The sequence below is a fragment of the Lutjanus erythropterus genome, chromosome 7, assembly GCF_056507025.1.
Source record: "Lutjanus erythropterus isolate fLutEry1 chromosome 7, fLutEry1.hap2, whole genome shotgun sequence".
NCBI lineage: Eukaryota > Metazoa > Chordata > Actinopteri > Lutjaniformes > Lutjanidae > Lutjanus > Lutjanus erythropterus.
The window spans coordinates 37041774-37113476 of NC_139323.1; the positions used below are offsets into that span (position 1 = coordinate 37041774).

Genomic DNA, 71703 nt, shown 5'->3' on the forward strand with positions numbered 1-71703 from the left:
ACAACAAAAAATGGCGACAATCACGTTGCTCTGTGTGGTCTTGCTGCGTCATTAAAAATATTCATGTAAACACGGGGGATTAAACGGGAATTGCAGGTAAGTGAAGCAGATATTTGCTATATATTTAATGCGGTTTGAGTGTAATTAAGAATAAATGATTATATTTGGATCCTACAGCATGCTGTTTGTTTTTACCCTGGAAAGGGGTGTGTATGCAATGCTGGGCGTTAACGTTTGGCTGCACAATATTCAGTACGAACATGGCATTTATATTTTGCTTTAGTCGCTTTTTAAAGAGCACGTTTGGCTTAATTAAAGCGTGTATGCATGTCATCGTGCAGTGACATAATTAACGGCGTGGTGTAGATTTGTCCAACTTTTGTTTATTTGTGGAAAACAGCAACAAGCTTTGGCAGAGCCTCCACTGTTATTCCCGTTCTTTGGCTGTAGTGTCGGAGCCATTCACGTAACGCCGTTCCCCTGTTATTTACATTGAGGGTTTATGCAATATGGACGCGCTTTGCTCGCAGCGTCTCTTTTTTACAGACATTCATGACAACAAACGCACCACAGAGCGTCGACAGTGGTTTTTTCTGCTCTGCTAACCTTTTTACTGATTATTACACATGTTGCTTTGCTTTTCACGTCTGACACGAACATTTTTGGCCAGAGAAGCGGCGGGGCTAATGGAGTTGTTTACATGAAGTGCGGAGGGCGGACTGACTGACGAGGAGGAGGAGGAGGAGGAGGAGGGGGAGGAGCCGCGACGTCGGCCAGAGAGCGACGCCACCGGACTGCTCGCGCCGAGGTGGGCGGAGCCCGCGAGGAGAATCATAACAAGTCTGACGTCACTCGGCCTTGTGGTTGGTATGAATAATATACACTAGTTTGTCTGGACCAAGACCCAGCAGGAAAGAGGTTAGGAGGGGCGAAAAAATGTTTGCACCTGTGTATTATTTTATGGGATGAAACCTTAAAAGCATAGTTTACCCCAAAATCAAAAATGCATCTTTCCCCCCCTGGCCTGTGGAGCTTTTTATCCATCTACATATTGATTGATTGATCTTAGATTTTGAGTCTGAGTTGCAGATTTTTGAAGATATGTGTCATACAGATGTCTGTCTTCTCTCCTATCTAAGGGGACTAGATGGCACTTGGCTGATGGTGCACAAACAGCCAAATAAATACATTTGGAAAATTCAAAACCAGTGTATCTTTCCAAAAAATCATAACCTGGTTACTGAAGTAAATGGTTGTGAGCAGTTTCAGTTCCAGACAGAAAGTAGTTCCTGTAGATTCTAAAGAAGTTGTGGTAGATTTTCCTGCAGAAAGACAATAGTTCTTACATGAAACTACTCACTGTTCTAGGTCTGTGGATTATCTTGAGTAATTGGGTCATGTGTTTTTGAAAGAGACACTGTTTTTTTTGTTTGCCAAATGCCATGTAGTGTCATTATATTAAAGAAAAGGCAGATATCTCCAAAACTCTGCAACTCACACCAAAATTGTCTAAATGGATAAATAAGACTACAGGCTAGGGGAAAAATATATATGATTTTGAGGTGAACTGTCCCTTTAACAAGCCCTTTGTGCAGAATGGGAAGAAATAATGAAAAATTAAAATCTCTTATCTTTGAAAGAGATTGTGAAACATGTGCATCATAATAAAATATGTAACACTGTAAAGAAAGCAGCCTGCTCCTGCTCCGTATCTCGTTTGTAATCACAGATTCACATCCAGTAGGTCTCTGAGTTCAAATTACACAAGCAGGGTTTTGCATTATTCACTCTTCACCCTTCCCTAGTAGAAGTTCCATCAAAGAATGTTTATTATTAATATTTAAGGTAGGTTGGTAGGTAGCTCTTCATTTGTAAGGCTTGAGGAGTAACAGATTACATGTAACAGGATTATGTAATTAGGATTAAAAAAACCTTAACCATAATCCATTACAGCTATAATGTTAGCTACACAGAACAATTGCTAATGTTAGCTGCTCAGAAACCCAGTTAGCTAACTAACCTGTCGATTCTAGTATTGTGAATAGCATACTTAACAAAGTACATTTAAATGTGCATAATAACTGCTGCAAACAAAAAACCCGACAATGAGCATAAAACATTCTATTAGGCTCAACAGTTTCACCATATTTGGTATTGAGGTAATTAAAAAGTAATGGAAAATCAAGTTAAGAGATGTGCAAAAAAGCAGTGCAAACAGATGAAATGTGTGAATAATGATAAAAAGACAACAATTTAAAATTACATAGTATCGATATTAAAAAAAAAATCAATGGAAGCCCAAAATTAAGATCAGAAAATAAATGAAATGACTCTGAACATGAAACAACAGATCAGAAGCAGAAACCTATGATACAAACACGTACAAAACACATAGCAGCAAAAAATGAATAAAAACTAACCAAAAGGTTTCAAAACTGCAATAACAAAATAATATTTACGGGCAGTTCACCAATTTTTTTTTCAGTGACTTTTGAGAGAAAATATTTTTGATCTGTCTGATGGGGGTGGGAAGGAAACGCAATGCAGAAGAACAATTCTCATCATACAATATGTTTCGTAGTACTGCCAGACGACTAGTACTCACTGGACGTGTCCTGCACCCAAAGATAATGGACGACATAGATGAAGGAGTCTGTCCTTTGCAGGACCACATTGGTGCAAAACCTACCATACCAAGTAAGTGTAAGCAAGTGTGCAATTCTAGCTACTTTCACCAAAACTGGGCTTCTCTGAACAGACAGTAGGATGTAGTGTAAAGGAAACCTGGATAATCGAGATAAGGACTATTTTAACTTTCCCTGTGTTTGTTCAGTTCTCACATCCTCTTTTCAGAAGTCTCTATGACTATTTCTGTTCCCCTAAATCCAACCATGAAATACGAGCTTTGTTTTGTGCTCCTGTCACTCTGACTAGAGTTCTTGTTGACTTATTATATTTCCCCCAAATCTCTTGGAATTTTTACAGTTTAAATCCACTGTTAGAAAGTAAAAGACCTCCTTCTGGTGACCATTAGTCAGAAGAATATTTAAAAAAAAAACTAATGTATTCAAGTCAATGAATGAATGTAAAATGTTTTGTTTGAGATATCGGCAAATAAGCTGCAAAACTTCCAAAAGGAAAAACTTTGTTATCTTTGCACCTGTCGGCACAGAGCACAGACGTTATGCGTGGAGGATGACGAGTGGAGCGAAGCCCCGGACTGCTAGATTTGACAGGCTGCCCTGGTTCAGTTATCACAGTGCTGATGCTGTCCCCATCGAAGGTACAGTACTGTGATAACTGAAGGATGGCTGCCAACTTGACACGAGTGCATCGAATCAGAGCGCGTTCGACTGAACGAGCCCCCAGCACCAAAGACAAGATGATTGTTTTTGTGGTATGTTGATTTAGAAACAGTTATTGGGAAGTTTGTGTGTTTTTTATGGATATTTCGACTGTTTTTATTGGATTTTACATGTAATTCGGACATGTAGACCAAGGCACGAGTATGCAAAAATATAAAACTACAGAAGACATAAAAATATGCATGGGTAATAGTAAGTCCATGTGTTTTTATTTATGAAATCTGTTAGTAGATTGTGATAAATCTATTATGCTGTTATTGTTTTAAGTATAAGAAACATTCAGCTCAAACCTGCAAATATTATCTTCACACTATTCATGTAATGTCTCCTTAATTCTAAGAAATAAAGTGAATCATCCTTTCTTTAAATGTGTACCCTCTTATTTATTTTATGCATTTCATAAAACAGTCACCTGTTAAGCGACTTAACCATTCCACTTTAAAACTAATGCACATCGTGCAGACTCGACAAAAAAAAAAAAAAAAAAAAAAACTGTCCACATTCATTTCCTGCTTTATTCTTCCCCATAGTCAAGCCAGATGCCAATTTCTGATGAAAACTGCTTTGCAACATATGTCCTAACAGGAAGAGGAGTAAGGACTACAAGAACAGCTGTGTCTTTATGTTGATCGCATACAAGTGCTCTTAAGATACTTCAGGGGCCAGTACTGAAAAGCCTTTAATCTAGATCAGAATATTGCAGTTTTTCCTGCACATTTTTTCCTGAATTTTCAAAGAAAGATAGGATCGTACTGATCGAGGAATCTAGATTTGCTGTCTTTGGATAGGCTTTCAGCTGTTGGTCAGAGTAACATTTCATTAACACAGACGTGAAAATCATGAGAAGTGCATTATCATTGCTATTATTATTGTCATTATTAATTAAATGTCTCGCTGGATAAAAAACTATCAAACGTGTCACTGTTTTTTTCTCAGTATTCCACAGTTTTTGTTGATCAAAAGACCCTGACTAAAATAAAGGTTCACCAGAGCGTTTCTCATTGGCCATCCAGCTGGTGCGTCTGGTTCAACCACACTGAGGAGCCTTGCATCCTTGAGTGACATTTTGAAACATGCTGCAGGTAAAAATTATGCTGCACATTGCACTTTCCGAGGAAGAAAAATGAAATATTTGCTTTTACACCCACATATTTTTACATAAGAGCTTGGAGATTTTTAGTGTTATAATTGAAAATACTGATTTATTAGTTAGTTTTTTAAATTAGAATAGATAGTTTTGTCATCATCTATGTTACTTTCATATGTAAGCATTGAATAGAGGAATGATTAAATGCTATGCTATCAGCTCTACGTGTCTCTATAGCCGTCTTGAATCCATACTGAGTCCACCTTCCCAGTGGGATCAGGATTATCCTGATTAACAAATCTGTATCACAATTTTGTAGGATCAGGATCACCTCCTGTTTCTGAAATGCCCAATTTTGAGATTTAATCCTGTCCAGATAATTCTCATATAGATATAAGTACTGAACTACTGAGGTATCGTGGTAGTTCAGTTGGTACTGAGGAAACGAGTCCTCTGCAGCGGCCATGAGTTCAATTCCTGCCTGTGGCCCTCCGCTGTATGTCATTCCCCGAGTCTCTCTCGCCCTTTCTTGTCCAATCGGATTAAATGCATGAAACCCCCCAGAAATATTTTTCAAAAAGTTTTGAAATAATGGCCACAGGTGTACTGAACTTATTCCAACTTGTGAAGGGCTCATTGCATGGGTGAAATATAGCATTAAAAAAAAATAATAATGCAAGTCTTATTAAAAAACTGTTGGTGGACAGATTGATCCCCAAATTATTTGAGTATCAATATTGGTGTCTGTAGAATCCATGACAAAAATTCTTCTACTTAGTGCTGCAACATTTCTATCTGTGTTGCTGTTGTACATGCAGGCACATAGTGATGACTCACATAATGAACATTTATTTATAATTAAAATTGTCTTTAAACATGCTTGTAAGTAAATAATTGAGAGTAGCAAAAAGAAATGCTTCATATTTGGCAGATTACTTTGTCATATGTTGCTCCTTTATGTGATATTCATGGGAGCTTTTAACAATAATAGTTCTGATATCAGTATTGATTCAAAAACAATTTCAGGTACACTATAGAGTGTGTGCAAAATTAAAATACCTTCATTTTACATAGCTGTACATACTTATTTTGTGTTGGTCATGTTAAATACATATTGCCATGTAAAACAAAGGCATTTTAATTTTGCACAGAACCTACAGTGAGCCTTGGATTGTTTCTGAAGGAGACATGCATTTAAGAGACCCACGCAACGAGCCTTTCACAAGATGGAATAATATCTCCTTTTAGGAATTGGGCATTAATTCACTGATTCGTCAATCGAAAGAAAATTAGTACTATTTTGATTACTATAATCGTTTAAGTGATTTTTCAAGCAAAGATGTCAAACATTTGCTGGTTCCTGCTTCTTAAATGTAAGGATTTGCTGCCTTTATTCGTTATTTATGATCGTAAATGAGGAGTCTTGGCTCTTGGACTGAATGGTGGCTCTACATTACTGTCAAGAGGGGGAGCTAAAGTTTTATTATTGATACGCTCTGAGGTCTGAATAACAAGGTTTACAGCTCTGTCCCTCAGTGTTTCTGCAACGGTGACAATGAATATGTTGATGGAAAAAAATGTCAAAACAAATGAGGCGCTCTTTTGTCATGATTCAAGTCAACTTAATAGTTTTGATATCGCAAAAGCTGTAATTAATTGTTTCACTACTATGTGTATGAGTTCTTTTTTCCAGTAGAACAGCTTAGTTGATTTAAGACACCATATTATTCAAACCAACAACAGCTACAGCCTCCATTTTGGTATAAATTGCAAAGTCATTGTTGTTTTAGTTGATCTTATGTAATACTCAATATGTAACATCAATATGTCTCAATATGTAACATCAATATGTCACAGATCAAAGCATGTACTGTGATCTGTCACGTCCATACGCTGAAATGAATCATATTTTTGAGATGAGTAAAGTGTTTTGAATAAAAATTGCACTTTTTGAGTCATGTTTGATAAACCACAGGTCACTTTGCACCTGTCCTTCACTCAGAGAATACACACTGTATCTGCTGTTGTGGAAATCCCCAAAGAGTCATGATACACATGTTTTGTTTTTGTCTCACTAACCTCAGTCTGCTCGGCTCGCCTTGCTTCACATGTGTTTTTTCTGACACATCATTTGATATCTCAATACTTTGTGGAAAAGCATTTTTTTAATAAAAAAAAATGTGAAGTAAGGTTTCTTAAAGGTGCAGAGATTCAGTTCCACTAAGATCCATGATGCTATTGCTTTTTCAAATATCCAAAACTGTACTTGCCATTTACAGTCATGATTATGGGGAATTCCTGTCATGTAAGACAATAGGTGATAACTGGGATGTGGTATGGGAGGTCCCTCCCTTAAAATGAACCAGCCATTTTTTTTTTGTCTTCACATTCTTGTTCTTTGTTGTAGGAAGTAAGTAGTTTTGCATTTTACCAACAGAGGTTCCTGTCTATTCCCTGAGCTGCTGAAACAACAGACTTAAGAGAGACTAATTTCTTTCTGAGGGACAACCTCTTTGTCCAGTGCTCACTCACACCTTGAAAATAACTGCTGTTAACACTGACCACTGCACTGATGTGAGCAAAACAGAAAACACCAAACCCAACTTGAGAATACTTTTCTGTAAGCAAAGCATATATTAAGCGTTCATAAGCAGCATATTAACATTTAATAAATGGCTTACAACACGCTGTTATGCATTTGTAGGTAATATAAGTTTATATTAATTCTATTTGTCAACCATTTTAGTTAGTTAGTTAGTTTTAGAGTGAGTGAGTGAGTCAATCAGTCAGTCAGTCAGTCAGTCAGTCAGTCAGTCAGCCAGTGAGCGAGTTTGTCTGCAGTTAATCTTGAATAATACTGGAACAATCAGCCTAATTTCTTTGTCTGCACATTCATGACTGTATGATGAAGGACCTCTGTGATTCACAGTCCTTAAAAAAAACTTTTCTGGAAAAAAAAAGTTATTTATTCCATTTTTGTGAATAATATCTCAATAACACCTTGACAGAATATATTCAAACTTGACACAAATCTTCACTTGAAGTCAAAGATGAACTGATAAGATTTTGGTGGTCAAAGGTCAAAGGCCAAGGTCACAGTGATGTCACTAATGACATGTTTGTCCATAATTCAAGATTTCATATACTAATTATGACAAAATTACACACAAATGTCGGACTGCAAGTGAAGACAGTTTCTCATGGGAATGTAATCACTAACATAATCTAAGTATCACAATATTGAAGTAATGTAACTTGATAGCTTTCCATTACTTTTGGATTACCTAAAAATAAAATATGGTGAAATTAGCCTTATATAGTGTTTGTATGGCTGCAACTAATGATTATTTTCATCATCAATCAATCGATTAGTTGTTTGGTCCATGAAATGTCAGAAAATGTCTTGTTTTGTCAACAACCCAAGTCTTCTGTCAGAGAAGAGTAAAGAAACTGGAAAATGTTCACAATTAAGAAGCTGAGGTCTGAGAATTTTCACATAGTTCATTTAAAAATGACTGAAAAAGATTAATCAATTAATTAATCCTGTCACAATCTTGTCAATTGAAAAATATGTCCAAACGTGGAGCACATGTTTGGACATGTTCTTCTTCAATGATTGTTTTCATAATAGATTAATGTGTCAACCATTTTCTCCATCAATCAATTAGTTGTTTGGTCCATAAATTGTCAGAAAATGATGAAAAATGTCAGCCAAGATGATGTCTTCTAATGTCTTGTTTTGTCCACTGCTCAAAAATATTCAGAGAGGAGTAAAGAAACCACAAAATATTCACATTTAAGAAGCTGGAATCGGAGATTTTTTTCTTAAAAAATGGCTTTAAACAATTAATCAATTCTCAAATTAGAAACTAATTTAATAGTTAACTTATAGTTGATTAATCATTGCAGTTGTGTTATATGTTTGTTGTTAGTTTTGTTCATTTGTCCAGCTGTTCCTGTTTTGTTGTGCATGATTGATTGATTGATGGATGGATTGATTGATTGATTCAAAGACAAAATTTCCACCCAGTGGAATACAGTTACCTTTTTATATAAAGATTACGTAATCCTGTTACATGTAATCTGTTACTCAGCAAACCTGGTCATAGGATTATAAGTAATTACTTAAACTACTTAAAAAAAAAGAAGTTATTTATGTGGCACACTGGTTTGTACTGTATAATTATTTGTGTGCCAATTAAGTTGACCTTTATCTTTATTTGATCTGTGTGTTTTCTTTCCACATTCACAGAAACATTTATTACAGCACCATTTATAAATCATAAAATATGTCAACATCTGTGCTCTGTGTTAGATTTTTTTGTCAGCCGTCAGTGGGGAAATTCCATTTTTTGTTTTTGTGGTGACATCATTCAGAGAGGTTGCTGACTCCTAATTTTGAGAAGATAATTTGTCAGATACTTTTACACACTTCCTTGACTGATATGTCCAAGTTCCCAGTTTCCCCTTTATCACAAAATCCTCCTTAAAAGCAGAAATGGACACATGACTTAAAACAGAATATCTGTGAAGTGTTGAATGCTTGAACACATTTAGGACACACTGCTTCGCCTCTGGAATGCACTGGCAGTTTCCACTGAACAAGCACATTCAAGAGGACAGTTATGCAAATTTGCAAGAGACGGGGCATTGCAAACACAGGCTGGAAGCACAATCCCAAAGATGTTTTAGATAACTCAGACCCAGAAGGAAGTATCTACATTTTTGCCACCTACAAAATGGCAAAGATGAATGATAACCTTCCCTGCTGCAGCGTTCAAACGTGTGAAGTCCATGAGAGTTTCTGTCAGTTATGAATACATTAAACTAATTCATGGGGGCTTCCCTTAATCTAGATCCTACTCCACTCTAAAATACATTCTGCTCACTGTTTCTGCAGTTGGATGTCTGACCTTTATATTGCCAAATGATAAACACACAGAGTTCGATACTAAAAGGCTGTTTCCAAACTCGCAGGAACTTTTCTCTTTGCTCACTTAAAGTCGGACTTTGAGACGTGTACCTGAGAGCATCTGTCTGTGATTCAATTTTACAATGACATTGTCAACAAAACAGAATAACAAAACAGAGATACAGAAATTGTGTGTAAGAAATATTTACAGGGTTGAGCGCCACCATGGTGGAAAAAAACAGCTAAACATTTTGACCAGTGACAAAATCAACTTTTCATTTTGGTGGCATTGGCCAGTTTACTGAGATAAAAACTATGTTTTGAAACACGAATAAGATGTTTTAGGTGAGTTACTACCTTTTTCAGACATGCAATAGAGTTGTGATGCCCCATGAAACAGTTGTGACAACTGCATGAAGGATGCTTCAAAAAATTATCCAAAACAATTGAGAAAAGCTGTGCTAGGAAAAGTCATTAGTGCAGAATACTGTGGTACACAGAAAAAAAAAAAGATTGCACATTTGTACACAGTAAACTTACTTGTGTACTAACAAAGAGGTGTGACAGTAAACACAGAGGTGGGTAAACTGTGGGTAAGTTTTACACAAAATAACATCCGTGTGATTCCTATTTCTTTACTGTCAACTGGAGGCTGATTTGCCTGTTTAGCCGACATCAGAATATTCATGTATATCTGTCAGCTTTTGATAAATGAATGGATCGTTTTGCATGTGATCGCTCAAACTATGAAAGAATATTTAGAAGTTGTGGAGAGTTTGACAGTTTCACAGAGAAGCAGTTCAACAGTTTTGATCAGCAAGCCATGTGCATTTGATTGATTGAATGATTGATTGATTGATTTTCTTTATTTAAGTGCCTTGCACCATATTGTGTCCAGCCAATATGGGCTTACAAGACACTAAACAGAACAACAGCCTGGACGTCCACAAATTCACAAATTTTGTGTGGAACTCCTCTTTGATTTGAAAGCAGTTTCGTAGCTTTGGTTTGGACAAAGTGTGCAAGTGTGCAAATAGTTATTCTGCAGATTTGTAGACACTGTACTTACTCTTTTGCACACATACCAAAACTTGTGAAATTTGAGAATTGAGCCAAATCGAATGAGAAAAATATAAATAAAATATATGTTGTTAATTTTGTCAAATACTGTTTTCAAGGTCAAGAATGAAAATTCAACCTTTAATCCAACATGGCTGGTTAAAGAACCCCCAAAAGAGAAACACAGAAAGAAAGCCAATGAAGCCCATAAAAGCCAGTGAAGGGATTATGTTTATATGAGTCTATGGATTTTTTTTTTTTTAATGTTGTATATTATGCCTTTAAAGCTACAAGGAGTTTTTAACTGGTTAACATAAATAAATAAATAAATAAAATGAATAAAAGAAACAATAGCTACATCAGAGAGTGATGTCAAACAAACAGATGAAAAAGATCCTTCATTCTGATGACAGACTTTTTTTTATTCTATCTTGTTCTTGTTCTGTCTTGTTTATGTGCTGTTTACTGATTTACTTATCTGTATATCTTGCTGTTTACTGTTAACAGAATATCTGCCATTCCCTTTTGCTGCTGTAGCAATGCAAATTTCCCTATTGTGGGATTGATAAAGGATTATCTTAAACATGGACAGACTATACATCGGTATCCTTACATTCAATATAAGTGATAACACTTTTCTCCTCAAGGGTCTTTGTGCTGTTTTGCACAATATATGATTCTCAAAGTCTTTGCAGAATGTAACACAATAAGGACAAGCAGAACAGATTGTTATGAATTCTTGTTTAGTCTTGCAGAAGGTTTAGATGTTATCACAATCTAAAAACCTTGAGATATGCATGTTTGTTGGTTATAGTATGAGTAATATTTTAAGATCTATTTTTTAAATTGTATTTGTGATGCTGAATCCACAAGGTACAAGCCATGCTTTGTGCCAGTTTATATCTGTAAAATTCTAGAAAGATTTTCCACATGGAGTCATTTTCTTAGAATTGTGGCAGTATTTTCTAATTCATTTGTTGAGCATTTGTTGATCACAATATCAATGCCATGTATATAAAGACTGCACAGAGACCAAGGAACTTCATATTGCTTCTTATTTCCTTTCATTAAATCTAATATAACATTGGGTGTGTCTTCTCTCTCTTTCTCTCTCTCTTAGTCTGTTTTTTTCAAACTGTCCACACAGAGTCAAAGGACATCAACATCATATAAAAAAACAACAAAGCAATGAAGAAAACAAGACGAGAGAGTATCACAAAGCAAAAGACGATAATGGTATAAGAAAATATCCAAAATATCGAGTATCAAGCTATTATGTTTTGTGATAATGTGTCAGTTCTCAAAACACTGTATTGTGATATTGTGATACGTACAAAGATTTGTTGAGGTGGTTAATTTTGTGTTTAAACCCCCAACTGCTAGATAGCAGTGCTGTGACATATCTTCCCCGTACATTTTTTTTTAAATGTTATACACACGGTGCATTGCTTGTTCTTTATACAATGACAGATTCTAAAACTAGATTTTAAAAAAAGCAATATACCATCTTGCTTATGGTGCAATATATGGCTATATATTGAATTTTAACCCCTGTATCATAATGCGTATTGTATTGTCAGATTCTTGACAATACACAGCCCTGAAAGATGAAAAAAGCACCACAAATCTAACATGAGATGAATTAAAGAAAATAGAAAGAAGAAATAAAATAAAATAGATAGGTAGATAAATAATTAATAGATTAAATAAAAGGGTCTGACAGAAAATTAATTCACTTAAAAACACCAAAACTATTTCAAAAATGAATAGTTTTGATATTTTTTTTTAACAGTGTCAATTTTTTTTTTACTAATATATACAGTCATTTGTTTTGCTAATAGGTATTCTGAAAAAAGAAAGAAAAGACAGTACATAAATAAATATACATACATAAATAAATAAATAAATATACATCTAAATAAATAAATATCGATTAAAAAAAAACCAATATGGGTTACACAAAAATTTGTCACCACGATAGGAGAAAAGAAAACAGGGACAAAGTACATTATTTTTGGTACTTTTCATTTTAGTGGGTCAGTCTGTGTCCAGCAAAAGTTTAATGTCGTCATCATGAGTGACGGGCTCAGCAGCCAATCAGCAGCCACATTCTACAGTAGGCCACTGCGTGATTTTCGGGAAGGGGACGTTACTTGTCAGGAAGGGTTAGAAAGTACAGAGGTTGTGGACAAGCTACGTCTGTGCTGTAGCCGTTATATGTCATCAAATTCAGCGGAATTAACACGGAATTTATTTTCTTCTGGACGGTGGATATTTTTCTTGGGACGTTTTGGAATCAAATAGTCGACATTACCAACTCAAAATCCCTCTATCGAGGAGCCCCGACTCTGTTGAAGCGTCTGATGTGCTGATCGAAACGGAAGTAAGTTGCCAGCTGCCTCCTGGCTCTACTCGCTAGGTGAGTAAAATAACCGTTTATTTAATGTTCCCATCGACAAAAAGTATGTCTTCTGGCTTACCGAACACACCCGCTTGTTTGTCATGTTTATTTGCTGTTGTCAAACGGGGAAATATCCAGCTTCGGTTGGCGGTGACCATCTAGCTGGCTAACAAGCTAGCTAATGTCAACCAGCGTTAACCTAGTTCACTTGGTGTGATACCAGTAAGCCTCCATCGATGTCAAATACAGGCAGATACATACTGGGCTGATTTAGCTAACGTTACAACGTGATTAAAATTCAAACTAAATAAGAATCCTGTACTGAATCACAATGAATTGACTGAAGGTAAAATATTAGGTCTTATAATGTGATGCAATCCGATAACAAACTAGGGCCTACAGTGCCACTAAATAAATGAAAAAACTATGACTCTATCTAAAGACAAATGCTGGAATAAAAGATTCAGTAGGACAGTTTGTGTGTCGAGGACATTGTCTTGGATTGAAATATTTTGGAATTATGTCCGCTTAAGCCACACAGTCCCCAGACTGCAAAAGTGAAAGTGGAGGACGCGAAAATATCTTTATAAAAGCATACCAGCCATCTACACCCGTTCATTGTGCTTAAATATACAGCCAGAGAGATATATTAACCAGCCGATATTGGTCTAACACAGCTATATCCGTAATTCGATTGTTATATCGGTTGTTGTCCTGTACTTTTTTAAATTGACACTGGCCCCCAAAATCCAGTGTTGTTGACTCTACCTAGATGGTGTTAAAGAAAACTATTGTTTTATCTCTGAATGACCCAACTCAGTAAAGTCATGGTTTTAAGTAAAACGGTTGGATTAGTGTCCTAACTGCAATTTAGAGCAGCAACAATTAATTGAGCACTTGTCAACAAATAAACTTATTTGCCAGTTATTTTGTTAGTTGGAGTAATAATTTAGAAAATCTGTCCAAATTTTCTGATCCCAGCTTCTTAAATGTGAATATTTTCTGGTTTTATAGTCATCTAAATGAGCAAATTGGATATCTTTGGGTTGTGGATAAAAAAAACCAAACATGTGGGGACGTCATCTAGGGCTTTGAGAAACAGTGATCGACACGTTTAACCATTTTCTGATGTTTTATAGATCAGAGAGTTGAGTGAATAATCAAAATAAATAAATAAATCAAAAATCAACTGATTAATCTTAAACTCTTTCTTGCTCCTCTGTGATCATAAACTGAAAATCTCATACTGCTGGGTTTTTATTGTTGGTCTGACATTTTGAAGAAGTCATCCTTGTGAACTTGTGATAGCCCTTTTCCCAATTTTTGTCATTTTATAGACAAGGACAAATAATTGATTAATTGAGGAAACGGTGATAGATTTATCTTTGTCTATCTTTAATGCAAATTTTGAACTAAATCACACAAAATCTTGACAACGAACGGTAAGTGGCTTCACACATTGAGGCCGACAAAGATGCTTCCTCCTGGGCCTCACACACACACACACACACACACACACACACACAGTTTCTGGCTTTACCACCACCGACTAAAATTTCATCTCAAACATGAAAGAATGTGGTTTCTTGAAACTCTCCCTTAGTGTACCATGGACATAAACTTGAATTGTCAAACTTAAAATGTTTAAAGCCCTTAAAATAATTAATAATAATTATTATATTATTATAATAATTAATATTACTTTAGTCAAAGAAACTGACATTTGGAAAACTAAATAAGTAGGAATTATTTTAGATACAATAATGATTTAGATACAAGATAAAATAATTTTTAATCTTTGGGGTCTATTGCATTTAAAGAAATTTAAGAAGCCCACCTTTTGGTTTTCACCAGGATAACTTGACCTTTAACATCAAAGAGTACCTGATTATCACTACTTGACATTTCCCTGTAATAACCGAGTGACCCCGTGACATTATTCCATTACCAGCATTGTCTGCCCACTGTATTTTCTTGTTAGAGACACTGGTTTTGCATCTGTCAAAGAGGAGACATTGTGTAGCACATATTACTGAAACTAAACGAAATGGTCATTTAAAAAAAAAATCTTGACTTGAGGTATTGTTACTGAATACTTACTCTGAATTGACATTACCTACTAAAACACAAGTTAAAGACTGTTATTGCTTTGTAAAATATCATTACTATAACATTTCACAAGTCAATTTCACTGTTGAGTTTCTGTTTTTCTGGTTTAAAAACTGTTAATTATTAAATGCCTGTTATGGTGGTTATGCTAAATTAGCCTAAATGAGACAAGTTTAAAATATCAAAAGTGCAGGGAAGCAATAAAAAAGAGCCCATAATGAGGATATAGAAACTTTGAATCCCATGACAGGGTTCAATAGTAGTGGGTCAGATTTCTACTTGCCTGAAGTTTTTACTTGCCCATGCACAAATTGTTTTATTAGCCATTATTGAATAGCAACAAAGACTAAAGTTAAGTGTCATGTTGAATCTAATCTTTAATCTTAGTTTAATTCTTTTTTTTTTTTTTACCACTTGTCTGGTTGGACAAGTGAGTTGCCAGATTTATTTGCCAGACATGGCATTCTGCTTGCCCCAGGTAAGCGGGCTGTCTTAGTTGTTGAGCTCTGCTAAACATCAAACCACTTATTCGTGCTATTAATTTTCTTTTTCTGCAAAATATTACAATAGAACCAGTTAAATACACGGAATCAATTTTGCTGCATCCTACAAAAATAGTTAAAGCTTTTGAGTGGCTTAAACCATCAACACAGGTATACCAATAACATAGTATCCACACGGTACTAAACAGGTACAGAAAAGCCCCTGGTAAGATGGTGCACTAATTAAATTATTTATTAATGCTGAGACATTTCAGACAACTCAGCATGCACCCCGGCAACAGTGTTGCAACCAAGCAATGATAAGTTTTATTACTTTATTTAAGTGCAGTGATGTGGCCATATAACAGACCATCATCACACAAACTGATGAACAAGGCGCACAAAACATAAAATCAGGAATGAGACCGAATGCGAGAAACTTAAAATAATAATAAAATTAGAAGATAATCATCCTGTTGCAGAGGTGTCAGTGTCGAGGGCATTGAAGTACTAAGATAATAAGTCCAGACATCTTACTTGTGACTGCAAGCAAACAAACATAATAACCTTTACCTTACTTGAATTGTGTATTCATTCAGTCTGTAAACTACATGCATCATCTGGCAGACTGATAATTATCTAGAAAAGGAGCACAGGAGGAAGCCTCATGTTCTATGAAGACTGCTTTCTTAGCCCTAATTACAGCCTATTTAATTGATTCCCATTTGTCAGGAACTAGAGTAGCATTTTTGTTGGTTAGAATTATTTTTCACTTGTATTTACTCATGATTCAAATTAGAGTACCTAATTTTTCAAATAAAGCTCCAAGGATTTGGGTTTAGTTGGCAATTGTCACTCATCAGTGGGTGGATGTACTTTCAGGAATAAAAATATGTTTTGATCACACCCAGCATCAGTTATGGGTGTGGTCACAAGTCACAAATATCAAAAGAAAAAAAAAAATCTCTGCCCACATGTAGGTGTTATTGCTCCTGGGAAAGTTTTGATTGCTCAAAAAACACCTGCTTGGAACATTCTACAGGTAAACAGGTCAATTGCTAACTGGTGACAGTACTATGATTGTGTATTGACAGGGCATAATTGAATGTCTCAGTTGTTCACAAGCATGGATAGGGTAAGTTTCATCACTTTGTGAAAAACTGTATAGCCAAGGAACTTAGGACTTTGCCATCTACAATCTATAATATAAAAAGATTCAAAGAATCTGAGAAATCTCTGTAAATCAGTGGCAATGCTGAAAACCAATATTGAATGACCTTTGACCCCTCAGGCAGCACTGTATTAACACCCATATAATTGTATAATTAGGGATACTACATGGGCTTGGCAACAGTTTATCACTGTATTTGAAAATATAATTTAAAACTTAACTAGGGATGTGTGTGATTAGTTGAATATAAGTGACTATTAAACGTCGCCACCCTCGCTATTCGCCACCAGAAATACTAGTCAGATAAGCTATCAATATTTTGTTCAGCAGTTAACTGGCGCCTCTAAGGTATTATGTAGCTGCCTGCCACTAATCAGGATTGCGCCCCCTTCAGACAGCAGGGCAGGGTTTTAATCTAGAAAATGAAAATAAGATTGAATATAGGCTGTGCCAGAATAAACTGGTCTATAATCACTGGACTGGAGCAATGTGTAACCACATTCAGCACAGACACGGACATTAACCTGCAAGCAGAGCAGGCTGCTGCTGCTAGCGCTGCTATCATTAGCCACACTGTGTGGCAGGATGTCAACATCTGCCAGACACAGTAATCCTGTTCGATCTGAATAGGTGAAGCATTTAGTGACTAGTTGTCATGTTTTGTAGGTTAATGTGCAAATGACTAGTTGACTAGTCTAACTTAAAATTTGCATTAATTAAGAAATTTGTCTCCAGGAGCATCCCTAGACCGACAACAACCAGAAACGCTGCTGACTTCTCTGGTCCTAGGTTCATCTGAGACTCTGTACTATTGAAGACTTGAAATCGTATATCAAGCAAGAATGGGAAAGAAATAAAGAATTTCACATTCAAAACTGTTAACAATTAGTGTCCTCAGCTCCCTAACACTTACTGCCGTTTGATTATGTTTTATTTAGGCTACGTTTAACACAACTTCACAGTTTTTTGGGGGTTTTTTTGGAATTGGGATTGTATGTCAACAATAATTGTCAAAGTTTACCTTTGGACAAATTTGAACAGTTTTCCATACAGCTTCAAACATAAGGAACCTATAATTTGGCTAGAAATTGCAATGGTAAATAAAGATTCATCGCCAACTGTGTTGGAATGAATTGGAGCTCTTACAGTCAGACTGAAAATTCATTTAGATGTATTTTTCAGTTACCCATGGATTCCAGTAAGTCTTACGAAAAACACCATGAATTAGCAGATTTGTGAGGTCTCATAGTTTTAGGTTAGTGCTCAGTTCTCTATGCTGGACATTTTTGGCTTCTTTGACAATATGAGATATTGACTGTTAGCTGCTGGCAACTTGAATGCTAGTGTAGCCTTGTTAAAGGGTACAGGATAATAATTGCTTACCTTGAATGATTATCATAGTGCTTTGTAACCAAATGGCCAGTGTCTCCAGATCTTCACCTTAGCTATTACTGTATGAAAAGGCTAATTGACCTAAAGAAAAACTCAATGAACACAACCTATGATAACCTGTAAACTGGGCTTTCCCATGTATGAAAGTCATACACAATTGTCTTTGCTGGACTGGTTTTACTGTGAAAAGCTAGCTACAGGAAATAAGTTTTGGATTTGTAAGAGCAGGTTGTGATGGGTAAAAATGGAGGCTTTTTTGATTTCACTTTCTTGTTCTACTGCAGAACTTAGTCCTCATGATGCTTGTGGTCAGTTTTTTATAATCTCACCTTTTTAGAAGGGCTACCTTGCACAGTGTTGGTGAGAGGGAACTCTGACTTGATGCACGTCACGCAGATGAGCTTGTTTGTTGATGTATTTTATTTTCTTTCTGTCTTTTCTCTATTGTTTTTTTTTTACCACCCAATCAACATAGTGTATAGGGCCTACATTGTACAAAGTATATATTAATTTAATTTTAAATTAGTGTAGAAGCACTAGCACCAGATGATGCATTAAGTCATCACCACAACATGCAAGTAAGTAACAACATGCACATTTCAAAATCATATCATAAAGAGCTGTAAGAATTAGAAGATTAATCACTTTGTTTGATGGCCATTTTATTATTTTTTGAAATATTATTTAGGGAGTTCTGATACTGGCAACAGTATCAGTAACGCCTCCAATACAGCCCAAAATGCTGGATCAGGAGAGTGGATTGGAGAGTACACAGGTTTTCCGTAAAAACAGACAAAGATGGAGACGGTATTTGTCATGTTTTTTGTGTAGACTTACTTTTGCCCACACCTTAATCACCTACACAACTGTCAGGGTTGGCTGTCTAACATTTTTCACATAATAAATTGCTCCAAGGTCTCGTTTTTACATCCAGAGATAATAGCTCCAGTCATTTCACCTTCTTAAAAACAAAAAGATGCAGACAAGACAGAGTAGCGTCACTGAGTGGGACAGAGAACACTATCAACATCTTTTCAGCTGAATTACACTTGGAGATGTGGTGAAACTGTGGTATTGCAAAACTTTAACTATTGCACAACTGATGTCACATCAGTGCTACCAGTCTCAACTAGTCTTGATCATATCATTTGTTTAAGATAGCTTTATTCATGTACCAAATGCCAAATTTATTAGAGGCATTGTTCCGTTTAATTATTGTACAGATAATTTCTATAGCATCTGTAAGAGACATTCAGAAGTATTAAGTTGAATTGGGACAATGAGGGGAAATTGGCTCACTGACTGATTCACTCACTCTCTGTGAAATACAGATGACTCACTAAAAATCTCTTCTCAAGAAATTCAGCTGTAGGAAATGAGAAGTGAACACTGTCATAAGTCCCCTTGCCAGGCTGACTTCTTTGCTTACCCATGGGTTTGTTTGAGAACTGAGCATGTATCAGATCGCATGATTATAAAAATGTAAATAAGCCAATAACCTACTATCTTGATGATGTAAACATGATCAGTTTAAGCTTGGTATAAAGCAGGGTGAGTTCAGCAGGGTAGAATGATTCTTTGTCCTGTCTGTCAGCTAAATAGGAAGTTAACAAGAGTTGTGACAAACAAGAAAGGACAGTGATAAAACAGATAAACAAACACTGTGTGCCACTAACTGCACTGTAAACATTTAGGACAGAGGGCCCAGGACACATCTCTACCTTTTTCTCCCCTTTTCTCTTCATTTTATGTTTGTAAATACGCTTGTGTGTGTGTGTGTGTGTGTGTGTGTGTGTGTATGTGTGGAACATCAAGTGTTAATAAATGCCTGTGCATTGATTATCAATGGTGGCTCACAGGACTTGATTTTTTTTTCCTTACTATGCTGTCCTAAATTCTACTTTCAACTGTCCCAGACTTAACAGCAAACACTGTATCTTTGTGTACCAGGTGCTATTTTTGTGTCCCCGGGACAACAGGATGTCCTTAATTTCAAGCAGTTGTTGTTTCTAGTTATGCTGGTGTACTTGAATGGCCAAGTTATCAGGACATAGTGTTGTTCTGCCCTGTTGTTTTAAGGAAAGAATGCAACTTTTTTTCTGCATGACGGTGTCTGTGTGTTTATGTGTAATTATTGAGGTCTTTGATGTGTAACTTGTAGTCCATCTCATCATCTGCCTGCAATCTGCTTGCCGCTTGGTAGAGTCTGTTCAGTGCGCAGAGCTAAAGTAAACAAGTTCTGTCTTATGTCAGTGCCAATAACCCATATGTTCTTTTCAGAGTTGGTTTATCATAATAAACCAGAGGAAGACAATGACTTTGAACTGATGTTGAGTTTGATATCTTTTACCTGTCTTCAATATCATGCTAAATTCTTGAGGCATTTTGTCTCAGGTAAAGGTATCCAAATGGTTGCCTATTTGTGATTGGTGTATAGAGAGAAAGAGGAACAGTCGGTTGTATTGTGATCACCATTGATACTGCTTTAAACTTACTTAGGACTGAATAACATTGCTGAAATTACTGAATAACAGAACAGGAAGTCCAAACACCAGCAAATAGTACAGTACATTGTTGCAATCACAGAAAAGTCCCTCAGGCTATAAGGAGTAGCTATGTTAGTCAGCCGAAATGTGGCTAGATAAGCTTACAATGATAGTAACTGAAAGGCTGTGTTGTGTGAAATACCATTTGCCATGGATAAATGTTACCAGCGAGAACCCTGAGCTACCTGCTAGATAACTGTAGCGACAGTGGACAGCAAGGGTCAAGAATTGGTTACATCTTGAACTGCAGCTGCAGGCTACCTGTCAGCTATGCTAGGGCTGGGCGATATAGCTACCATGATAGGGAAGTTTCATATCAGATATCAGTAATTATTGATCATGTAGCTCATGACTGATAACATGTAGGGATGCACCGATCGACCAGCGAGAGACCGGAATCGGACGGTTTTCAGCATGACCGGCCCTGGCAGGTGACCAGCCGGTCAGCGTCACATATCTGAGTCTCGTCATTCTTCTCTTTTGTGGGATATCACACCCCCCCACAGTGCTGATCACAGCTACACACACTCAGACACATGCTTGCATGAAGTGGTGTTAGCGAAAGATTCCAAGAACAGGATAAAGAGAAGACAGAGTCTACAACAAGACAGAGCAGCTGACAGTGTCGCAAAAAAGCCGTAAATTTAGTAGCTCTTCAGGTTAATGTTAGCCAGCAGCAGACTGCTGTTCACAGAGGGACAGTTAAAATCTCACCTCCCATTGTGACTGAAGAATAAACAACCTGTGTTGATGTTTCTCCTAAAACATTTTCTCATCCAGATTTGTTTAACTTCTGTGTCTGTGTTTCTCACTGCAAAGTTTTACTGCAGCAAACTGTTGCTCCGCGTCTCTCTCCGGTTTGTTTACATCTACTTCCACATGAGTTCACATGAAATCGCGTCCCATGAAATCCTGTGAGATTCCCCTATTCATAATCTTAATGTAAAACTATAATAAGGCCTGGCTGTAACTTGGAGGACTTTGGAGAAAATGTAAAATAGTATTTAATGAATATTTAATAGTCAGTGTTTTATTATGAACATCCAATTTATTTATTTAATTATTTTTATAAGAAAAGTTGCAAAAATATTTGTGAATCCTGTCAATTATAGTTCTAGTTACTATAAATCGGAATCGGCCAAAATCAGAATTGGCAGGTCAGACCCTTAAAAAAATTGGAAACTGGAATCGGCCAAGAATATTGAAATTGGTTCATCTCTAATGACATGTTGAATACTCAGAATCAGCGTTTGGGTCAGGGTAGCAGTAGGCCGAGCATGATGTCCCTCTCCTCCACAGTGCTTTCCTGCTCCTCCACCTCAGCTGGTTCCTTTTGAAGTGAAGGACCAGCGGTTCTACCCCGAGCTCCCTCCATGTGAACAAGCCTCCCTCTGATAGTTGTTGTCCAACTTGAGAAAAACAACATCTCACATGTCGACAGAACAACCGAAAACTGAAATGATTGGCTCTTTGTCTGTTATTCTAGCAGCTCGGGATATGATTGGCTGACAGCAAACGTGAGGCTTGTCTGTTAAATGATTGGCTGTTTGTGTGTCACTCGTACCATGCTCCATTATCAAGGGATGTGACAGGCTTTGAGCTGGGGCTTAGTTGTTTTGTACTTTTATGGCCTTTTGCATTCAATGCATTTAAATTAAACCATTGAACAATTACTGCTGCCTTATTGTTATCAATGATGTGTTGACAGCTATTGCTATCGTTTTAACGCCCAAACCTAAACTATGCCGAGTCATCTTTGGTGTTGTCTTCCTTTAGACACATGCTGGATGAGCACAAGTAGGCGGGGGTGGAAAGAAAAAAACAACAACAATCCTGCCTTTGAATTTTTTTACAATATTAACATTAAAATTGTGGCACCCCAACTGATTATGAAAGAACTACTGCTCTAATTTTCAGTAAACTTAGTGGAGCATGAGCAAAGGAAGAATGAGATAAAATTTTGTAGCACATCCAATTCATGGGATGATAGATAAGCTATTTTTAACTTTCATTTACATTGGGAGAGATTGTGGTGTAAACTGGTGATGTTGCAGTTAATTGTGATGCCCTACATTTAGCTTTAAAACCAATACAGCTGTCTGAACTGTTTGTGCTCACGCAGATCTGCGAATTGAAATATCTTTTCAGGCTTTCAATTATTTTTTTTCTCCCAAATATGCACTTAACCACATAATTGTGCATTTAGCTGAAAGTGTTATCAATACACCATTGTGTGCAAAATTGTACTGTGGGTGAGTGGATCCAGTGTAAACACTGATGAAGGATTCACGGCTGTAACTGCTGACATGCTGTCTTTGCCATGCAGCTGGTGTAGTCAGGCTGTTAGAGTCATCCAGCAGTGAAGGCCAAACTCCTCGCAGCCTCTGTGGAGCAATGACTTGTCTCTCCCGTTGATGTCATCAGCTCAGTTGAGAGGCTGACGTCATTTCATCTGCACTTTAGTGAGACGTCACTGTGTGTTATGGATCTGAAAGATGTTAATATGAGTCATCAGGTTAATGAACATTGAACTCGGTCTCTGCGGCTGTTTGCTGAGCTCACCAGACAATCGATACCTGTGCCTTACTGTAACACACACACCCACGTATCGCGCACACACTTGTTTGATGTTAACTACACAGTGGTCACCCATTTGCTCAGAGAGTGTCAATTATATACTAACATTAGGGTGGGACAGGCTAACATAAGGACACAAATTGTCATGTACTTGTTATCAAAAGCTCTTGGTAAGTTTTATAAGTAACCGCAAGACCTAAGTTGAAAATGTAAGGTAATTAATAATATTAATACACAATACGGTAAAAAGTCATCTTATATATTTTTTTGACAGATTGACAGTGAAAATCAAAGTTTTTGCATCATAATTTTCATTTTCAATGAAAAAGCTGTCAAAATCATGATGATGTGACATTTCTTGTGATCTTTGCTGAACATGTTTTTCTTTACATCTTGGGAACAAGATTTGTAGGCCAGGGTATCTCTGCAGCACTACAGTACTTCATAAAATGCATCTTTCATTGGAATGAAATGGGTATTGGACATATTGCAATTTTTATAATATTTTGATTAATCATGCCACCTTGATATCAATATTGGTAGTAGTTAATACTTGGTATCAATTACATGTAAAACAGGTTATGTGAAGTTTGATTTACTAAACATCAAAATATAGTAATTTGTGAGTAAGAGAAATATGAGTTGTTTCCCAAGTGTGTATTTTCTTACTGGTCTCATCTAATCTGAATTGAATTGAAATGCAAATCCAACATTTGTGTGCACAATACAAAAGGCACAAAGTTGCTGAATATAAAAACTATGACCTTAATGCAAATGTTAAACATTCTCTTTCTCTTTTTCACTTCATTTTCACAGTGTCTGAATGCCAACTCTGTGGGTGATGGAGTTGAGCAGGCAACTCTGCGGGAAGATGAGGAGGTCCAGTAGGAGGGCCCAGTTCTCCTTTTCTCATGCTTCCCCACGGGGCCTGGAGATCCACTTTTACTTACCAGACGAGCACCAATTAGAGTACCTCAGCGGCTGCTTCACCGCAGAGGAGCTTTGTGTGGATGCTGCCAAGAAATGCTGTGAGTAACTGACTTGTTGTTGACTAGTTGGCAAATTAAAGAAATGCCTGCTTGGCTTATTTATATAATCTCTGTTTATTGTCAGTAATGAAGGGTGTGATTTTACTGTAAATATAACATGTGGCATATATATGTCAACTAAGTTGGGGATAAGAATATCACCAAGTTAACATGTTGTATATATTATATTGTCAGATTTGTCTCCTCTACCAGCCACAATGACAGATACTGAGCTTTAATTTCTGTGTACTTTTCAGCAACAACAGAACAGAGAAATCTTCCTTGTATGTTACTCATAAATGACTCACCCTAGTAATATAATCATAGTATGTCACACTACTGCAAATCGATTGCAACCACAGTTTAAAAGCAGTGAATCAGTTATTGTAAAACTAGACTTAATGCCACTCTGGGGGCTCTTAGAAGAAGTGCCTCTCTCTCTAACAAACCATTAGTCATGTTAACTGACTAAGCTGATCTGGTTAGCTGTGCTAAGATGAAAATTGTTTCAAACACTTCACAACAAGTATTTGATGTTCTGCATTAAGCACAGAAATTTGCAAGGGTTCTCTAAAACCTGGATCCTGCATTTCATTTATGCTTAAAGGATAAATCTGTCATATATTTACTGTAATTAATCATAAAATGACCATTATATGTCATCAGAGATCAAGGAAACATGCTGAGTTAAAGTGCTTCTCTGAAAAAGCTACAGCTGTTGTGTCCTTAGAAATTTCCATTATGATTTGTAACTTGTGTCATTGTTTGCCCGTTAATTAGAGTTAAAATTAATGCTGAATGTTTGGGTGTTTGAGTGAGTAAGTGTCTGTACATGAGTCATAAAAAATTATGATTATTCTTTCAACAGGAATATATGTTTATAACGGATAAATTGAGCAATATGTTAAAAGAGTCTCTCAGACAGTAAGGCAGGCAGTGACTGATCTGTGACTCCAGAGTGTGTATTTTTGGAGTAGTTGGCTTTTTTTTTGGCTAAACTTTGCATCAACAGACATTGAACAGTTGTCACATTGTCAAATTACAATGTTGTGCTCGTCTTGTGGTCCTTCAGTGTTTCTGCAGCCTGCCTGAGCTTCCTGAAGATGAGGGGGTGGTGGGAAACAACTCGCCTCAACCATAGACTGTACATGAAATAGGATTTCAACATATTCAGTATACCATCTATGACTCCAACTGGCTATCTGGACTGCAGTACTTATTTTTGGATGCACAATTGTTGCATATTACTCCTTCAAGTATAAAAACATACAGTGTAACCCAAGTCAGACTGATAGGGTGGAGCAGGTTGATCTTTCCGTTTAACTTGTTTTTTAAGCAGGTTGTTTGCAGATGCTGTTGCAACAATTTGGTCTGAACAGCAATCTTTTCTTTTCTCTTTCACTTTTCAGCAATCTCTCCCTTGTGCCATAACCTGTTTGCCCTGTACAATGAGTCAACTAACACATGGTACCCCCCCAACCATGAGTTCAAGATCACGGATGAGACAAGTATGAAGTTGCAATACCGCATGAGGTAAGTTTGGCATCACTACAGTGAAGTTGAATACTCAAATTTTCTAGCTGCTATTTTGTTCCATAATATAATTTCTTAAATTGAAACATACTGTGCTGATCAACCAATCTACATCAAATGTAGTTTAGTCTTCAAGATAGTGGAAATTATTGAAAGTGTTGATGTGTTCCCAAAGAGAAAGAGTGCCACTAATTGTGATTGTGTGTCACAGAGAGGAAGGCATTAAAAGGTAACAGTTTTTATCTATGGGCTGAACAATGGTTCAGAGTATCTGGCCTTTTTGGAGTCTCAGGATTGGTTCCTGGAGACGGTGCTTCCTGGGGACAACATAGCTCTGCCAGGGGGCTTAAATGGTAAATGTGTCTTAAAAGCTAGAAAGGTAGTGAAAAACGGGGAAAAATCGCCTTCATCCTGATATGAATTTTTGGTTTGGTGAGCTCAGGGTTGCATGCCAGCTTTTTGCAGAGTGGATGATGTAGTTCTGCAACCTCTTGTCCAGTGCACACTGGAATTGAAACTTGGATGACAGCCAGGACCTCCATATCAGAGGGCATGATACTCGTTTGCAAAACTCTGGAGTTCTCTTTCAAGGTGGGTGCAGGTGGCTACTTTTTGTGGAGGAGTTCAAATATCTTGCTATCGAGTGAAAAGAATCAGTTGGCCAGATTTATGTCCCACTGTTAATGATGTAGAGTTTAGTGAGGGAGCTGAACCTGAAGGCAAAAGGCAAAATCTACATTCCAAGTCTCATCTTTGGTTCTGGAGCTCTGGGTAGTCCCCAAGGATTTGTTTAGGCCTCCCCTTGGAGGTATTAAGGGACATGTCCAAATTGAAGGGGCTGTTGGACTGACTATGTATACACTGGAGGAAATCCGTATCCTACTGGCCTGTTAAAGCCACATGATTCCTCAGGAGAAGCTGAGATATGTGGCGAGGTAGATGTTAGGGGGCTACCATGTTTATCCTGCTGCTGTCATGATATATGCCACAACTATTTGTGGAATTAATGGAATAAGGTGAGTGCTGGATATATTTTGTTTAGAAAGCCATTTTCACTTTTAGTAAGCAGAATCAAGCATTTTGTGTATTTAAATCATGTACACAGCTTTCTAACACAGTATTGTAACTAACTGAGGAAGAGAAAATAGAGATTATTTGTTACAATGGCAAAATATTAGTAGCAAGCTGCTCTCACAGTGTCAGCCTGCTGTAGGTGAAGCACATACCCCCACATAGATCACCCATTCACAAGTCTTGGGTGTTCAAATAGTTTTCATATAGAGCAAAGCTCATAACATGCTGGGCCAGAGGGAGGCATCTAAAATGAAACCTACAAGGATTGTAAGGATACATGGGAATGTGAAATGAGTACGACAAAGTCATAAGTTCAGCTTGTACGCTTGCGCTATAGAAATAAAGATGTATTATTAATGAGAGTATTACATAAAGATGTTATGGATGTATGCTTGTCATTGACAGGTGTGTAGAATATCATAGATACTGCTGTCAGAGGAATTTGGAGTGCATATCACTTAACTACATACAGTTTCATAATAATATAGTAAAATCATTGGCATGTGAAAACAATCTGCTTGTGGATTGTAATGTGTGTTGTGAATCGACAGCACTGTAGCTCTGGTTGTATAAGATCATAAAATGGCAAATGGCACTGTGTCTTGGCAAGCTGAGGCACATTCCAAGTTCTCACAGGCTTGTAAGATATGAATGCTAACTTTGGCTCAATAAGAAGAGAAAGAGGCCAACGATATCTCAAACAATGTTTGGAATTCAGCATAAGATGAAGTGTTGCAGTGATTCAGAGAGAGCTGACCTCTGGTCACAGACTTATTGCAGAATAATCCTTCACGGCAGTTAGAACATGTACCGACAGCGGTGAATCACAGATATCTTACAAGTTTTAGACAAGAGTAGACTCCATTTACCATATCCAGTGATGAGAAATTGCTCATTGTACCAAGTTTTTGGGGAAAAATTGTTTTATAAGACTTATGACAAGTCTGGAGGAAACAGTTTTTATTAGAGAGGCCGGCGATGTCGCATTTGTACCCAAATGGATTACGTTGAAGAGAGTTATGAATCCATTCTACTAGTTAGGTAGCATTTTATGCAAAGAGGGAAAAAAAAACCCACTACTGGTGTCAATTGCACTTCCTCTTCCTCTTTCTCTTTGCTCTGCTTTGGCAGAAGCAAGTGGAGAGAAAAGCGAGTATGCATAATTGCGGCGCGTGTTGTGTCTTTATTTGTCTGCATGTCTTTCGCTGCAGCCTGCTTTGCGTACTGTAGTGCAGTCTGCCAAACAAGCAGGGTATTGTGGTCAAGTTTCCGTACACACACAATCCTTAGCATAAACAAATGTTGAACACAAACAACTGATGGATCCCCATCAGGTCAGAAAAAAGATGAAATAACAAGACTCAAGCATCTATAGCCACATTAGCAGGTCTGTGATGCTGTATTTAGGTAAAGCAGTGCTTTTAGCTGAAGGCTATTGTCAGCAATGCAGCGTATTTGTAGTATGTTTAGCAGATATAATGTTTACCATGTCATAGTCTGTTAGCATGGTAATTGCTAAATGGCACTGAACCCAAGATACAACTGACAGGAATATCATTTACTGAATGAAACATCTTCTGGAAGCTTTGAATGTGTCTTGTCCCAATTGAAATGCTGAAATATTTCACTAATCCTGTGAAATATTTATTTCGCTTATCTAGTGAAAAACCTTTTGTGACCATGATTTTTAGAAAAGTCAGAGGAATCCATGCTATAGTTTTTTGAAATATATCAGTCTGGATCAAAGTGGGAGGCTGACTGACAGCACACAACATTACCAACACTGAGGGCGGCTTAAAAAAAAAAAAAAAAAAACGTCAGCAAGGTTGCTTGTTATGGGTAACATTTCTGTCCCAAAAAGGCCCTGATTTCTGGTTAGTAAGTTTTCCCTGCATCCTATGGGTTTGCTGTCACTGCCTTCACTGTTCCTGAGTGACATTTTCATTTATTGTTTCTCCTTGGCCAATAAAATTCCAGCAACACGACAGCTGAGGTTTATTGCTGATTCTTATCTGCTGCTGTTCCTTTTTTTGTCTTTTGTAAACCAGTTTCTGCATGGCTAGACATGCGTCTGTGACGCTGAACAGACGGAGATGATGTATTTCCTCTGAAATACATCGCGGGCTAAGCTGAAATATTGCCTCATTTCAGAGAAAACTGTAAAATAGGTCAAAAGCTAAAAGAAAAAAAACTTAAATGTTGCCTAGCACTAAAGTTCTAACTGGCTCAGTCATGTTTGCATGAGGAGAGAAAGTGGAGATGATAAAATGGGTAAAATTGGAGTGGACATTTTTTATAGTTTAATCATTATATATGAAACAGGAGGCAATAGAGAACTTCCTGTTGTATTGTCTCTTTGTGCACACTCAGGTGCATGACAGAGCTCATGAATGATTCAGGTCGGTGTTATAAAGCTTTTCAATATTATTGATTACATTCACGGTTTCACAGAAACTGATCTGTGCCGATAGATCTTTGTTTAGTGCATACCAGTAGTTAAGCTACATGTATATAATGACCCTGATTGAAATTCCACTGCTAGCAGGCATCTCTCTCTGAGGCAACTTCAAGGCATACCTTGGTATTTATATAATAACATCCTCCTTACTTTCAGTCAGTAATTTTAAAACCCAGTAGTGAGTTCCTGGACATGTGAGATCTAAATCAGTGCATTCAAGAATAACGTAGGTTTCTGGAATTTCCTTAAGTATAAAACAACCCGTTTATTTAAAGATTGTTTTGCCTTTACTGAGAGAAGACAGGTAAATATGGACAGACAATGTGGAAAAGAGAGAGGAGGACACCGAGCAAAGAGTCACTGCCTGGACCAAACCTGTGCTACTGCGACAAATACTCCGCCCTGGCAAATTGGGTGCTCACTCCACCAAGGCAACCCTACCATGTTTACTCTCTTGCATGCACTCCCTGTATTAAGTCTGTTAACTTGTCCTCTTTCTGTCTGCTGTCAGGTTTTATTTCAGAAATTGGCATGGCACCACTGAAGGAGAGTCTCCAGTTTGGAGACACTGCATCAGCAAACTCAGAGGAGGACTTAGCCCACAGAAAACACCAGAAGGGACGCCCCTGCTGGACGCTGCCTCTCTCGACTACCTGTTTGCCCAGGTAAAAAAAATAATCATGTTATGGAGGCATTTTCAGAATTGCTCTCTCATATGCCCATATGTAAAATATATTTGGGCAGACGCCCTAAAAGGATCAGACTTAATAATTGTTGCATGTATTTCTTTTGTTGTAATACCATTTGAAAGTACATTCTGATTAAAAGCCCAAGCATTAACTGAGGCCACAGTTTAGTTTCAAAACATCAACAGCTAGGAGGAAATGTAACAATACCAGGAAGTGCAGCTTTAAGCTCTGCAATTGACAGCAACACACGCCTTGTGTGTAATTTAGAAGCCACTGTTATCATTTCAGTTCTTTCAGGCCATTAAGATATAAAATGACCAAAACAAGCTGTAACTCAGCAGGAATTGATGTTTTCAAACTTCAGATAATTCAGTGAGTTTTCAGTTGCTCAAATTATAAGGAATCCATCTGAATTTTCTGTAAATAAATGTCGTCTTCACAGAATTTATGTGCCATATAGGGAACCAAATCACACATTGTACCTTATAATCTCTAATACCAGTTCTTTTAGTTCACATGTGTCAGTTGTGTTTGCTTTTCAACTAAATATGAATATGTGTTTGTTGTGCAGGGCCAGCACGACTTTCAGAAGGGTGTGGTTCCACTGAGGGTGTCCCAGTCAGAGGCAGAGCAGCATGAGATCGAAAATGAGTGTTTGGGCATGGCTGTCCTTGCTATCACTCATTATTCCACGAACAATGATACGTCTCCTTCCAATGAAATCAGGTAAAAGACACATCTGCATGCATTTGTGATTCACTAAAGAGATTTTTTAAGGTGCAGCTGCAACAAACTCTTGATTAAGATCTTAAAATAACGCCCACATTTTTTGCTACACTCACGGAGAAGGATTGTATTGGAATGTAAGTCACAATATCCACCCAAAGTTTCTGATTGGATAGATAACTTAATGTTTTTCTTCAAGTTAGAAAAGATTAAATACTCAATTTCAACCCAAAAATTCCATACTACATGGGATCCTTTGGTACTTTATTTCAAAAGACTGAAAACTCTCTCACAAAACTAGGCAGGATCTGTAATCTTCATTGTTCATGGCCCTGTCCAGGAAGCATTATGGAGCTCTCAATATGACAAAGTGTAGTTATAAGAGTTGTAGGTAAATTAACCTATATAAGAGAACATGGGCAGGCAAGTGCTCAGCCCACTTGGACTTGTTGTCCCCAGAAAACAGACATTTGCACATCCACAGCGGGCAGCACAAATAAGCCCTATCTCTCCTGTAAGTTCCATCCAATGAGTATATTAATACAGTGGGTAGAAAATGGATTGGTGTTTAATTCCTTTTGGAGAATTAAAAGCAGAGTTGTTGTCTTGTTTATAGTTGTGGTGAACTTTTAACAACTCAGAGGACTTTAACAAGCTAGGTGGCTCTGGCCATGTAGCTTCAGTGGAAGCTCTGATATTTTGAGCTCATTTCCAGAAACAGAGATGTTCTGAATAGACTTCATTGACACAACCCAGTGTTTTTAGTGTTTGAGAATATATGTGTATATGTATGATGTTCTGCCCCTGTGGCAAGATTGCATTCACAAGCTAACCTTTCTTTTGGAAAGTAATTTTTCCTGTCTATACTGTACATTGTACAAGGAAGAATTCATATATTATACATTCTAGCAGACCTTTCAAACTGTTGACACTTCAGATTAAAAAAGTCATGAAAAAATATGAAATATAAATCTATTTGAGTTGAGGACTGGTTTCCAGGAGGGATTCTATACATGGGAAATACTGCTCATATATAAGGTACACCATCCCATTTTTCATTAACACCTAATACAATTGAAGTTTAGAGAGTCTATATAGACACACAAAAACAGTACCTCAGGATGTAACTAAAGAATGATAGCTATTCTCTGGAACTGATGCATTTAAAGTTAATCTTAATAACCTGGAAACTGTAGATGATTTGGATGTTGATGCTTGGTTTTTTGACATGTTATGATTCTGTAATTTGTTCTGTTTTTTTTGTTTTAAATTGTTATGTATGTTTTGTATCTGCAACAATTTAATTGAAAGCTGCACACATACTACATACTACATACTCAAAGGAATCGCATTTACATTTCTATTTATTTTTTTGTGTTAATCCCACCAGCTACAAACGTTTCATCCCGGAGTCGCTGAACCGCAACATAAAGCAGCGCAACTTTCTGACACGCATCCGCATCAACAACGTCTTCAAAAAATTCCTGGGTGAGTTCAACCGCCGCACAGTGAAGGACAGCAACATCACGCCATACGACCTGAAGATCAAGTACCTGGCTACACTGGAGGGCCTCACCAGCGGACTGGGCAGTGAGCGGTTTGAGCCCATCTCAGTCAGTATCACACAGGAAGGAGACCTCAGCAATGGAGGCTACTATGGTAAGTTTCTAAGACATCGTGCCGGATTGTTGACTGTAGCTCTGGGTGGGGTTGTATTCCAGATGTAGTTTAACTAGAATTACTGGCGATCATAGATGACCAAAAGAATACTGTATGCTTTCCAAAATAACCCCTGTGGAAGTCCCTGTAAAAAAAAAAAACAATAGAATAAATTTGCCAAAAGAGAGATCAACAAAATTATTATTATTAGAATTTTAAGGAATGATGAAAAAAACATAGATGCTACTTACCACAAAACTGAGACGATAACTAGATTGTTTTTATTGTCCTATTGTAACATTTTAATCAGCTACATTGGATCATAGTGACTATGTGACAGTGGTTTGTTTGCTATGTTTACATGCAGAGTACCTGTGGTGTCCTACCCACAGTTCTAAAAAAAAAAAAAAAAGAAAAGAAGTTTGAACTTGTTGACATCCAAAAATACCTAAAACAGTGTGTGAATTTGTGCAGCTGGTGAAAACCAAAAGTGAAAGGAGCAAGATGTTTACATGTCACATTAACCCACTTATTACAGAGTAGACCAGAGCCTGGATGATTCTAACCACTGTGTGAAGTTTTCAAACACTGATGCAGATCTTGTTGGTTTGAGTAACCTGTTTAAGATCAAGATTTTCTTTGATTGTAAACATAAAGTAGTCATAGTCAGTAAGACATTGGCTTCACTTGTTTCTGCATAATTACTGCAAGCTTTTCCAAAAAGTAAATATTGGGGAAGCAGTTAACTAAAATATAAATGTAAATAAATATAAATATTTTCCAACATTAGGGTGTCTACAGTTTGTGTTCTGTAACTACCACATTCAGATATTTTGGCTGCACTTGTAACTGCTGCAGCATAATGTTTGCTTCTTGTTTGTAGGCTACTACAACCAGAGCCAAGGGCAGAGCCAGAGTCAGAGTCAGAACATGGAGACATGCCATGACGCGGAAGTCCTGGTCACTGGTACCACTGGCATTTCCTGGAGGAAGAAGCCTGCTGCTGTAAGTGAAACTGTGTTGACTGGAGTTTTCCCAGTTGCACTTAAAATGGCAGTAACAAATAACGGTCTGAAAAAAATCTCTTTGTCGTTATCTGCAGAGATATATATATATATATATATATATATATATATGTATATGTATATGTATATATTTATATATATATATATATATATGAATGATGACCTTGGACAAATCTTGCAAAGATTATTTCATTATTTTCAGATGGCAACATTTTTTATGTGTATGTCTGTTTTGTATATATATTTAAAACAGGCAACTGTGACCTGTAAAGAAAAGGGAAAGTCAAAGAAGAACAAGCTGGATGGAAAACAGAAAAATGACAGAAAGAAAGAGATGAGTGAAGGCTGGGTGGTCTTCTCAGACTTCCAGGAGATCACCCACACTGTCATCAAAGAGGCGACAGTCACCATCAAGGGACAGGACAACAAGAGGATGGTAAGACAGATAAACAAATCACAAAGCATTGGGTTTCATCCGGGATCAAGTTGTATATTGTAACTTAAAACCAGATCTGTTTTTAACAACCACAGCTGTAACTTCACATCTCTAATATGTCATTTACGTTTTGGCTGCATTGTAGAGAAGTGTCATACTGACACAGAAACTGTAACCAGACTGTTTACATTAAATATTCTGTACTACTCTATGTAAGAAGGCAAAGCATGTTCAGATATTTGCTCTGAGGCCTGCTTATAATTTTAACAATCAGTAGTTTCCCTCATTAATAATAAACAACAAAATTTGCCGTCATCATTCCACAGAAAAGTTTCAATATTTAAGAATTTAGCTTAAAAAGGATTTACTGAACAAAATCCTTGTGGCTTTGTTGCTGCAATGGCCTCAATACTGTATATCAAAGTAAATACCAATGTGATGTGTCTTTGTACAGTGATAAAAGGATGCAAAATTGGTCGTCCATCCTGGGTATAGGGGTGAATGCTATGAAATATTAATAATAATCAAAGACTGAGGGAAAAATCACTATTTGTATGGTTTTGCTTGCAGTTATTCACTGCAAGTGTTCTTTAAAGAAGAACCCATTGGCACTGGTATTCTTCAGGGGTTAGTTAGTGTGACCTGGCTCCACCTGATGCACCCCCAGCAGAGGAAACCTCCCAAACAACGCACCAATCTGCTCATCTGTGTGTTTTTTGTTTGTTTGTTTGTTCAAAGATTTTTTTTCCCCTTTTGCTGTCCTATGTTGTCATTCCCTTTTCTTTTTTTTCTTTTTTTCCACTTGTGAGGAGTGGCTTGTTGCTTTGTGGTTTGCACACAGCACTTATGTCTGATGCCCTTATAAGAATTTACTAGGGCGTTTTTATATACTAATTGCAAACATCCTGGCATGTGCATCCAAATTAAGTCACTCTGCTTATTAGCCATGACTAATGGGGATATTTTGCTTCATCATGAAAATGGATTTTGAGTTGTGTTGTTCACAGTCGCTCTTTTAGATAACCCTCCGGAGTATTGTGGCTTCATATTGCATCTCCTGTTCTGATCACCTCTTCCCTCCCTCCCTCTTCTCATCTCTCAGTATGTCTTTTCTCTTTTCAGGAGTTGCAAATGGTTTCTCGGGCTCAGGCTCTGTCCTTTGCAGCCCTTGTGGATGGGTACTTCAGACTGACGGTGGATGCCCACCACTTCCTGTGCAAGGAGGTGGCCCCTGCCTCAGTGGTGCACAACACCAACAATGGCTGCCACGGACCCATCTGGTTTGTACTAGCAGATTTATTGGTGGAATGTGTGTGCGCCTGGTTCCTAATAAAAACACGTTACTGGACACAAACTGTTTTATTACACACATCTATCATAACATAATCTTTTACTGACCTCAACGAACCACACACAGCATGAAAGATGTTAGTAATACTAACAGTCATATCCTTTCCTCTCCCCAGTACGGAGTATGCCGTATACAAGCTGCGTCAGGAGGGCAATGAGGAGGGCAGCTACATCCTGCGCTGGAGCTGTACTGACTACCAGTACATCATCATAACTGTGGTCTGCACTGAGGTAGGATAGACTTTTCCATTAGGTCTTAGAAAGCTGTGTTTCTTTAATCCCCAACAGTTAAATCAGGAGAGAATCTACAAACTACCCCTTTGTGGGGGATTCCAGAAAACCTTGTGAAATTATTTCTGTCGTTGCTCCATTGTTGCATAATAGTTAATAAATTGTAGCTGTTTGTTTCATTAGTAGTAGCACTATTTTATGATAAGGGTTAGGGTTAGGGTTATGATAAGTAAGCCAGGAATTTCAAGACTGCCACAATGGCCAACAGAGACAGAGCACACAAGAAGAGTGTGAGAAAGAGAACGTACAAGATGTTAACATGTTATAAACTTTGTGTAATCCTGAAGCCTGATGTTACTCTACAATTCTGTGGTCTATACTACAGACTGGAGTCTCTGTTAACAGTGACAAACTGCTAGATCCATGTAACATACACTTGTCTCCTCTTTCTCGTCTCTCTCTAAGTACATTACCACCACTTACCAAGGTCCTGGAAGTCATTGTAATGAGAAACTTTCTCAAAATAATTAGTTTGAGTCTCAAAATAATGACTTATTATCCCAAAATAATAAAAACATTGAGACCATTTGGTGACTCTTTGTATTTGATGGTCTTGTTGCCCTGGAAGTTGGCCTTCGTGCATTCAAAATAATGTCAACACCCAAGGCCAAGTGTCCTTGCCACTAAAATAATGAAATTCCAGGCCTGAATATAAACAAATCACCACAAGCTTTCTAACCCTTGTCTCACTACTCTTTGATTTTAAATGTGTAAAGTGAAAATGTAATTGAAAAATTAAATATAACTGAATTAAAGATTATTTTAGAAACCCATAATTTATAAAGTGGTGGCAGCAATGCTATAATAAGAAGACAAAAGGCCTGTCTACCTTTATAAAGTTTTAGGGATGAACTGATGTAAACTGGGATCCACTTATGCAATTCGTCCTTGCCTTCATGTCATATCAGCAAATTAGTCCTACAAATTGTTCGCAGTGTTTTAAAGACAATATGAATGAACCCTGTATTATTAGGACTGATAATGACCAGCATTCCAGTATTATAATGGGACGATCTTGTGTACAATATTCACCATGGCATGACACAGATGACACAGAAGCATCAAACCAAACATTGCCAGTTTATTTTATATTGGATTCCAGGATGCACTGCAACTTTATGTGTCTGCATGGGAGGAAACACCAACACACTGACCCAGTGGGTTAGTTTAGCCACTGTTTACACATACAGTTTATACATGGGCTGAATAAATTGTATTCACTGTAGGAACTGTAGAAACCTCTCAAAACACTCTTAAGACCTCTGTATTTTTAGTTAGGTTAGTTAGGTTTCACATTTTTTTGTCATAATCTAAATTGATTCTTTCTCCTCTTAAGTCTCGCCTTCTTTGTTTGTCATTTTGTCACGTTCCAGCTCAAAACTCACTCTTTCTTTCTGCTTGCAGCTCGACCTGAAGGAGTCTCGTTCTGTGCGACAGTACAAGAACTTCCAGATTGAGGTGACTTCCGAAGGCTTCCGCCTGTATGGCACCGAGACATTACGACCTACTCTCAGTGATCTGCTGGAGCACCTAGAGGGCCAAAGTCTTCGCACCGACAACCTCCACTTCCAGCTGCTGCACTGCTGCCGTCCACAGCCTAGAGGTAAGCTTGATCCCGCCACATAGTAAGTAACACGATGATCTACTCAGCGGGCACATCAAGAAAAATTCTATACCCAAATTAAGAGAGGCACACAGTACTACAAATTTACCAACCCAGAGAACTTAAAAAATATATCTAAATTTAAATTTTAAAAATTGAATGCAAAAGAGCTGACTTGATATTAAAATGTTGTTTTTTGGTAAAACATTCTGTATTCATTCCTGTTCAGTTTATTATTTTTATTCAGCTACAAGAGTTAAATTTACTTGCAAGTAGTTTCACAGCTTTACAGCAAGTAGCCTTGTTAATAGATATTGAAACTGCCCATATAAAAGTTATCAGGACAATGCTGGAGGTTTATAAATATTTTGATTCCAAGGCTATCATGGCAGGAATCAACAACAAATACTTATGAAAAACCATGTGTTTGCAGATTTTAAAACAGATAGATGTGAGAGCCTATTTAAAGGGTAACTTGAAGCTGGGTGCAAACTACAGGAGTTTTGGGCAGAGTTACCTGAGGTTCACTCCTTCCAACGATCAGAAGAGAAATCTGTGTCAGGACCTTGGTCGGTACCAGTGTTCGGCCCAGATTAACTGGTAATGTGAAAGGCTTACAGATCCAGTCTTCAACCACCCAAACTGCTTGCAGACTCAATGGGGCGTTAAAATCTGGACGAGTATGTCAGTACTATCTGAGCGGACCACAACAACCAAAAAGAGAGGCAACACTAGAAGGAGATGGTAGCAGCTGAACAGCTGGCAGTGTTGCCAAACAATGGTAAACATCCTAGCCCTTGAGGCTAATGTTAGCTAGCATGCCTCTGTTGCCAGGTATTAAAACTGACAGTTAAGATCATCTTCATTTCTGGCTGAAGAATAGACAACCCATGTTGACAGCGTCTCTCCAACCATTTTTTAATCCAGACTTGTTTAGATCATACATCTGCTGCCCCATGAGATAACATAAAATCACACAAAGTCATGTTCTCCATGAGATCATGTGAGACCGTGCTGACTTTGGCAAGAAAATCTCAATATTATGTTGTGTGTGAGCATTAGGTATATTTCAAAGTGGATTCTATTTTCCTATGATTCTGTGTCTAACTGAGTAATTGGGGCAACAATTTTTGAAATTGGTCCAGAATTGAGGAAGAGCTCTGCAGCCAGCAAAAACAAAACTGAGCTGCAACTTAATCCCTACAGACAACCATGGGCTGTTGAAACAAGTCAAAAAAGAAAAAAAAAGAAAAAAAAGACTAAAAGGGCTTGTTTTTGCCACTGACAGGCCCAGATTGTTATTTTAAGTGTCTGACAACATTTTAGAAAGGATTGCTATAGATATAAACCTTTTTTTAAGAGTAAGATTATTTTTTGTTAAATTAGAGACAGACACTATGTTATTCTGTTAAAAGCAACCAGACTCCATGTACAGATGATGTAGTTTTACTTTACTGGTCTACCTAGCAATTGCAATCCTTTCCATAATGTTGTCAGACATTAATAACAGTCTGAGCTTGTCAGTGACAAAAACAAGCACTTATAGTAGACTTTGTTTTAGTTGCCCTGCCAGCTGTGGCGCAATCGCTCAACTGCAAAATTCAAACATTGTTGTCCTTACTAGTTACTTAGACACAAAAAACATATGAAAATACAGAAGTTGCCCTTTTAAAATCCTGCTTGCTCTGGCATCTAGCAATCTACTTCTTCAGTCCAGCCCCGGGTGCTGTGCAGTTCAGTAATTCTCTATGCACAGCTTTGTGTAACGCTACATCACAGCTGGGTGTGGTAACAACTACAACAAACCACACCTAGCTGTGATGTTGGGTGGGGTCAGAAGTGCAAAAGAAATGAACCTTTCAACCCATAGAGGTCAGTGAAGAAAAGCTTTCCCTCTATACAGGATTTATAGCGGAGTTGCTCTTTTCACACACTGAGGGTAAAAGAAGCTGGCACAAACAGCGTGTGTGTGTGTGTCTGTGTGAAATGGTGCCGTGGAGGAAGAGAGTTGTAAATGTGGGTTTCCGGAGCCAAACTAGCACTCTTTTGTTTACTTCTCTCAGGGAAAGGTGGAGCCATATATGCATGTGTGTGCATGGATGTGATGAGTTGTTTTTTGTTTGTTGAGGTTGTGTGTTGTTGATTGTTATCATAAGACTGGACTGTTAGAGTTACAGTTTGGGCTGCGTCGGCTTTAGAGGAAGATAAAAGATGGGAGTGCTCTGTTGTTGTCCTTGTTAAAATATTAATATGATATTATATAACATCTCTGATACAGTGATAACACACTGGTGTGCCCACATAATGAGAATATTATACAATTTATTTACTTAGTGTTGTTTTGAGTCTGTGTGTGGTTTTTAATTATTATGATAATATAAAGTAAGTGTATGATGACAGATGGGTGAAGGAGGAACAGCATGGTTTGAGAGTGGGCAGGTATGTCTACCTGACTTAGACTCATATAACAAGCATTATATGACATGACCCCTAACAAATTGCAACAGAAACTCTTTCACCTGTTCTAGTCTCATAAATGTGCCACATCAAAAGTCTTCAAGTGGGGAAAAGTATTGAAAAATACTGAAATAGGTGATGCCATAGTTTCCGCTTGTTAAAAAATGATTGTGCATTTCTTATTGTCACATAGCAATGGCCAAAGTCATCCAGAAACTTTGTTTTACATGAGACATTGAGTTGGATGCAGTATATTAAACGTGCGAAAGGAAATTCTTAACCCCCTGCATAAATGACCCACTGTGTTTGTTTTCTTGCACTTTTTACTATAACATGACCATGCAGGAGGCAATTGGCTGATTAGGTGAAATTAGTCCAAATGCCCGCCACTGGGCCATGTCACCCTTTAAGTCAGATAAAACAAACTTCTTAATTTACATGTTATGCATTTTCCCAGGCAAAATCATAGTGAGTAGTACATTAGTCCATTAAAAAGGAAGCAGGAGGAGATTATTTTGATGATTTTATTTTTAAAGTTGTATTTTTTTTTTTGTAACTATTGTAGAAACACTACTGCTTTTGTCCACCAAAATCAGCTAAATATGAAAATTACTTGGAGTACCTTTAAGTGTATGTTCACTATTGACAACATTTATGTTGATTAGTGCCTATTTGGCAGTCATGAATATTTTGAAAGTGCTATTGGAGGTAATATTAAAATAAGTTTGTTTTAAATGTATGTTTATCAGTCCAAGCAGTTATATGCCTATTTATGTTGCCTCGTCTACAAGTATACGAATACAGTGATGTTGATTTAAATTTATATTTTAGAAAGCAAAAACATGGTGGCAGGATATGGTTAAGAAACACCTTTGAACCACCACTTGGATCTCTTAAAACTTTTCTGTTATGACGGAAACTTTTTTTTTGTTATTCAGAACACGTTGAGGACACAAAATCCGCTGAGTTTGTTTATGTTGCAGTTTGTGTGAGGTTGACCCACACTTTTGGGTAAAATGTCTGGACTGTCAGAGTAAAGATAAAGATTAGGCATGGATTAGGCCAAGTGGTTAAGTAGTGGGTGTAGTGCAGTATGTAATAATCAGTGGTAGGTGTTGGTAAATTTATATTTGAGTTTTGCATGAAAACACAGATTGCATGTTACGGAACGGTGCTCCAGATGCTCTTTGACGGTGAATGTAGGGTGATGCTGATGGAGTGCAGATACCTTTTCCCCCTTAAACCACAGTGCGCTGGTTTTGTCACAACATTAGACGCCCACAGGCGCGCACACACACACATACAGGCACAAAGACACATTTTGACTCCCACACACACAGCTCTGTATATACAAAAAATAAACTGAATTAGTATGCTAACCAAACCAGAATAGCTGTTCACATCATTGCCACATTGACGTAATTGTTGAGAGCTTGTTTTACCACATGTAAACACAGTTTTTCTTTCATGCTGCTGAATGCCAGCACATATATGAGCGTCTATATGTTTGAAGCGTTCTTGCATGTTGCGAAAGATACTTCAACCCAAGTTTACCTGGCTGTGAAAAACATTTCTGCTTTTATTGTTGTCTGAGTTCATTGTTGCTTTGTGAATGCTCTGCAGACTTTTCAAATCAATCTAAAGTCTCGACAGTGTTACAATAACATGACCATGACAACAATAAAAACATACTTGACAGTCTCTGTGAGGGATTACCTAACACGGGCAATTGTCGAGTGTGTGCACCTTCATTTTGACAATGAATCTTTTTAAAATGGTCATCTTTATTGTAAATAATATGTGATTTTTAGCATGCACAACTTCATACATTTCCCTGGTAATGCCCTCTTAAAAGTCTGTTTGTGTGTGTTTATGTTGCAGAGATATCCAACCTGCTTGTGGTCACTAAAGAGAGAGCACCAGCCCCTCAGACACCGATGCAGGACAGTCAGCTCAGCTTCCATCGCATTCTCAAGGAGGAGATTGAACAGGTACACCTTCTCATCTTCGTGTCTGTCTTCCATGTTAGATGGTACTGCAGTTCTCACAATGTGGTCTATGATGTCTGCAGATGCAATGATGTAAAACTGTCCAAATAAATAATGAAAACCTACACCCATATAGTCTATTACAGTGTTTTAAGTTATTGTAATTGCCTTTACTTGACGTTACACTTTAAGCTTCCAGTGTGTTGCATGTTATATATGTAAATGAGATTTAATAAATTGAGGTAATATAATGCAGTCGTGTACCAAACCACCAAAAAGTACAGCTTCTAAGCATACCGCAGTTTAGTCAGTGCAAACAGCTAGTATTTTGGCGTTGGTGTAAGCCATTCCATTTGCATCAAGGTTTCTATTTCCACTGTATTGTTATTATTATTTTGTTCCCTCATATTTGCATTAATAATGCAAATGCATTAATAAATGGAAATATCAAAATATGTGTACAAAGTTAAAATAAGAAGCAGAGTAAAACCTACATAAAAATAAAAAATATATATATTATAAAATGCTAAAACTGCTAAAAGCATGTGAAGGCCATTGAAAACATACATGTCTTGAGTAGTCTTTAAAGTGTCAATGAACATTTCCTCACAGATCACACAGTTAAACTTTTTTCTGTCTGCCTATAGGTTCTTGTGGGTTTATTTTGAAGAAGATTGCACAAGCAGATGTTTCTTATCCTCCAACACACATGGAATAAACACTTATAAATATTTATTTGACATTAGTTTCAGAGTCTTCATAACCTTGTTCAGCTAAAAATTTGAGAAGTCTTCAGTTTGGCTGCAGGAGCCCTGTTCTTATAGGAGCCACAGTTTGGATACTGGGTGTAACTATTTTATGCGATGCTCTGTTGTCTCTGCTCCCTGCTGCGTTCAACAGGAGGAACATCTTGGCCAGGGCACAAGAACAAACATCTACTCAGGCACACTGAGGGTGAAGAGTGAAGAGGAGGAAGATGTAGGCTACTCATCCTTCCAGGATGTCAAGGTGGTCCTGAAGGTGCTGGGTTCTGGACACAGGGACACATCCTTGGTGAGAGACACTCAGATCTGTACATCCTTGTACACTGCATCTTCCCATGGACTGACTCTGTCAATTCTGTAACATCCAACCATTCTGTGTTTCTGTTGACAGGCCTTCTTCGAAACAGCCAGTATGATGCGACAAGTGTCCCACAAACACATAGTGCTGCTGTATGGAGTGTGCGTCCGCCATCAGGAGAGTAAGTGCACGTTGATAACTGTGTGTGTGCGCATGTATGAGAGTGTGGGGCTGTTTCTGACATCTCTGACACTGTGACGTTCTCTTTGTGTTTGTGTGCAACAGATATCATGGTTGAGGAGTTTGTGCAGCTAGGTCCACTGGACTTATTCATGAGGAGACAGAAGAGCCCACTCAGCACACCTTGGAAGTTTCAGGTGGCCAAACAGCTGGCCGCAGCTCTCAGCTATTTGGTATGACAAGAAAACACACACTCATATTCTGATTGATTGGCCACTGATTGTTATCAGACTATATTCATGTGGGTAAACTTTCCGTTTGGGGAGTATATCTCGGAAGGCTATCACCCACACTGGTGGCTAAAAGTTAACACCGTGTATAGTCATATAATAAAAAAAAAAAAACTATAGTAAGAATGTCAGAATGTTTGGTGTCATCTCCAAATCTACATGTCTTGTATGGCAAAGAGAGTTGGTGCTGACATGGACCAAGTCCATATCCTAAACTCAGTAATCTATACTCAAATGGCCACGAAGGTTGTTAAAAATAGGAAAGTTTTAATTTTTTTTTCTTATTATTTCCCTTGTTGAAATACATAGGTCTACATCTGTCATTGCTTTCTTGTTCTGTCACCACAGCATTTTTAATAATTAGACACTAAAACCATACAAATATCCTGTTCATCTCGACATAGGCAGACTTTAAGAAATTCTCTAAAACAATATTGTATCTTTTTTTTTTTTTTTTTATCAGCACCCTTGCACATACCAAACTATAGGAATGTAAGCATGTATGTCCTGCTGCACCATATGAGGGCAGTTTTCTCAAGATAATCTTTAGGGCCATAAGTAACAACAATTTTCATTATCGATTAATCTAATGATTATTTACATGATTCACTGATTAATAATTTATTATTATAAAATGTAAAAAAAAAAAATGTTTAAATGCTCATCAGAGAACTGTCTCATCCAGAGCTCAAAGTGACATCTTCAAAGCAGCAGCTCCTTACATTTAAGAAGCTGGATCAGCAAATATTTTTCTTGAAAAAAGACTGAAACGATTAATTTCTTATTAAAATAGTTGGCAACTAATTTTATTTCGATCGACTGTTAGAATAATTGACTCATCGTTGAAGTGTTGAAGCTCTTATTTATTTAAAAAATACAAGAGTGGCGACAAGACCAAAATAATTTATTTGTAGGCTTGTCTTGTTAATACTTACCCTACAAGATCCCCAGTCTTCGCAAAATCTTGTGATTAAAAACTGTGTTTATCATTTGGAATATTTATATTGTCTTCTTCTTAATGAGCTAATTGTTTTGGTTTACCTTGTGTGTATTTGTAGGAGGACAAAAAGCTGGTCCATGGTTATGTTTGTGCTAAGAACATCCTCCTGGCCAGGGATGGGCTGGAAGCCGATGAAGGGGGGCCCTTCATCAAGCTCAGCGACCCAGGAATACCCATCACAGTACTCACCAGAGAGGGTGAGTAGTACAAAGCACAGACACACCTTCTTGCTCTCTGTCAGGGTTACAAAAAGTGAAACTTAACTGATTACAAAATAAGCCCAATGGAAAATTTCACAAGAACTTCCACTTTCTTTTCCAGTCAGCTGTAGATGACAGTGACACCAAAATGAAAATGCATAAGAGGCCACAACTACAGACGCACGTAGTGACACACACTTGTTAATTCTTCTCACAGGTTGAGACTTGTTGAGTCCTCCTTTCAAAATAAGTATCCTGTTTGTGTCTTAATACTTTTTACAGTTATGTTTAGACAATAAAAGTGATGTAGCTTCTGTTATGCCCTCTCTTAATTGGATTGTTTTTGTCCTTTGTTCACCTTTTTTTGCTTAGAAGTCCCCCTCTGTAACCTCATTTCTTCCAATAAAATACAGTAAAAAGAAAAAACAGTTTTATAAAAATAAAAGCATTTCCCATCAAGCAGAGGTCGTCAGTAATAGGAATCATATTTGTCACATAATCAATACACATTTGAGGCACATTTCCCTCTCAGACTGTAATTTGGTTTGTAAAAGCTAGATCTGAGTTCAGGGAAGACGGCACAACAAGGACATTTCTCAGATTGCTCAGTTCCCCTCAGATGGCCGCATCATGTTTCTGTTTGTCTGTTAAGAACTAGAAGTTGTGTGATATAACACAGTGCGGCTGTACAGATGCATCGGCAAACCACAGGATAGACTGGAAATGTTTCTGTGCAAATGTCCATCGCCACACGCCCCTGGGGATGCTCCTCCCTCCCTCTTTGTTCCCAGAACTCCAAACATTTCTTCTTCTGTCTCCACCACTTTGCAGAACAATCAGTCTTCCAGTTACACATTGATGTCCTTGTACATAGATTTGATTGAACATATAGTGGATAAAGTGCTGAGAAACCCACTGGGAGCTTCCCCTCTTCCCAGCAACCTCTGATCGCTTTACTCAAACCCTCATCACTTCCTCACTGTAATTCTTTTTTTTTTCTCTTTGTCTTGACTTTACACTCAATTATCTCCCTCCCTCCACCCATTTCTGTCTCCATCTTCCCGCTTCTCTCTATTCAGACCCTCCACTGCTTCTTCACCTCTTTACTCCTCCTCTTTCCCTCCAGTCAGTCATCCTGTGTTCCAGTCTGAACTGCATGCACTTACTAACATGCACTCTTCATCTGATTTTATGGATTTTCTAGAGCCAAAAAGCCAACTGTGGAGGTCAGCCAATCAGTTAGCCTGTCTTCCAGTCAAAGTAATATATTTCACCAGCCGATGCCGAGGCTTTTTACATTCAGAGGAGGCAGTGAGTCAACATTTTAAGCCAGCTGCCCGCCCAGTCAGCCTGTCAGGGCAGTATTTTATTGTTGGTTCCTGGTATTGGGACCATGGCAAGAATATGTTGGCTCAGACCCATTAGGTCATGCCAACCCTTGACACCTCAAAAAAAAACAAAGGGAGGATTTTGTGACCAAAAAATTTGAACTCTCGCTGTTTCCTGCTTTCTGGTGACACTGCAAAAGTACAAAGTACAGGCATTAAATTTACTTTTAATTCCCAGAAAGAGAAGAGAATAATTCATCCCTTCAACATGGACTTGTCTAAATCTCTGGCATAAACTAATTCATTTGTTTTGTTTTGTTTTTCATTAATTAATTTTTTTTGCCAGTGCCCCTGAAAAATAAATGATGCATCAGATTTTACAAAATTCTTGCCCCTTTCCTTGAAAACTCTCCGTAGGAAACTTCTTAGGGTGTCTTGTTTGATGTAGCTGTGTTGTCGTCCAGTGGAAACGGACATTACTGTTGTATACTTTAGGGTATATACTTGCTGGACACTGTCAGTAAGAAATACAGGAGAATTGTGACCCCGGAATGAAATGAAAAAGAGAGAGGGCAATGAAATGTTCCCCTGCGAAAATGGGCGGTGTTGGTCGCCTAACCATTTCCTCTAAGTTTGTTTTACACACGTGGTTAGCATAGAGGTTTTACTTTGATAATATCTTTGCTCTTAAAAAGAAACAGTTCTTCATTTGCCAATTTTATCAAATAATAGAACATGTTTAACAATGTACTGTTGATCTCTGATATCTGGAGTGAAATATAAATAACTTCTATGGACCAAAATCCCAAGTTTTCCTTAAAGTGCTTTACAATCAACAATTACAACGTGCACAAACAGGCATGCAATAGATGCCATATATAAAGAAGAAATTTATTTGTTTAGTGCTTTTTTCATAAGCAGGAGTCACAAAGTTTCTTAGAACAGCATTTAACAACATACAAACAAAAAAGAAATCTTAAAAGTTCAAAGATCAAAACGCAAAATATAATGACAGAAAGAATACACAATAAATACATAAAATTCTGACCTGGTGTATACAACTTACCCAAACACCTGTTTTACAGGTACGTCTTGAGCTGCCTTTTAAAAAAGTCCACAAAATCAGCAGCCCATAAGGGTGTGTGCAGAGCTTAGGTGGTACAGCCTCAAAAGCTCGGTCACCATGGGTTTTAGGTAAGCGTGTGGGACAGACAGCAGATTTAGCTTTTTTCACCTCAGAGGGCAAACTGATGAGATAGGGTGAAGAAGTTCATCGACATATGCTGGAGCCTGGCCGTGCTAAATTCTGTAAGTGAGAGTGAGAATTTTAAACTGGATCCTATTCGCAACAGGGAGCCAGTGAAGAGATCCAAGTAATGGTGGTAACGTGAGACCGTCTGTTTGACCTTGTGAGAAGTCTTGCAGCAGCATTCTGAATTCCCTGCAGACGATCAAGACCCAACATGCTAAGTAAGGAGAAAAGTGTGTTACAGTAGTCAAGATGAGATGAAGGCATGTGTAAGCATTTCTAGTTCAGCCCTCGAAACGACGGATCTCAGTTTACCAATGTTTCTTATGTGGAAATATGAGATCTGGTCAGCTGCTGAACACGGGTGTCTAATGATGCAGTTTGATCAAATATTACCCATTAATTACACCAACCGGAGTGGGCAGCAGAGGAAAGAGGCCCAACATTCTGTAAGATCATGGGGGAAACCTTTTCTGAACAACAACAACACAGCCTCTGTCTTATCAGCGTTGTGATGTAAGAAATTTTCTGCTGTCCCTAATGGCATTAAGAATCTCTAAGAGCCTAGAAAACCTAAAGGCATCATTAGGTTTAAATGAAAAGTGGAGCTGAATATCATTCGCAAAATAACTGATAAGCAATATCAAATCTGCCTATGATCTGCCCCAGAGGCAGCAAATATAAAGAGAATAACGGAGGCCCCAGAACTGAGCCCTGTTAGACACCACATGACAGTGGAGTGGCATCTAACACAGAATCTCCAAGAGAGGCCGTGAAACTTATGTCAGTTAGATAAGATGAAAACCAGTCTATAAAGAGAAATAACAATCTTAGTTAAAAAAAAAAAAAAAACGTGTACATGTATATCAGCTACTTCAGGTGCTGCTGAGTGCTGGTAGGACCTGGACTTTGAATTTGTATATATGAAATATGGTATGGTTATAATACAGTCTGTTGAAGGTGTTTATGTGGAGGAAGGTCAGCAAGTAGGTTTTCTTAATCTGTTAAAATGCATAAATACATGTTGTACACATATAGGAAGCGTTTCCATTTTTCACATCTTGCACACAGCGGTATTACATTCCAGCTCTGACAGCCACATCAGAGCTGATCGCGGCCATTCTAGACGATGTTTGTGATTCCACCAGATACGCCACAGCATGTTTCAGAAGCGGCTACAAGTATGCGTTGAATACCAAACAGTCGGTTTTCAAAATGAAACACCCCGGTGGAATCAACAGGGTGCCTTTTAGGGCTTCATCACCCAAAGCATCACTCAGCTTCTCATTGGTCAAATTATTTTCTGTATTTTACACATCTCCAATAATCATTCTTTTTTTTTTTTTTTACACTGAAACAAATCTGTGTTTAATTGGTGTTTATTTGCTGAAGCCGACTTTGCTTGCCTCTGCAGAGTGTGTAAATCGTATCCCATGGATCGCTCCAGAGTGTGTCAAGAACGTGTCTAACCTGAGCATTGCAGTTGACAAATGGGGCTTCGGTACTACCCTGTGGGAGATCTGCTATGATGGAGAGGAGCCCCTCAAAGACAAGAAACTCACAGAGGTAGGGGGCACGATGGCTGTATATAATCATACGTACATGTGAGCTGATGCTAATTTATTTCAAATTGGTTGAGTGTCCTACCCGTTCAATGAATTCCTGCTACTTTTCTTAGCTCTTTTTAACCTCCTCTGTCCACAATCGCACATCAGTGATCAGATTAACTGTGTTTGCGTGCACCTCCTCATTCATATGTATGTCTTTGTGCCGAGCAGAAGGAAAGGTTTTATGAAACAGAGTCCCCTCTGGCCACCCCAGACTGCAAAGAGCTGGCTGAACTGATGACCCACTGCATGTACTACGACCCCAAGAAGAGGCCATTCTTCAGGGCTATCGTCAGAGACATTGACATGCTAGAGGAAAAGAGTATGTATGAGGGAGAATGCATATACTGTACATTACATGTTATGGGGCAGGTGCAATGCATGAAGTAAAACCTCATTTTGTTTCTGCAGTTTTATTGTTTTCGCATCAGTCTTTTTTGTCTTGTGGGTATTTCCCAAAACGTGCTACAATTGAATAGAACTTGTGCACCGCAGATGCAGAACAGGTTGAACAGCGGGTACAGGTTGAAAAAGAAAGAGGCAGTTATTAACAGTTGTAATATGATCTGAATGTTTTGCATGTTTTGTATCTCACCCAGCAGCAGCTCAGTGCAAAGAGAGAGTTGTTTACTCAACTCAGATGTTCATGAGGAAGTTCACTAGGTGCATTATCACTGATCTGCCCCTCAGCTGGGCCCCATGGCAACGTAATAGACTCTATTCTTCCACCTGCTGACCAGAATCAGATACTGCACTCAGTCTTAAAGCTAAAGCTTGTTACAACCACTTTTATATTCTACAGCAGAATGAAAGTAGTTACAGTAGATTCTACTGTAGAAAGAAATTAGTTTCTACATGAAACTGGTCACAACAAGGTGTGTGGATTATCATGAGTAAGCAGGTCATAATTCTTCAAGTGTGTTATTTTGGTGTTTTAGGCCCCAACAGCTGACTGCCATTTTGTCCCAATATATTCAAGAGTAGGCAGACATCCAAAACTATGTAGATGGATGAGTAGCACAACAAGCCAGAGGAAAAATATGCGAATTTGGTTTTGGCTTATCTAGAATATCGTGCTGCTAACAATTGCATCTAAAAAGCCATGAAAGTCAGAATATAAATAAACTATTGGTGATACAGAATGAATCTTGCTTGAACAGTGAATTGTCCTACCAAAAGTGGCCATTTGTGTGGAAACCAGAGCAAGTGAACAGTTACATAACCACAAACAATTTTGGCAAAAACTTTGACACTGTCAACCACAAGACTTCCTATGACGCAAGTGTGTTCATGTTGAAGAAAGACAATGATGTTTTACCCAACATGTTTGTTTTTCCCCTCTCTCAGACCCATCTATCAAACCCAAACCTACACAAGAGGTGGACCCAACTGTGTTTGAGAGGAGATTCCTGATGTGGATCAGAGATCTGGGAGAGGTAAAGAGCTCCTGTTGTTTCTGTTCTGTGTTTGTGCTTTTGTGTGAAGTCCTGTAAAGCAGATCTTCACCATGTATAAAGATGATTAAACTGACAATTTCCAAATGCACAAATAAAACAAGTTGGCTATTTATCAAGATATCAAAGTAATTTATTCATCATTATACAACACAGGGTTGTACAAGAAAAAGTTGCAGTCCCTTCATACACAGATATATCACACATACAGATAATTAAATCCAAGAAGGAAATTCAGGAAGATAATTAAATTAAGAGGGATTACATAGGACAAAATATGAAATTAAAAATATATAGTTATTTAAAATGTTTACACAGAAAATAATTCTGTTGCACATTTTTTTGAAATGTAAATGGCAGCAACAAGATAGTGATGATAAAATGGTTGACATCATCAAAAGTTCAACATGTGGAAACACTGAGTTTCATGCAAGAACATTTTCATATTATCTCAAAGGGCTTGTGCAAGTGTGTCACATCAGATTCAGCAAACGCTCATCAGATAAGTGTGTAAATGGCCCACCTGTGCATATTTGAGTTCACGCGCATGACACTTGTAAATGAGCATAATTAACGTCTCAATAATGCCATATAAGGCTATGGTTTGTGCACTATATGTCGGGAAGTGTTCCTTCACAAATATGACATCAAAGAGTGAAAAGAACTTTAGAGGCTTGGAAATTTAAGTTCTGCCTTCAGAGATTCATAAAAGAAAGTCTATAATTTTAACAGTGTCAGCAGAGAAATTAAGGGACCTGCTACAGCAAAGGAACAGGAGAGACAAGTGCTGTTAGTGCTGTGTCACCTGAGTGTCATACTGTCACTAAAATAAAGAAGAAATGGCTCTGTGAACATGAAAAAAAAAAAACCTGCCTCACCACGGCAAGCTGATCGATTCTAAAACAAAATGCAGACAAGACACACAGGGAGTAGACTACAGCTCATTCACAATTGTCTGAATAACTTAAATTTCTGCCATGTTCCTCATGCAGGGCCACTTCGGTAAGGTGGAGTTGTGTCGCTATGATCCTCGGGGGGATAAAACGGGTGAGCTGGTGGCAGTGAAGTCACTGAAGCCTGAGAACCGAGAGGAGCAGAGCACCAACCTCTCACGTGAGATCGACATCCTGAAGGCACTCTACCATGAAAACATTGTCAAGTACAAGGGAATCTGCGAAGAGGAGGGTAAGATGGAAACACAAACACTAACAGCTGTAGGTCTAAACTGAGATTAGTTTTTAATTGTGTGTCAGAGCTCTGCTTAATTTTAAACCTGGGTTTGCTCTTTTTAAACCAAACTTTAATAAGAACTCATCTTAGATTAAATTAATCTTTGTTGGTGCAACCCAGTCTTAGTGTGTAAAAGCCACATGGACTTAACACGTCTTAAAGTGTTTAACCAGCCATCTTCTCTACTTGTATATTAAACCAGTGCTGTGTGCTTTCTCACAGCAAACCAACAGAGATTAACATTTATTAACCATGCTTTTATTTTGACAGCTAAGTCACCAAAAGCTTAGAGTGAAAATGTTGAGTAGACATCTCAGGAACTTACTTCTAATGAAACCTCTTCATAGTGACTCGTCATACAAACTACAAATGTTCATTGTAGAGCAGTTAAGGTAAAGATATGGCATGGTATGGGTTTTAAGACAGAGACCACTCAATGGAAGCTTAGTGTCCTTGATGCAGGCATTTCACCGATTGAGGTTATAGGGAGGTTATACAAACTGACACAAATTAGCACACATATATATACCTTGTCCTTCAAAAATCCTGAAAGATTCACAGAAACAGTAAGATTAAAATAGAAAAAGTAAAATACAATTCTTTCAGCCATTTCCCAAGTTATGACACCATTTTCTATTAAGGAATCTAGAAATATGACATTTTTCCTTTTGTAAATACAAGAAAAATATTTTTTGAAATGGAGAAATATGATGTAAAGCAACATCAGTCATAACAATATAACTGATTAATAATACATGAGAGGCACTAACTAGAGTTAGCATGTATACAGAGAGAGACACATACAAATATACACTATTTATATATATGCACTATTTCTGCTGATGAGTCTGTCTCTGATTGCATGTGTGTTAATGTGTTTGCAGGTGGTCAGGCCACTAAGCTGATCATGGAGTACGTTCCACTGGGCAGTTTGAAGGATTATCTCCCCAGACACAAAAAAGACACCAGCCTCAGCACCCTGCTGAGTTACTCTATTCAGATATGCAAGGTAACACTTTCTTTTCAGTTTCCTAATCAGACCCCCTGGTACCATCAGGCACTTCTCATCTCATATCAGCATTTAAATGTATATTATGTACCATTTACGCATTAAACTGTCTAAAAACGATTAGACCTAAATCACAGATTTTGTTGAGTATTTACATCATGCCAAATGTTTCTAACTATGTTCAAAGCCAGTGAAATCCATAATTTATTCAAGGTAACATTGATTCATTTGGCTGCCTGTTGCTATAAGTTACAGAAAGACAGGATACATCAGAGAGTGAGGAGAGAAGTTCATGAACGTGACCAAACAACATAAATAATCAAAGAAGATGGCAACTCCCATGATCCCACACTACTTAAAAAGTCATATGTCCTTCTTTTGTAACTATTTTGATTTGAGAGACCCCTAGTGGCAGAAATTACATACTATGCCTCTGAGTGACTAACTATAAAATACCAGCTGTCAGCCTTTTGCGTTTTACACCCGACCACTACGAAGTTAAATAAGATGGTGATTTTAGCAGAGACACTCAAACGGTTTGAAAATGTTTTAACACTCTGTGTCGACATACTGGTGGTGAACTGGCTTCCAAAACAACTGTCATGTCTCTTCAGATGGTTGTTAATCGTGTTCTTGGTTGTTTGCGGTTAAAGATTTTTTTGCTTATTTGCCAAAAACCCCTCAAAAAAAGGAACTTGACTTTTTGTGTTCTGAGGGGTGCCACTGTAATGTTGCAACAAATACAACAGAGATATCTGGGAAACAATTCATGTGTCGGAAAAAGATTTAACCAACGTGGCTGGCAGAATTATGCATCGGTTATGTGTCATAAGTAATTGGTTGGTCTTCTTACGCCATTTGTCTGCATGTTTCATGCAGTCACACTTAGCCAGAGGCTGCATTTCAATCACTCTGAACCTGCTGAACACTGACACTGACCCTTATTTGTTTTTATGCCAGTGACAGTCAACAAAATTTCACACAAATATCTAACAGCATAAAATGAAGAGGTGATGGCATTTTATATCCAAAAGGTCAAAAGTCAACTTTATTGTGACATTAATGTTCAGCTCTCTTTCAATCCTCTGTAACAATAGTCTCTAATACTGTTTTTACAGCAAAATCGGCTCCTATGTGAGGGTTTTTGTAACACGGTTAAACCCGCTTAAAAAGGATGACTGACCCTTTTCCTACTGCCAGTAGACCCACTTGCCTTTCTGTTATTTTTTTCTGATGTGTACCGACTCCAAGACTCAACTCATGTGTGCAGGAGAGCAGAGAGAAAGGTATTTTTTAAAAGAGCCTGTGCATTCAGCTCTCAGTACTTTTGTAGCTTTCAAATGAATTTCTGTGGTTTGAAGTTTAGTTTCCCTCCCGTGTTGCTGTTTGTACTTTGAGATGTTTGCCTGTCTCGTGTTCGCTTTCAGCTGCAGAGGAGTTAAATTACTGCCAATGAAAACCCAACATTTCCTGATTTTCGCTGCTTCATAATAAAAGCTTGCAGAAAACAAAATAATAAGGGACATTTATTGTGAAGAATTTACAGTCAGTAAAATGTTTATACATCGTTTAGCAGCTAAACTAAACAGAAACGTTTCCTCAGTAAATACACGCCTTTAAGCAGCTGCAAACTCTGCTGTGCAACACTGAGTCAAACCAAGTTTAGCAGCACATGTGGATGAAAAAAGAGGTGCCAAACCTTCACTGCCAAAAAGCAGTGAACATACAGTATCCACACAGGTGTTGTGTTTTCATCACTGCCAATCAGAACTAGGGACAATAAATACTAGTGTCTACTGCAGACTCATTTGACCAGGGAGTGAATGCTGATTTTACCCTTTCCTCCTGAGGAATAAAGCCAGATGTTAGTGGGTGTTGGTGTTTATTTTTTATCCAGTGTAAACAGGGCTTAAGTGAAGATGGAACACAGCATGTGTCAAATTATTCACTGGAATCATAAATGCCGTTATAACATTTTTTACTTTGAATTCCTTCAAAATCTTCACAACACATATTATAAGAGTCTGGACAAACATGGATGTTAACCACAACTGGGCTGAGGTAATTTCATTAACTTTATTTTATTTCTTTTTAGGGAATGGACTATCTGGGATCTAAAAACTACATCCACAGGGACCTGGCTGCCCGAAATGTGCTGGTGGAGAACGAGAGGACGGTGAAGATCGGAGACTTCGGCCTCACAAAGAGCATCAAGGACAATGAGGGATATTACACCGTCAAAGACGAGAACGAGAGCCCTGTTTTCTGGTAAGTCAATGGGAGGGGAGGAGACGGAAGTTAGAGAAATTTTACTCTCTGACTCGACTATGATAGTTGAGATGTTATTGGTAAGAGAGACTTTGTAAAGAAAGAGAAGAATAAAAAGGGGAGCAGACACTGCACTAAATGAAATAGGAAGGTATATATGAACTCCAGAGAGAGATACTGTATAAGAGAAATATGGAAAAACAGCGATCCAAGCAAAGTATGAAGGGATTTCATTAATCATTCCTTTTCATCCAGCAGGTAGTTAATTAAAATTATTTTTGGCAATGAATTGATTCTGGTGTCAGCTGACATTTTTGCTTTGAGTGTACAGCTAAAGAACTGAGCCTAAGGGACAAAGAAGCATTGACGTGACAAGATAATTAGCTAATGAACAGAGAGGAAGACGAGAAAAGAGGGGGGTAGTTTTGAATCAGATGGTTAAATTACAAGGGACTGAGTCTCTATTAACTGAGCTGGAATACTAAGACGAGACTCTGATGATTACAGTATACAGTAAATATTCATAATGGACTGTATCACTGGTTCTCTCACTGTTGGTCTGCTTGGATACTTTTGTGTGATTCCGGTTTCCTAAAAGCATTTTGGTAAAATTGGAAAATTTGCATTCAGTAAAAATTAGATAAAGACAATCACTCGCCTATTAAAGACACGCGCGTGATTTAATTACTAATGTTCAACACATATATTTAAACCTGCCCCTATGTTCTCTGCAGGTGCTAGATAACGATCTGCATTTCAATCCCAATTCTTTTATTTTACATGGACATGGCAACTTTTCAACTACAAATAGTCTTCATCTTAACATTTCTTTAAGCAAATATATTCCTTCAAGGTTTAAAATGAAGATGGTACCTTTTCACAGAAGTAAAAGGGTAACTGGTGTTTTTCAACCTTTGTGTCCCTAGTTTTCGTGTCTAAGTGACTAATAGGGAAAACAAAATTTGAATTTGGTCAAGTGTTGAAGGAAACCACTGCAGAAGCCAAACAAAGCTGCAACAAAGCAAAGTACGTCCATTAAAGTGCATGTTTTTGCAACTGACAGGCTCAGATTGTTGTCATAAGTGTCTGACAAGATTATGGAAAGGACTTCTACAGAGACAGATTTTTTTAAAGAGTAAGACCCTTTTGTTTAACTAAAAAGAGACACGAAATTGCTGCATTCAAAGCAACTAGATTCCATTTACAAATTGTAATTTTATTATCATAATTATCATATTATTGTATCACACACTTCATTCAAAAACAACGATAAATAAAACTCGCCAAAAACATCTTGGCTCGTCTTTCCACTGTTCCACCAATCACCAGTTCTGGTCTGGTTGAAATGAACTCTTAAAGATGTGAAAATATTTTTTTAAAATATATCTCTCACTCCTGTCACAATATTTTCATATCTAAAGTGCTGAATACACAACAAAAACGTCTCTTTCCATAATCTTGTCAGACACCTGTAATAACAATCTGAGCTCATCAGGGGCTAAAACAAGCATTTTTAGTGGACCATTTTGCTGGTTGCAACAGTCTGGCTCAATACTTGACTGATATCAGTTGTTCCCATCAGTCACTTGGGCTCTATTTTCCCATGTTTTTCATGTCTAAGTTTAAAAAAAACACAGAACTTACCCTTTAAATTTGTAAGAGAATATCTGACATTTGTTGTTGCCTTCTCTCTGCTGGTCAAACTAAGGTGTGTAATGCTCTATAAAAAAAAAACATTAAAGTAGTGTATTTCATTTGGCATTTATTTGAACTCAAATTAATGTGAAATTGGCACACAAAGACAATTATTTGGGTCTGGAGTGGGAATTTCAAAGGAGTACACAGCGGCTCCAGTGTTAATGTCAGCGAAGTGAGCATTTCAACTTAACATGTTTCCTTCATCTCTGATGACACATTGTGGTCATTTTCTGATTCATTATAGTAAATACTGATTTCTTTTTTAACCCACAAACTTGCAGTGTAGTGATGTTAAAAAAGACATGTTCTCATGCTTGTGCACTCTGTTTTTCCAGGTATGCCCCAGAGTGTCTGACTCACTGTAAATTCTACCGTGCTTCAGACGTTTGGTCTTTCGGGACCACGATGTACGAGCTCATCACCTACTGCGACTCCTCCAAGAGCCCGATGCAGGTCAGTGTACACACTCACCCTCACACAGGCTTTCTAATCCTTTATTATTGGAAACACGGTCCACAGTAAATACATATAACACATACTGAGTGTACCAGTCTTGCAGAAAGAAAGGATTTATCACAGCATTAAACATGAGCACTCAGTCATTTGTATGTGGCAGATGGTGTCGGTCTTTGGCCAGAGCGGCAGATGACAGACTCCACCAGGAGCTGTGTCCAAACTACAGCCTGTGCCAACGCTAAAGAGCTTAGTTTATCATGAAGATCTTTCATTTACATCAGGCTTTTTAACTGCCACTGTTATCCCGACCGACCTTTAACTATAACTGGAAGGCAGTTGGTAGACCTGTTCAGACCTGCACAGGTTGAGTGAGTTTTAAAAAAGGAGACGTGTTAAAAGGACCTGATGTGACAGAAGCTCAAAAGTAAACACTCTGCACTTATCACCATTTTTAGTGGGGTTTTAATTTTATGTGTCATGTCTGAAAAAAAAAAATAGAGACAGTATTAAAATGATGTGTACATTTTGTCTTTTGTAACCCGCCCTTGTCCACGCAGCTCTTCCTCGGTATGATTGGTCGGAGTCATGGTCAGATGACCGTCATCCGATTGGTGAAATTCTTGTCAGAAGGGAAGAGGTTGCCACGTCCTGACGGCTGTCCTGAGCCTGTAAGAAACTGTTTTCTCTTTGTCAACACAACACAATGACACAGGTTTTATTTAGACATGTTCATGTTTATTTAGAAAACAAATGCAAAGGTGAGAATACCATACCAACAATATTTAAAAAAAAAACAACACAAAAAACATGTTTGGGTTGTCAGGTTAGGAAAGGCTTCATACAGCTTTTTAAGAGTAAAATTCAAAGACCTTTCAATAACTAAACTAAGAATGCAAAAGAACTGTAAGTGCAATCACAAATTCCTTTATACCCATAGTAATTAGTGTATATAGTCACTTTGTTTATATCACCAGCCATTTATATGACTTTGAATGTAAGTTTTGATCATGATTATTTTATCATTATTTGAACATTTCTAGAGTAAGGGATCAATAGAGAACATATACATATATATATATATATATATACGAAATATTTTTTAAAGGCATATATAGTCATTAGGCTTTACCTGATAAACCCCTTTGATGAAATATGTGATGGTGTCTCTAACTAGCATTTAGCAAAGTTCAAAATCTTAAAGATGATGCCTATCTTTATGTTATCTTTTAGTTAACTATGCTTAATAAGTATGTTCTTTGTACTTCCAAAATCAGTGGTTTCAGTAGGGACATCAGAAAATACTGTGCAACACAGTTATAATAAGTCAAGGTAATAGTAATCACTTCTATGAGATTTCATTTTCTGAGTTAGCCTGTTAAATGGAGCACTAGATTATTTAACACATTTTGAAGAGGGGTTGTATGAGATACTTTGTCAGTGTATTATCTACAGTAGATGGCGGTCGCCAGTTTGGAGAAGCAGCGGGAGTACTGGTGTAGGAAGCTAAGCAGTGTACTGCTGTGGTCAGGGTCAGCAGCAAAACATTTTATCCACTGAAAAAAATTGTCATCAGTTTAAGTGTATGCTATATTTAGAATATGTTCATCGTTTTACCCTTCTGTTGGGAAACCGCTGTTATTCCTTTGGCAAAAAATAGTAATTTTACTTCACAAGACCTGGGAGTTGTTGGTCTGCTGCTGCCCCAGTCTAACTTTGTGTTACTGTGTGATTTTGGTGAAATTGAACTAACCTTTAAAAACACCTAAGTCACACTGACACACTAACTGATTGAGGCAGTGGTAGATGAGCAACTCCCATGTTCTGAGAGGTTACTTATTTTTGATTTTGCCAAAGGAGTCTTTGTAAAGTGGTGAAAATATTTTATTTTTAAGTGGCTAAAATAGGTTTTGTTGCTGACCCCGTCCACAGCAGTGCATTGCTTAGCTTACTACACCAGTACTCCTGCTGCCTCTACAAACTGGGTATATGTCAACCTACCTACCTACTGTAGGTAATAGACTAATTTATAGATATGTACCTTATACAATCACGATCCAAAAAATCTAAGCTATCCCTTTAAGCAGATTGGCTATTGGCCAAGCCTGACTCCATATTAAGAGTGTCTTTATCTGCTTTTAGCTACATGTCAAACTTAAGTTTTAGCTGCACTCATCTCTAAATTTACATAAAAATTATCCCAGGGTGTTGATTTTAAATTAGATTTTAAATTTAGAAAATGAGTGCACTAATATCAGTGTATCCCTACTTTTAAAAGAACTGAAGCATCATTAGAAAAAAAACACCTTACCTAACTAAGTTACAGAAAATGAAAGGTTAGTGTAGTAGCACTTTGAACATGTCTGTCTCCTACTAGAGGCAAAAAAATAAAAGCTGCTGGAGTTTTAACGCTTGTGACACCTGCATGAAGTACACGTTAAAGACGCAGTCAGTTTCATTGTTTTGATTTTACATGTTTACCACCTGAAGTCTGATACAATCCATGTTTGACAGGTGTACGACCTGATGCGCAAGTGCTGGGAGCAACTGCCTGAGCGGAGAATCACCTTTAAGCGCCTGATCGAGGAGCTGACCAACATGCAGCAACAGCTCCAACCGCAGAACGACCAGTAAAGCTCAAACTGTTGGAGGCTCTGGGACACAGCAGCCCAGATCGGCATCTGTTCTGTGGAGTTTCACACGAGGCCACGTTCCTTCGTACTCACATTTAAACCTTCCACCACTTTGGTATAAAGACCTTCAGACCTAATCAAGTGTCAGTTTAGTCCACCATATTTTTAACATTTTTATTTGATGCTCGCGTATTCGTCATACTGTGTTTGAGTATTTTGAATGAATGAGTTAATCCTGTCAAATTGTGTAGCCTTAGCCCGTGCTTAATGTGACCTTATATCTCCAACTTCCAAGTGTATCCAACAGATTTAGCTGTCTGTATTGTGAGAAATGTCAAACTCATGGCCTCATCGCTGAAATAACGTGCCCCGAAGGCCTTATAATTGTGTGGACTCGTGGAAGCTTGAATGATGGACGCCGAGCACAGAAAGGAACTGTTAAACACTCACGCCTACACAGTTTTAATGGTTGTATGGCGTCTTCGTTGCGACGGACACGGAGTGGATCAGTGAATCATGTCGAGAAGTGCTTGGACGGATGGGATAAAGACAATGGGACACGGGCATTAAACCAGATACTGAAAAGATTTTTTTTTTTTTCAGCGTTTTGTGCCACTGCTGTTTGTTTCGTGGACTCCTGTTGAGGAGAAAATCACCTGATCATTTCTTTTAGAGAGTCACAGAATACTTTTTGTACTTTCTGTTCATGTGCAGATGCCAGCAACGTTCCTCTCACTGCATTTTTGCCATTCTTTTAGATTCTGAGGGGTGATTTTCAGTCTAAAATGCCAAACATTTATTGGTTTCAGCTTCTCAGTTGTGAGGAGTCCCTGCTTCTCTTTGTTTTAGACTGTTGGGCACTTGCAAGACATCTTTTAGCTTTATATAGACTTAATCAAGAAAATAGCACAGATTAATCAATAATTAAAATAATCCATACTACATGTAATAAATGCCAGACTTACCCGTACCCATCTGCACAGGAACAGATAATCTATTTCTTTCACGGGTCTATGGCTCTCTATTTTTCTTTCATGTGGTTTCATGCTCCTCAAATCACTAGAAAGGGATCTTTTCCCCACAAAAATCACAGCTTTTACACCGTGCCCAGATTTAAGATTTGCAAGGTCCTTTGATTGTTTTTGAGGGTTCTGTTTCTAATGTTCAGGATCAATGGATAAATAATGTAACTGATCTTTAATGATGACCTGTATGCAGTTGATAAGCCCTGAAATATATAGCACTTGTATCATGTTAGTTGAAGTGTGAGAGATGAAGAGGAAGTACCTGTGAGAGACACTTGAGGGCAGTATCATGTCACTTTTTCTCTGTTTTGTAACTTGGACATTCACGCCTGTTGAAGCTACAAATACTTTTGAAAAGCCTATATACTATAGATACATTGCAAAAAGAGCCAGCTGCCATTGTTGTGGATTGTACATGGAAGGATTTAAGATGGTGAACAAGTTTTGAAGAGGGAAAGAGTAATCAGATTAGTCACATGCCTTTTTTTTTGTTCAAATATATTTCTTTTAGTGACATTTATAATTACGTATGTGCATTTTTATTTTGAATGCTCCAATATGCCAGAAAGTTTATAAAAGTGTATTTTATCTGTGTGTATGTGAAATGGTTTGAGCAGAGGGTTTTTTCTGTTTTAAATGCATCATGCCGTATTGCCGTAAAATCTCACTCAGATATTATCGGGACCTGTTCTACTTAATGCAACTGTATGGCTTTTACTGTGAATGTCGGCAAAAAAAAAAAACAAAAGGACTGTCAAGGGGACAAAATTGCGCTTCAGTCCACAATTTATTTAGGAATGTAAAAGACAATTCCTTCTGCTCAAAATAAGAGAAAAGAAATATATATATTTTTCAAAAAATAAGACAGAGAGTATGACCTATGGAAGATAAAAATATCCATGAATACACAATGAAAAAATAAATAAAATCAATGTTTGTCGTGTTCTGTCTGTGTCAGTCCAAATGCAATATATTATTATTATTAACTACTGAAAACAGTATATATTACAGTTGTAAGTTGGCATGCTAAAATTGCTCTAGAAATACCTTATTCACAGTAAAACAATAGCAACGTCATTGTGATATAAAATTCTGCAAAATCTACAGTTTATATTTCAGGTCAGAAAAAAATCCACATACTTAAAAAGCCAAAAAACTGTTTATAAAGCAAGAAGCACAGCAAATCTAGATGTATCTACAGGCATTAAAATGTCAGAAAATCAGAAATACTTGAGTATTGCAAAGCTTTGTGATCAACACACACACACACACACACACACTCATTCACTCATTCACTATTGCGAAGTCCAGCCTCACCACTGACCTTGTGTAATATGCAGAATACATACTGGTACAATGGCGATGCACTGAAGCTTAGAGGAGGCTTTGTATACACAAGAACAGAAAAATCTGGCTTTTAATCTGAAGTGAGTCACCTGTGTTCATGTTAAAGGGACAGTAAAGAATTTTTTAAATCGATGGTGGTTGGCACACTGCCAGTATGGAGAAGCAGAGAGGAGTACCAGCACAGAAGTTAAGCAATGTACTGATGTGGACAGTGTCAGCAGAAAAACGTATTTAGCCGCCAAAAAAAATCAGTGGCGGTGTTCGCTGTTGAGAACATTTTCACTGCTTTACTTAGACTTTTCTGACAGAAAATCAACATTACATGAGCTAAATATTGCTTTCTGTAAAACAACCACTTTTTTCCTCCTTTTGGCAAAAATGTTACCTTGCAAAACACTATGTGTGTATATACCAACCAATAACAAGTTAGCATTTGCACTGCGTTTTGGAGCGATGCATTTAATGATCATACAGAAATGAACAAGAAACAGTAACTCTACCAATGACTAAACCGATTAAATCTAGAGATGGAATTAATTGAGCCTAATCTGACATTGTTTTGTCTGGCGAAGCCATTTGTTGAATAAGGAAACTTAAATTTAATATAAGATTTAAACAAATTTCAAAATGAGAAAAAAATATTACTCAATGGTTAGTGGTTTCAACTATCAGTTGAGGAAAATGCACAGAATTTGCAAAAGGTTAGCAGTGATGCATGAATTGATCATACAGAAAAAAGCAAAGTCACTAAATCAGTTACTAAAAGAACAACTAAATCTGACTGAACAAACACCTAGGGTGATTACAAGTTTTTAATTAGTTACTGAAACAAAGTTATTAAACTATATTTCTTATGTAAAATAAAAAAAAACACATCTGGGACAGTTGTTGGACATGAGGAAAAAGTTATTTTCAAGCCCTGCTTAAACTGATGAGGTTTTTTTTTTAGGTGGCTAATACAGGTAAGACTGACTGTTGTTAAATATCTGAGACAACTGTGGTTCAAAAAAATCTGAACTATCCCTTTAACAAACAAAAATCACAAACACACGACTATAAATAAGACTTTCTGTTCTGATGTAAATGAACTCTTCAAAAAAGTAAAATCGACTGCATTTTAATGTCAGTATCATAGTTCTCTTAGCAACTGAAGGCCAATAAAAAGAAGCTGAGGCTGCATTTTTTTTTTTTTTTTTTTACACAGGAACAGAATTGATCCTGAACTCTCTGAGGTGCAAACTGCAGCCGGCTCACTAACAGGTCTCCAGCGAGACTTACGAACATCCTTCTCTACCTGTGTGTACGAGCAGGCTTTTGTTTGTGCTATGTTAATCTCGGGGGAACCAGGCCCCTTTGTGTACAATCATCAAGAGGACGTCACGTCTAGTTGCTGGAACAGAGAGGCACAGAAAAATAATAAGAGATGCAACCTTTACTCCATCAGTCCAGCCTGTCAAAACTACACAATATCTCAGGATAAAAAAGGCTCCAATATTCTACAAAGGTAACTAACCACACATATAAAATGATTCTTCCCCAGCTGTAGAACTGTTTGTGTCATCCTGTCACACTGAAACTGTGGGAGGCAGTTTCAAAGATAATATTGCAACATCAGTTGAATTCCAAAATGATATATTCATCATTTGAAAAAAGTCAAGTCAAGGCTTAGAAAATCAACTCTTTTAGGATCCACATCTAAGGATAGAAGATAACTGAAGAAAACACAATGGAGACATGCAAAGGTGCATCAAGAGAAACTGATCATTTGGGACTTGCAACAGGTGCATCTGTGGAGTTGAACTGATTGGATGACACACATTAGTCAAAAGGTTAAATAAAAATAATAGATAATGTGATGAAATGACAAAAAGCATCAAGACTTCCTTCTCATATATTAAGTCATGTCCAGAACTCAGGGACCATCTGCGCTCCTTTGAAGGATGTAGGGGAGGACGGGGTAAGTCGAGCCACCCCATGCATCTTCCTAACCATAAATAAAAGTAATGATGTAACTACAAATTAAGGAAGTATAGTTCACATTATTATATCCATCTTTGACTCAAGCACATGAAGAGAGTAGTGTGTAAACCAGGGCCCCCTAAAAAAAAAACCACTTGTATTTTAATGAAAATAGATGAGTTCAGAGCATTAGTACTATGAGTGTAAGCTACAGAACAAGGTCATAAACTTACTGTAATGGTGGATCTAAATCACTTTTACCTCTTTCCGACTGAGGCCGTGCCAGGGCTGGTTTGGAGCCAGGTCTGTTTCAACAGCCGACAAACCGGCTCTCCTCCCCATTAAAGTGGTTCCAGAGTGGCACCAACTCTTTGCTGGGCTAAGAGGGGCAGGGGCAGTATTGGCAAATATCTGATACATAAAGATATTCTGTTCCTCCATTTGCTAGAGACCCCGCCACAACCTGCTCAAGGACCCCTGTTGGTCCATCCAAGTCCATGCCCACATATAAACTTTGCAACTTCTAAATCTTCAAACATGTTAAACTCACTACTTCACTTTTATACAACGCCTAATGTGCCGGATTCATGGAAAATGTATCCAGATTAAGATCTTTGATCGGCTGGCGGATCCAAAAGAAAACAAAACACCCCGAGTGGGAGGAAGACTGCACTGGTGTGAAGAAACTGAAGGACAATCAGCTGACTGTGACACACAGTCAGCTGCTCACAGCATCAACAGTGGATGGCTGGGGGAGGATACAGAAGGACATCCACAGAAAATACAAAAGACAAATCAATGAGACACCATCCAGCTGTTGTAAACACTCAGTTGAGCGCCAAATATGTATTCATCCACAGCTGAAAACAGTCAAACAAATCCACTATTCACTGATGTTTGATAAGCCTTGTAATTGTAAGCCCTTTTTAAAGTTATGTCTCCAGTTGGAATAAATGGGCTTGGGGCTGAAAAAAGCCAATTATAGAAGCCAGAAAGTATTAAAGGACCAGTAAGATGTTATGGTACGTGTCCATAGGGTTGGACACATGGACTTTCAGGGGCAAACTGTACATTTACTGCCACTAGACAACTTAATTGCTCAACTTTAATCCCTCTGCTCTGATCGCCAACACCTGTCTACACTCTTTTTTTAAACCTCTTTCTTTCTTTTGCTCATCCAGTGCGCACACACACACACACACACACACACACACACACTGCTCTGTTCATTATGTTGATGGAAAAAAGGTCAAGAATATTCACACACATTAAAAAAAAAACTACAGATTGCTCAGAAAATCTGGTTGCTCATTTTCTACTGGACACTTTGAAGGAGCCTATATAGGCAGATGCTCCAGAGTGACATGAACACCACTGTCAGCCATTTACATCTACAGAGGGTGCAAGTCATCTTTCATGGAGGCCGCTGTGTTTCTATGGTAGCCCAGAACAGCCAAACAAAAGTGGCTTTTGCGTTCTTCATTCTTGGAAGGGCAGGGTGAGGCAAGGTGATTGCAATCTGCAACCTCATCACTAGATGCCACTACAGCCTCCACACCGTCCCTTTAGTAGAAGGGCTACCACATTGTTCTTTTCATGGAATTCGTTGACAATAAAAATATACAGCCTTATCCTTTAATTGTGATTGGGGCAGATTTAGTGGGATTATTCTGCACAAAGCCACCATATTTGCACATTTCATGACTGACAGGTTTGGAGGCTTGATGCCAACTGTGACCTTATGCGTCTGTGTCTACAATTAGACTGCTGTCAGATATCTGTTCACCGGGGAGGGAGGAATGATGTTTGTCAGCTGGCCTGCGGTAAAAATGCACGCCGTCATTGAAGAGGCCGGAACGATTTACTTACAATAATGTATACGTATAGATTTGTATCACACTAGGGGAGTTGTGTGAGTGAGCAGAACGGAGAAATGGTCTGCAAGAGTCCAACTAATACAAATACCAGAGCAGAGAGGAGACATTTTCGGTTTGTTGGAGTGTGTGTCTGTGAGTGTGTGACAGCTCTACAGGTACGTGCAACATGCAGGAGTCTGGCAGACACAACCAACACTCTTCACTGAGCAAGCAGACAGAAAGCCAAAAAAAAAAAGAAAGAAATCCCTGCAGGCTGAGCGGCTGAAGGCAGCTGGAGTTGTTTTTCCATTCCTCTCTATCTTTCAGCCTGTCTCTCCTTTCCCCTATTACCTGCCAAGAGCACATTTTTAGAGAGCTACACCCACGGAAACACACACACACACACACACACACACCTTGAGTACCTACAATTACTGGTTCCAGCGCACACACAGAACCAGTCCAAATAAACACCAGTGCAGCTCTCGTTATCTGCAACATTATGGAAGCTCAGAAATGATGAAATTGTTATGAGCAAACGCACAAAGAAAAACAAGCTTTAATCAATTTGCAAGTCAAGATGTGAGAGCAGAGAGGGTCCGATTTAGAGAGCGTAAACCATGTTTGGAGCACAAATTTCTTATTTTGAGTACAATCGCTTTCAGGCAAGCAGGCTTCAGCACATTACTGGCTGTCAAAACCTTTATCACAGTTAAAGATACAGAAAACATGATTTAGAAACAATAATGTCAAATGACAGCTTAAAAAAAGAGATGTTAGATGTTTCTGTTCAAGAAAACAACCTTGGAGACGCACACAACAACAAATTCGCTTGTTTTTCACAGCGGGTTGTTATGGCAACACATGAACAATGTGACAAAGTACAACAAAGGAATCCCACTGTACTTATTCCACATACTTGTCAGCCGTTTTAAGCAGAGCGATACGAGCGGACACTTCTTACAGTGCTGACACAGCTGTGCGCACTAAGCATGCAGACTTTATTATTTATTTTCAATTATTTCTTGTTTTTCAGTTCAATTATGTTGTCACTATGTTCATAAAACGAATATGATGTTCTCAAATCAATGAATAATCACATTTAATTATTGTGATTTCAGAATTAATCAATATAATTGATGATAACTTTTGATGCTGCAGCACTATATTCATTTTCACTTTATAAAAACATTGCAGCTCCTGCAATTTAATTACTCCATATTGTGCCATATTGTAATTTCAATAAATTGTGCAGCTGTAGGGAAAAATTTGTTTCCACAGCCACGTAAGCAGCTTATTGTCTTTTTGGAATAAAGGCAAAACCCAGACATTTAGTGCATGTAATTCCACTCTCAAAACTTCCTCTGTTTAGGAACTCTCACATCTGGACTTGGAAGATTTAGAGCTCAAATTTGCTTTGTCCTAAATAGTTTTGACACAAACAAACACGCACACATCTCTGTTGTATATACAGTCACGGCTTTAGAGTGAGTGAGACATAATGCAGAAAAAGCAGACATGACAGTTGGCATACCAGTAAAATAAGTCAGGCCTGACTCACTCCAGTACCAAAGTACACTGAAGCAGACCGTCAGCCTGGACAACAGACAGTCAGGAGGACAGACAGTCAGGAGGACAGGCAGACGGGAAAACAGACAAGCAGACAGCGCTGTCTAAAATCTGCTGCCTCAGCTGTTCACAGAGGCCCTGTCTCTGGTCTGAACACACACACACACTCACACACACAGACATTTCTATCTTGCCTTCACAGAGAGGTGGAGGTGAGAGCAGGAAGAGAGCTCTGGAGTCCAGCTGGATACTTTTCACCCACTCACACCAGGAAGCAAATCAAACTGTGGCTCTGAGCCAGAGGAGACGGCCAAGTGGTCCAGAGGAGCACGTCGCCATAAAATGTGTCTAAGTGGTTACGGTTGATTCAAGGGGGTCAGGTTGATGAAAGAGTGGGAAAAAAAATCAATTAAAAGAGCTGCTTCAGAGGGGAAAATGCAAAATGGCTGCAACAAACAGCCACAGATTGCGAGAGAGAGATGTGAAAGTGGATTCGAGTGCAGGCACAGAAGTGGGGCATTTTCTCCAAAACTTTAATTTTAACTCCCTGTGTTAGCAGGCTTTACCCCCAAAATGAGTTTGATTTGCTATTTCAAGACAGAAAACTCAACAAACCAGACCGAGCAAACAGACAGTTCAGCTTAGGTGTTGGCGCAGCAGAGAAAGAGAAGACAGGGCTTCAAAGGTGGTTAAATCACAGACCTACCAACACAACATCTACATATTAAATATTTCATCTTTGTGCTTTAGGAGACTGATGAATTATGACAAACAGCAGAAATAAACTGTGCAAGTTGCTTAGAAATTCAAGCAGAAATCTCTAATCAAGTGAAAAACAGAATTAAAGCATGAAATCCCAGCTTGCCTGTCATTTTTTTCCTCCATGCTCTTCCTGTAATGTGAGAGTTACAGTATTCACTCTACAGGATGAAACCTACTGCTGCTTTCCAGACAACTCGGAACTTGAAATTTTCTAATCTCCTACTAGAAAAAAGTACAATAGAACACCTATTTGTTAACTCAGGGCAAATTTATGAACCCAGAACTTCATGAAAATGCAAAATGCACAGAAACTGATGTCAAAATGTGTCACCAGTGTTATTAGGCACCTGGTTACAATAAGCAATTTTTTTTAAATATTCAGGAAAACATTAAAAATGCCCCCAAAATGTGAAAACATTAGGAAATACACAACATTACCTGACTTTAGCTACACTGCCTGGCCACAAAAAAAGTCACCACCTGGATTTAACTAAGCAAAAAGGTAAAAGCCTTCCATTGGATAATTACTGCAGTGATTAATATGTTTCAGCTGGTAACAAGTTATTGAACCCTAAATGATGCAGTGAGGAGTTTCTCGCTTCTTAAACAACCATGTCAGAAGACATTTCCTGTCGTCGTGGAAAAGATGTTACTCTGTTTCAGAGGGGTCAAATTATTGGCCTGCATCAAGCAAAGAAAACAACTAAAGAGATTAATGAAACTACTAAAACGGAGTTAAGAACTAAACGTTTGGTGAAATCAGATCATAAAAAATCAACAGTAGAACTCACAGCTATGTTTAATAGTGAAAATAAGAGCATTTCCACACACACAATGTGAAGAGAACTGAAGGGATTGGGACTAAACAGCTGTGTAGCCTTAAGAAAACCACTTATCAGTGAGGATAATCAGAAAAAAAGGCTTCGGTTTGCTAGAGAGCATAAAGATTGGACTGTAGAGCAATGGAAAAAGGTCATGTGGTCTGATGAGTCCAGATTTACTCTGTTCCAGAGTGATGGGAGCATCAGGGTGAGAAGAGAGGCGGATGAAGTGATGCTCCCATCATGCTTAATGCCTACAGTACAAGTCTGCAGTGTTATGATCTGGGGTTGCTTCAGTTGCTCAGGTTGAAGTTCAGCAACGTTATGAGCCCAAAAAATGAGGTTGGCTCACTACCTGAACATACTGAATGAACAGGTTTGCATATCAATGGATTTTTTCTTCCCTGATGGCACGGGCAGATTCCAAGACGACGATGCGATGTGACTTTTTTTGGGCCAGGCAGTGTTCACTGTAATGTTACATAATCTACAAGACATGAACACAGTAAAAACAAGTAACATCATTTCGTCAGTTGCTGTCGCAGAAGCCCAAAGAAATATTAGCATGTCATAGTCAGCCATGTTTTTGTTTTATGTTTGACGTCCTGAAACACTTTGGGAAGTTGGAAATTTTAACTGGGAAATTCAGATCTCCGACTTGAACTGGAAGGCAGCATTTATTAAAATGAAATCAGTTGCAAAGACAGTTTAAGAACCGGTTTGAATGAAAAAATGCTGTAAGGTCACATTTAGAAATATTTTGTAGCTTTATGATCTGACTTAAATAGTACTGCACAGGTCTGTAAAAACAACTCACCAAAATAAAAGCATTTCAAACTTGCACAGCCACCAGAGGAGATGGTCACAATCATACAGGAAACAGACAGGACATAAGCCACAACAGTGCAAAGACATGTTAGTAAAAATTGAATAAATGGAAATTGAAAATAGAAATGCGTGCTAAATAGAAGGTTTGTTATTTTGAATAAAAAAATGGGAAAGAAAAAATAATACATGTTACCTCTTAAAATGTTTCCCAGTGAAATAGAAGATTAATCTTATACACAATATACATAAACTCAAGTTTACTCAACAAGGAGCAGAACAGCCATTTACTGTCTGAATTATATTCCACCCTCATAATTTAGGCAAATGTCAGATTCCAGTGTATGAAAATGTCTGTGAAAGTAAAAAAACAGGACGATAATTTGTCCAGATCTCCCATTAACCCACAAAAAACTGTGGAAAAATGCTTCCCAGACAGGTTAATTATAATATAGAAGAAAAAGAAAAAGAGCCACTTAATGCAAAAAAAGAGAAATTTCATTATGCTAAACATGTGCACAGATACAGGCACTAAGTGGAACAAAAAAAAAAAAGCTTTGATTGGCAGCAGCTCTGGCTGACCCTCTTCCTGCCTGTATTTGTGCAAATATTTAGCAGAATAAATCAAACTTTCTGTATTCTAAGACTCTCCCTCTATTTTTCTGTTTTCTCCAAAAAATATTTCATAGATGCATCCTTCACAATGTGTCCTAGCTGAATTTTAAACATGATTCTCTATGAGCAGTGAAAGTGAGACATGTGACACCATGAATCACAGTAAAACTGAGCTAGAAAACATGTAACTGAGCGAAGAGCAGACGGCAAGAGAGTCCAAAAAGCAGTGATGGAACGATCAGAGGGATATGTATTGCCCTTAATTTAATATGAAGCCTTTTTATTAATATTTATTTATTAATACGAGTACCTGCACATCACAACTCCTACATCACCACAGATACTCTCCTGTTATTGTGTTTTATTATGTAAACATCATGTACATCCTGTTTACAACCAGCTGTTAACTCACATCACATACCTTTAACAAACTTGTGTGCACATTATCTGATCTCACTTGCTATTGAGTTTCACAGTGTGTGAGCACGGTTGTCACAGCGACACGAGTAATATCCCGCTCCGTGATATATAGTCAGATAGTTATGAGTGGAATACAAAGACAAACTGCTTTTACCAGGAGTGTGAGTTTTTAACGTGGGAGTAAATGATGCTGTGTGGGTGACATTTGCACAAAAAAAAAAAAAACTTTTCTTTTTACATTCATCTTTTTACAGCAGTTACGAGCCTTAGTTATTGCCGGTCAGTTAGACAAGAGGCCTGTGCACATGACAGACATAATGTCCAAGCTGTAATAGTAAAATACCAAGTCCTGTCCTGGACAAACCTTCTGGACATGAAGTGTCATTCGGTTCAATAACAATATGGCAGTGGTAAAAAAATAGTCTTGCAAAACAAACAAAAGTCTCTTTTTCCATGTGGAATAAATAATACTTTCTCTGCTATTCTGTAAAAGCAGAGGGAAGGAAATCACCTCCACAAAGATGAACATTGATATTTCGCTTTTTATTCTGTTTCCTCTAAAAATGTAAAACTAAGGTGCAGAAATTCTGCCAGTGCCCTTTAAAAAAACGCACACACAGAGCTCTGTTATAATAACATGATGAGCACAAAACAACAAAAATGCTTAGGAGTGTTTGAAGCTGAAAACCATACAGTCCATCAAATGATGAAGACCAATGATGTGCCCCAATCTCATACAACATATCAACCATACAGCACTGGTTCCCAACCAAACTCCCTTGTTTTTAACGACTAAAAAAGCCATGAACGAAGAACAGCTTTTCAAATTTATATCTCCCGAGTGCCTCCGAATACAGAGGAACACTTTTCCACACACAAGCAGTGCTCCATGCAGATTGTACCATGACTGTATTATTGTTACTATTATTATTGTTGTTATAGGCCTGAACAGTCTTCACAGAGCCCTCCCTTTGCTATAGATCCTCATCCTACATTAAAGAAGAAAACAACCAAAGAGTTATAGAGCAAAGCACAAAAGAAAACTCTAAATTGTGAAACAAAAAAGGAGATGAAGTATATATGATCTCTAAAAATGAAAGGAAATACAGTCAGAGAATTGTATAAAAAAATCCTAAAAATATAAGGAAAACTGATCTGTGATGCAATATTCACAGAGAGGAATCTGAATTCATCCAAATCACTTTTTACACAAACCTCCCGCAGTTATTGCCTTAATTATTGAGTTGATTGTACAGTTTATCAGTTGTTCTGTACTCTTATTGTTATACATTGATATGAAATACCCATAAAATATGTCACTTGGTCAGGGGTTGTCAGTTTACTTAATGAGAGACTTAAGGAAAAAGTTTTGGAACCACTGATATACAGTATATATCAATAATTATAGTATAACTGTAACTGTTA

General features: G+C 37.8%; 1 protein-coding gene and 1 long non-coding RNA gene across 6 annotated transcripts in view; both read left to right on the plus strand.

Annotated features, from left to right (window-relative positions):
• LOC146324355 (uncharacterized) overlaps positions 1–3530 on the plus strand; it is a 4046-nt gene extending 516 nt beyond the window's left edge. Inside the window, exons 1-4 of one of the 3 annotated variants that reach the window (XR_014771225.1) lie at positions 1–96; positions 671–867; positions 2582–2697; positions 3173–3530. The exon at positions 1–96 is cut by the window's left edge and continues 516 nt beyond it. This is a non-coding gene — a long non-coding RNA (uncharacterized LOC146324355). The remainder of the gene's footprint in view (positions 97–670; positions 868–2581; positions 2698–3172) is intronic. The other 2 variants (XR_014771226.1, XR_014771227.1) reach the window with 2 other exon arrangements.
• A 9041-nt stretch (positions 3531–12571) lies between these two features.
• jak1 (Janus kinase 1) lies at positions 12572–59788 on the plus strand. Of its 3 annotated transcripts, none has more exons than XM_084723663.1 (25): positions 12572–12842; positions 23918–24129; positions 25539–25662; positions 29706–29859; positions 30455–30609; positions 32000–32268; positions 33152–33273; positions 33547–33729; positions 34852–35009; positions 35196–35310; positions 36775–36973; positions 41312–41421; positions 42319–42471; positions 42574–42661; positions 42766–42893; positions 44009–44147; positions 48142–48293; positions 48506–48656; positions 49682–49770; positions 50781–50973; positions 51903–52027; positions 54123–54295; positions 56329–56446; positions 57007–57117; positions 58961–59788. In XM_084723663.1, exons 2-25 carry the CDS (start codon positions 23925–23927, stop codon positions 59078–59080), a joined length of 3534 nt encoding a protein of 1177 aa, XP_084579789.1. In that variant the 5' UTR covers positions 12572–12842; positions 23918–23924; the 3' UTR covers positions 59081–59788. The 3 variants fall into 3 exon arrangements, with proteins under 3 accessions (XP_084579789.1, XP_084579790.1, XP_084579792.1); XM_084723664.1 differs by having other exon boundaries at positions 12572–12806; XM_084723666.1 differs by lacking the exons at positions 56329–56446; positions 57007–57117; positions 58961–59788 and having other exon boundaries at positions 54123–54299.
• The last annotated feature ends 11915 nt before the right edge of the window (positions 59789–71703 follow it).

Bases quoted from the DNA above. Each gene is read 5' to 3' on its own strand.
- jak1 (XM_084723663.1), top strand. From the start codon at position 23,925: ATGCCAACTCTGTGGGTGATGGAGTTGAGCAGGCAACTCTGCGGGAAG. The intron at 42,472-42,573 runs GTGAGAGACACT...TTCTGTTGACAG, and splicing joins GACACAGGGACACATCCTTG to GCCTTCTTCGAAACAGCCAG. The intron at 54,296-56,328 runs GTAAGTCAATGG...CTGTTTTTCCAG, and splicing joins AACGAGAGCCCTGTTTTCTG to GTATGCCCCAGAGTGTCTGA.